General features: G+C 38.4%; 5 protein-coding genes and 2 pseudogenes across 9 annotated transcripts; 5 read left to right on the top strand and 2 right to left on the bottom strand.

Annotated features, from left to right (window-relative positions):
- Positions 1 to 1,433: 1,433 nt before the first annotated feature.
- On the bottom strand, positions 1,434 to 10,450 carry LOC110757283 (uncharacterized). Of its 2 annotated transcripts, none has more exons than XM_088243983.1 (11): positions 10,157 to 10,450; positions 8,274 to 8,927; positions 7,303 to 7,480; positions 6,960 to 7,188; positions 6,338 to 6,477; positions 5,803 to 6,092; positions 5,413 to 5,625; positions 4,823 to 5,314; positions 3,625 to 4,296; positions 2,213 to 2,755; positions 1,434 to 2,028 (listed from the first exon to the last, which is right to left on the bottom strand). In XM_088243983.1, exons 2-11 carry the CDS (start codon positions 8,541 to 8,543, stop codon positions 1,804 to 1,806), a joined length of 3,252 nt encoding a protein of 1,083 aa, XP_088100109.1. In that variant the 5' UTR covers positions 8,544 to 8,927; positions 10,157 to 10,450; the 3' UTR covers positions 1,434 to 1,803. The 2 variants fall into 2 exon arrangements, with proteins under 2 accessions (XP_088100109.1, XP_021814551.2); XM_021958859.2 differs by having other exon boundaries at positions 10,184 to 10,450.
- Positions 10,451 to 10,909: 459 nt separating this feature from the next.
- LOC110757285 (aspartic proteinase 36-like) lies at positions 10,910 to 15,420 on the bottom strand. Its single transcript, XM_021958862.2, has 10 exons — positions 15,185 to 15,420; positions 14,267 to 14,396; positions 13,937 to 14,169; positions 12,720 to 12,947; positions 12,038 to 12,197; positions 11,857 to 11,930; positions 11,692 to 11,776; positions 11,526 to 11,589; positions 11,141 to 11,212; positions 10,910 to 11,040 (listed from the first exon to the last, which is right to left on the bottom strand). The coding sequence occupies exons 1-10, from the start codon at positions 15,418 to 15,420 to the stop codon at positions 10,910 to 10,912; spliced, it is 1,413 nt and encodes a 470-aa protein (XP_021814554.2).
- A 6,313-nt stretch (positions 15,421 to 21,733) lies between these two features.
- LOC148292762 (uncharacterized) lies at positions 21,734 to 24,584 on the top strand (annotated as a pseudogene). Its single transcript, XR_015825628.1, has 3 exons — positions 21,734 to 21,739; positions 22,132 to 22,558; positions 23,127 to 24,584. The product of XR_015825628.1 is annotated as an uncharacterized LOC148292762 (transcript).
- On the top strand, positions 23,698 to 27,089 carry LOC110757286 (uncharacterized). Of its 2 annotated transcripts, XM_088244813.1 has the most exons (4): positions 23,698 to 23,836; positions 24,639 to 25,157; positions 25,343 to 25,375; positions 26,143 to 27,089. In XM_088244813.1, exons 2-4 carry the CDS (start codon positions 24,651 to 24,653, stop codon positions 26,329 to 26,331), a joined length of 729 nt encoding a protein of 242 aa, XP_088100939.1. In that variant the 5' UTR covers positions 23,698 to 23,836; positions 24,639 to 24,650; the 3' UTR covers positions 26,332 to 27,089. The 2 variants fall into 2 exon arrangements, with proteins under 2 accessions (XP_088100939.1, XP_021814555.2); XM_021958863.2 differs by lacking the exon at positions 26,143 to 27,089 and having other exon boundaries at positions 25,343 to 26,029.
- A 1,680-nt stretch (positions 27,090 to 28,769) lies between these two features.
- Positions 28,770 to 32,572, top strand: LOC110757291 (multiple C2 domain and transmembrane region protein 16-like). The gene has a single exon (XM_021958870.2). The coding sequence runs from the start codon at positions 29,157 to 29,159 to the stop codon at positions 32,349 to 32,351; it is 3,195 nt and encodes a 1,064-aa protein (XP_021814562.2). The 5' UTR covers positions 28,770 to 29,156; the 3' UTR covers positions 32,352 to 32,572.
- Positions 32,573 to 32,963: 391 nt separating this feature from the next.
- Positions 32,964 to 38,017, top strand: LOC110757292 (uncharacterized). The gene is made up of 10 exons (XM_021958871.2): positions 32,964 to 33,187; positions 33,898 to 34,120; positions 34,246 to 34,450; positions 34,741 to 34,831; positions 34,920 to 35,065; positions 36,145 to 36,388; positions 36,489 to 36,593; positions 36,746 to 36,928; positions 37,015 to 37,219; positions 37,413 to 38,017. The coding sequence occupies exons 2-10, from the start codon at positions 33,901 to 33,903 to the stop codon at positions 37,898 to 37,900; spliced, it is 1,887 nt and encodes a 628-aa protein (XP_021814563.2). The 5' UTR covers positions 32,964 to 33,187; positions 33,898 to 33,900; the 3' UTR covers positions 37,901 to 38,017.
- A 1,086-nt stretch (positions 38,018 to 39,103) lies between these two features.
- On the top strand, positions 39,104 to 45,079 carry LOC110757287 (uncharacterized; annotated as a pseudogene). Its single transcript, XR_015825654.1, has 6 exons — positions 39,104 to 39,284; positions 39,640 to 39,890; positions 39,999 to 40,203; positions 40,518 to 40,608; positions 40,689 to 44,134; positions 44,263 to 45,079. The product of XR_015825654.1 is annotated as an uncharacterized LOC110757287 (transcript).
- Positions 45,080 to 50,672: the final 5,593 nt, after the last annotated feature.

Below are 50,672 nucleotides of genomic sequence, written 5' to 3'. Positions count from 1 at the left end.
TTAAAATATCATTTCTCAAGATAGTTAACATGTTATCGGGAGTTTTTGAATGTTTGTATCTAAATATTCTATTTTAGTGGATATTAAATTTTAGCTTGTTATTTTTTTAATATATTCATTTAGCTACTAAATTCTTTTGAAACTTTAGTCGTCTAGGAAAGTTTTTTTTTCTTTTTTTTTTTTTTTTTTTCCTTTTTTTTTTAAATTTTAGTTATACAACTCTTGACAGCTAAGAACCATCAAGAAAGTTTTATTAAATGCCAAGAAATATATTTGTTGATACTTATTAAGCGACAAGAAAAGCTTTCGTTGACCGTTTTTCACTAATTCGTGATGGTTTTTACCCGTGAGGAAACACTATTTCTTGACGGGTAATAAGCGTCAAGTATGGTGGTACCCTTTCCTGACAATGGCGTCCCTGACGCTTTTGGAACCGTCATCTAATGGCTATAGTGACGCTTTTTAGCCGTCGGTAAAGGGTGTTTTTCTTGTAGTGAATACACAAATATCATACCCTCTACAAATTTATTCCAACACAGACTTGAAAAAAAAGGATATACGAGAGCAATACAGTAGCAATACACAAGCAATAAAGGGTTATACAATGGCAATACAAAAACTCCATACTCCCCTATAAATTTATTCCAACACAAACTTTAAAAAAATGGATATATGAGGGCAATACAATAGCAATACACAAGCAATATAGGGTAATACAATGGCAATACACAAACATCATACCCCCTACAAATTTATTCCAACACAGACTTGAAAAAAATGGATATACGAGGGCAATATAGTAGCAATACACAAGCAATAAAGAGCTATACAATGGCAATACAAAAACTCCATACTCCCTTATAAATTTATTCCAACACAGACTTGAAAAAAATGGATATATGAGGGCAATACAGTAGAAATACACAGGCAATAAAAGGCAATACAATGGCAATACACAAACATCATACCCCCTACAAATTTATTCCAACACAAACTTGAAAAAAAAATAATAATAAAGATATACGAGGGCAACACAGTAGTAATACACAAGCAATAAAGGGCTATAAATACTTTATAAATCTTCCCCTAGGTTGGAGTAGGTCCGCCCTTGATCCCATGTAGTTTAAACTATTGCTAGTATTAAAAATAGAAATAAAGGAACTCAACGGCATACGTGGCTTAACACCAGCAACGCGCAATGCGAGAAAGAAAGCAGGTTAATTCATCTCCTGTTGCTGGCAACCAATGTCTAAGATATTGACGGAAATATAAGTGGAAAAAATAAGGGGAAAGCAGATTAGTTTCTTGCGCACATTACTGTGGGAAAATCCGTTTTTGCATACCATTCTTTTAATGGGAGTTCATTGAAAATTTAAAGGAAAGAAATCAAATTTCAGCAATAAAACTCACATTAGTCAGGAGAACCGCGAAAATACAGAAAACAATTTATTTAAAATGGGTACAATGAATGAATCATTTATTCAATTTTTTTCCAGTTGGAAAACAGAAACTTTCATTGATTTATTGACATTATACAACATAACTTACAATCCCTAAATTTAAAATATCACATTTCAAATGGCCATGCCCTAACCTAGAAACTGGTCACCAAAGATCTAAAAAAATTAAAGGAAACAAAGTACCAAAAAGGAGTATGAGATAAACTTCTGCTACTTTATGGATATGAAGGATATAAAAAGAATCCGCTGAGCTAATTCTGTACAGTTCACTGTACAGCAGTGTATTTAACCCAAAATGTAAACTGAAATAAACGAACAGGAGGTGCCTCTATTTCTACCTAATTTAAGATGGGTTCTTCACAATCCTAACGCTGCTGTAGAAGCGCCTAAGGTCCTTCATAGCCTTTTCCTCAATCTGAATTGATCGAATCGATGAGGGTGTATCCACCTCTGGTTTGAACCAGCGGTTCACTCCAGAGGCATCCAATGGTGAACCCTGACCATTAGTGACTGAGAATCCAGCCGTTTTAGTCTTTGGACTGTGGGAAAGACTATGATGTTGTTTTCCCTGATTTGAGACATAAATAAAGACACGTATGAGAATGGTAAATTAAACACCTGAAATCTCCATGACTCTGGCATGTGGCAACAAGAAAACAACTCAAAAAGAATGCATGGAATTCAGTACACATAAAAAGGATATTAATGGTCCGAACACATAAGAAGAGAGAGAAAGGGTGCAATTCACATACCTGCTGCATTTGGATGTCCCTAAGAGAGGGGCGAGAAAGAAGGGGAGGAGTTCCCGAAGCAGTCCAAGGAGGTGTACCTCTTTCTCCATCAGATGCCACTGAAGTATGGGTTGCAACCACTGGTATCGAGACCACTGGTATTGGCTTGGAAGGCAAAAACGAACTCAGCAGAATCTTCCCATCACTTCTAGCATTGAAAGGATCTTCTGCATGACCTCTGTTTCTGGTTGACTGACTGTCCTTGGTTTTGCTTTGCTCATCCTGAATCGCACGAAGAGATGCAAATCCTTTAGGGATTTTGGCCCCACCCCATGCAGGGCCTTCACTTTTTGGGGAAGGTGGGGGTGGTGCAATGTATTTGGGGGCATCATCAAGAGCGCCACTCAAGAACATAGAAAGCCCACCCTTTTTATTCTTCTTCTTGGAAGTTATTGGTGATGAACACTTATTCTTGGTTAGGTTAAAATTGTCCTTCTGAACACACAAAGCTGACTCCTTAGTGGTTTGGTTTGTCATAATCCCTTCACTCATGGCATCTTCCTCCTATCAAAGGTACAATTCAAAGAATTTAGCAAATGAGATGAATAATTGCACATCGTTAAAATATGCATTCCCACTAAGTTGTAGAGAATATTTTAACCAGGGAAAGGGATACCAAAAATCAAGCCTTGTTTAAGAAGGCGGCAAAAATCCAATAGTAATTACGAAATGCAAGTTCAGAGTAAATCGCACACCAAGATCAAGTAAAAATGAAAGTGAAGTTAAACTATTAAAAAATGGGTGCAAGCCTTGATGTTCAATCAAAATACATTTTGCCATCTAGGTGGCATAACAAGCTATGGAAAGTTAAAAGGGTGAGACCAAAATCATCATCCGTATTTTGGATATCGCAAATGATCCCTGAATATAAAAGCCCTCACTTTAGTCCTCAAACTTTTGAATCAATAAATGTGGATCCAGTCTTTTGGTCCACATTCTGACTATAAAAAAAAAAAAATCTTTTGGTCCACACATCAATTTGATCCTTGTCGTCGCATTCCATCAAAACTTTCCCCAAAACTGGTCTCGTGTCATCATCTGACAAACTTTAAAGGGCTATTTTTCATCAAAATATAGCCCATCCGCCCAATACACAAAATAAAGCTCACGGCTCTTAACAATTTCAGGGACCATTCACGATAAGAACCCGTTGGATAATGCAAAACAGCAAGTATGAAGTTGTTAACCATCATAAATCATGCACGTCAAAAAATTGAAAAGATTTCGAACCCCATTCAAAGATTCAAACATCTCAAAAGAAAAACTCAATCATCTCAATTAGCTGGAAAAAGATGAGTTAGTGAATAACCATCTTTTACTGAAATCAATTCAAACCTGATAATAAAACAAATTTTGGAATTTAACAAGCTCACCTTATTTTTTGTGGTTTGAGAGATTTCAATACTCAAGAAATCCTTTGTGTGTTTTGGTTCTACTTCATCTCCAGGAAAAGAAGACCCTATATCCACTGGTGTGGCCATCTGTTTGTTCTTTCTCCTCTGTTTTTTTGATAGCTCAACCCTTTTGTTCCCTTTTCCATCTGGCTGAACTGAAGATGATGCCTTGAATTGTGATGTCTCAACTGGAACACCAAGCTCAGCAAGCTCGCTTTCAAGAGCTGGCCTCGTCTGAAGCTTTGTAATTTGCTGGTCATCAAGAAGTTGCCCACTAGACTGTTTTGCTTCAAGCATCTCAATCTGCTGCAACTTTTTCCGCAAGGCTCGAACTTGCTTGCCGATACCATGATTTGGATCATCTTTGGGCTGTAGAAAGGAATCCGGTCTTTGGTGTATTTCATTTTTCGATGTGGATTGCTTTGTATGGCCGTCACGTGTCCTTTGAACCTCATTCTCACTATCGTCCTCTTCACTATAAATAGTAGCAGGAAAAGTAGCTGTAGGAGTTGGGAGACGACGGTAACTCCATGGTTCAGATGACCTTAGGTCCAATATATTTTCAAGGTTAGCTAGAATATCTGGTGAAGCACTAGCAATAGCTTGTGATGATACCGTAAATATATAGTCAAGGTTGCGTATGGCAATGTCCTGCAATAACAAACACAGCTTCAATAAGTAAACAATTAAGTAGCATGTAAACTACAAATCTACAAAAACTTGGATCACAAGTCCCATAAACAGAAGCATGAGACGATACTACATCGTCTTGTAGTTCCTAAAGTGTTCAAGACAATAACCTGTCCTCCACTATACTTTTATCTTCCAAAAGAAGATTAAGCAGACTGTATTGGAGATATTGATAACTAAACCACAAAAACTTACTGAGAATAAAAATTAAAAAAAACTCAAGGGCCACCCAGAATCGGCACATACCACCTTATATATTTGGCCCAAGAGTGGTGATATCCAGGTGACCCAACAACAGGAATCATATATATATATATATGACATGAGGTCCAAAATTCCTGTTGTATAATAATTACACAACGTAGGCAGATGATCACAACACAACCAACAGAAAGCTGGACATAGATTCAAATCAGATACAATTTGAAACAGGTTAAGAGTTTCATAATTTTCCTTCACATATTGAGCAGTCCATGAGGAAGAATACCTCACAATACTTCTGTAAATCATCTGCCACGAGTGAATCAGCAATTTCAAGCAGTTGAATAGCATTTCGTGGCTCCACTAGATTCTCTCCTGCCACTTTTTCACAAAGACTTTTTAAGGTTGGTATGGGCCCCTTATCACTATCATCGTTTTGGATAGTAGGTTTAAGAGTATCGGACTCCATATCATTGAACATAAGATCTTCGTCAAGCTCTTCTAACTCATCTTTGACATTTGACTTCTGCTTCTGAGGGTTCTTCACCACATTGGAAGGATAGACAGGATGATAAAGGGAACCAATAATCAATATGTGTGTTTCACCTACAGAAACTGAAGTAGCCCGTTTTGTACCATGTAACCGAGTTGCAACTGGTGGCTTATCCTTACCTTTCTTCCCATCCCACATGTAAACATCACCTGTAGCTGTAACGGCGGCAGTCCAGTATTTCCCTGCAGATATGTTCACCATATTTCTTCCACCCAGCGAATACAACTAGACAAACAAAAAAACATAGAGAAGATTAGAGATTGACATGTGTTGCTCATAAGGATTAGACATTCAACAAAAACACTATTATGCTAAAGCAAAACCTGTTGGCATCTTAGATCAGGATCTGATGAAATCCAATAAAATAATGCACCATCATCTGTCAGAGCCATGCTATGTACCATCCCTGCAGCTATAGAAACCACATGAAGCCGTTCTTTGCGATGAAACTTCAAAGTGGTATTTCCACTCTTTTTCAAGTTTCTAGCAACTACAACACGTTTGGGCGTAACAATTCGATGACCCCAAGTGTATACCTGGTACATATGTACATACAGGATTTAGCTCAACTACAGCCAATAGGTGGAGAAGTATTCACAAGAGAGCCCGGGTAATAAAATAGGTTGAAAATATATCTTGAACTGAACAGAAGAAAAAATCTAATATTTGAGCCTAAGTGAAGAATATGTACTGTTAAATCGGGTTAAAATTACCTCCCCGTCAACTCCCAAGACAATTGTGTGAAATTTTGCTGCTGCAACACCCGTAAAAACCTTGCCTTTCAAGTATTCAACTCCTCTTGGAGTGTAGTTTGACGCAGAGTTAGATGTACCATAGCCAAGCTGACCCTCCCTATTGCAGCCCCATGTGAAAACTTCACCATTATCAGAAACAACAGCTGTGTGCTTGTTTGCTGCAGCAACTGCAACAACTTTTGATCTAAGGGAACTCACTCTTCGAGGTGTAGGTTGGGTGTCCACAGAAGTGTACCCAAGCTGACCCTCTGCCCAACATCATGTGAAAATAATCAATTTTCCGTAGTCCTCAGATGTTAGCAACACATAGATCATAGATAAATCTTTTACTAATACCAGAATACATTAAAGGAAAATAATCAATTTTCTCATATATCGAATCGTGCAAGGACCCAGTGATTAAAGACAACTAAATTTGCGCTTCTTTTGTTATGACAGGTAAGTGGTTTGCAAATTGCAAACACTTTTAGTTGGAAGTCCTCATATGATTTACCTCTGTTGGATCCCCAAGTAAAAACTTCTCCACCCTCTGTAGCAATAACAGTGTGATGTTTAGCTGCAGCAATTGCCTTTACCCGACGGGACCCTAGACCAGAAGTCACCAAACGAGGTGTGATAACTGCAGCTTGACCACTGAAATGCATATAATAAAATGGAACTGATTCATGCTTCGCAAAAGGTACAACTAGCTAAAGCATGAAAATTTCAATTGATTAGCCACTTTTATAAGTGAAAGGCAACAGAATTCAACTTTTAGTCATACGGAGAATAAAACCAGGGATGAATATGGCTTGTATGTTTCTTGCATCTCAATGTTTTCACAAGTTCAAGATAAAAAGTTCTGCCAACTTAGAAATTACATTCCTACTTGCATCATTTCTATTTCCACAACGACGGGCGCATTCGTGTCCTTCTGTACATGAACATGTAAAGGTTGAAATACTACACACTCAAATTTGATAATATGTTAAAGAATATCATTTATTAAAAAAATTACCAAGTCAAAAACTTTTCAGTAAATTATTTTTAGATACTACAGGGAAATGCTAAATCAACCAAGGTTAAAGCCTGTATTATGTTGGACAGGGTCTACATAGTATCATAAATGTTTATACCTGTGTATATCAAAATCTGGGTGACCAAGTCGTCCTCCTCTTCCAAACCCCCAAGTGTAGACTTCTCCTTGAGACGTGACTGCTACACTATGGAACTTAGCAGCAGAAACTAACTTGATTAAAGAACCATGAAGAGCATCCACCTTGCATGGTAACTTTTGTATGTGTGCATTTCCAGTTCCAAGTTGATAGTTTGTGCCACTTCCCCAACTATAAACCTCTGTAGTAACTAAAGACAACAACAGCAATTCAGCAAACCTCTAACCACAAGTACACACAAGTACATTCAGTATGAAACAGTATATGATCCTCATAAATCTTGGCAAAACACAGCACTAGATACCAGAATTATGTCCATCTTGAAGAACTTGCAAGACAGGCCCCGATAGGAGATCGATAGGTGTTCGAGATTTAGAGTCCTCCAGTGAGATACAAGCACCAAACTGGAGAAGTATACTTGCCACAGCAAGATGACCAAAATGCAGAGCCCTGTGAAGGCTACTCCATCCGGATTCCCCATCCTGCAATAAATTATATGAAGGGCCATGCAAAGATAAATCAAAAAAATTGGTTTCCACATTTAAGAAAAATAAAAACCTGAATAGAATACAAAAGTATCTATTTATAGATCAAATATTTCAACTTTCCAAGTATTTACCTAAAAGGGCAAGTTAATTCTTCAACTTTAAATGCATTATTTATATACCACATATTTCAACTTTCCAAGTATCATTGATTATCTTAATTTTTTGAATTTCCACGTATGATTGGTTATACATAGTTACGAACTTCATAAAGTTCTAATTTCATTTAATTATATGTTCCTTCAAGAAGACATGCTTGGTAAATATTTGGTTCAGAAATTTTCCCTTAACTTGTTTTTAGAATATTAAGTAATTATGTAAGACAAGATTTAGGAAAGATTATAACATGTACGACACCAAAAGGAACACTACTTATCCAATTTCTTTTCCCAACCTACATGGCGAAAGATATGGCCACACCTCATCATCACATTCAGGAAAATAAATAAATACATCATCACATGTCAGCTTGCCATGTTGTTTGCAAAAGAACATTGGTAAAACTGTTGGGTTGGATAACACTGTCCTTAGAAAAGTTATATCTTAGATACAATTAGATGACAGGAAGAGAAGACAGAATATCATCTCAAATTTAGAGGTGCAGGTGAATCAAAGCAAGAAAAGCATTAATCATTTCAGTATAAAAGCATATAAAAGAAACAACTTGACAGCCACTAGCAAAAACATAAAAGCATTCATGTAAACTTAAAAGATCAGTAAAGCAACAAACCCTAGCATCTGGGTCAGCACCAGCTGTAAGAAGCCTCCTAACGATAGGAATGTGGTTTCTCCATGTTGCAATATGAAGAGGAGTGAGACCAAAAATATTTCTTGAATTAATATCACCACCACTCTTCTTCAGTAGTGATAGTGCTGAATCCACATCGGCCAATGATCCTTCTCGCACAACAAGCCAGAGATCTTTCTGCGTTCCAGTAGACAAAAATTTGCGAGCAGGTGACTGCAACTTCTGCTTTTGCCCTTGAGGTGAGACTTCCATTGGTCTAAATCACAAGGCTGAATGCCACCAAACAATTTGTTTTTTTCCACCAGAAAAGTAGGATGTCAGTTCATGCCAAGTTGCCAACCAACCAAGCAGGCGCCCTTGTTGAAATTGGTTTCATCTAATCCATGTTAGAGTTGATTTTCCAATTCCAATATATAGAAAATTAAGTAGCTATATCACATGGATGCAACAATAAATTGAACAACTGGTACCCACGGTCATCATTGGCATCCTTATACTGAACACAAATCCCTTGAAGAAGCCACCGGAAGACCCAAATTACTGCTCATGCGACACCAAAATATTCAATAGACAAGTGAAGCGAAGGACGGTATTCTCAATTACTCTGACAGTATAATATGCCTTCAAGCTTGCCAACTGAAACAAATATAAAATAATAGGAATAAATAAACAAAAAATTACCTGGATTGCTGGAAAACAGAGGCATCTTATCTTATGTTATACAACTCATCCTCTGAATGACTGACACATTTACTGCTAAATGCATTCTCAAAAAGGCTAAATTGCATAGGTGAATTATTTAAATGATTTTCATATACTGGAAATTAATGGTAAGAGCAGTGCTTGCTTACAACAACCACATTACTCTTCTACTTTCAGTATCAAATATAATATATCTATACAACATTTGCACATAATATAAAAACCCAGACATAAAATGATGAGCCTCTCAATTCAGTATAAGCTAATCAGACACAATAGAAACTGAAACACAGAAACACTGTAGTAAGCAAAGAACTAAAATTGATCAAACACCGAGTCTTAAATCTAATCAATGCAGGAAATAAGCAGACGTTGGGTTATAGTTAGCATCTCCGAGACCTATTTTCCGCAACATTTGGTTAAGTCAAATGGAAAATCAAAAGATACCGTCAACTTAATCCTTGCATCACCCAATCGAATCAAAATGCAAACTTCAACACAGAATTGGCATCACCTTAAAGCCCACCAATCAACTAATAATTTTTGAAACCCAGATAAAAAAGAGATGAGAAAAAAAAACAGATGAATTTGAAGAGTACCAATTAACATCAAAGCCTTATGCAAACATTGTTCTAGGCAAAAAACCAAAACTGATCTCAGAATGAGTCAGAAATCTAAGCAATGCAGCAAACAGGCAGAGAAGAGGTTGGCTTATACTTATGCATCTCTGGGATCTACTTGTCCTTAACAGCTGGCTTACAGTCGAATGACAAATCAAAAACACGTTCAACCTAATCCCCATATCACCCGACGGCCTCAAAAGCCAAGAAACAGACGGACGGATAAACTCACAATTTCGAAATCCAGATAACAAAAGATCATAGAAAAAGCAATTGAATTTGAAGAGCACCAATTAAAGCAAATTAAATCCACCACCAGAAAAACAAAATGAAAATTGAAGTCTAAAGAAGAAAATGAAATATGAAACTGACACCAGAATGGCAATATACCAGCTAATCACACCCATAAACCAGAAAACAATCAATACCCATTTGCCAAAAACTCCAAAAATCAGCAAAAACAGAGATAATTAGCTTAGAGATATACTCAACAACTGAATTGAATCGCATCGAAATCTCAAAATAAAGCGTTAAAAGAATTACCCAGGAAAAGAACAATATATAAATCACCTGATTTTTCTTCTGAGAGAGAATTTTCACTCGTTTAAATTCAAGCAATAGAGTAGAATCCTGGAACATATAGGCGGGTGATGTGTCTGTTTCGCTGTATTGAAGAGTATCGAAGCGGAGAATATACCTCACCACAAACAAAGGCTGGAAGGCATAAACGCATAAACGCTCTCTGAGAGAGAGAAGCCGAGAAGCCGAGAAGCCTAGTCTTGAACTAGAAGGGCATTTTGGGGATTAAAAATTTTGGGTGAACAAAAATGAGCCTATACTTGGTTTGACGAGCATTGCGTGCGTGGGGGCGCCACGAATGAATGAAGCCTCTCTCCTGATTTGGTGGCACGTTTTGCTACTTAAGACTTGTTGGGTTTGGTGTGTCTCTCCGCGCTTGACACGGGCTGCTCATAAGGCAGACGTCTTACCTTCTTTCCCTTCTCTTTTTGCCCTTTTCTTTGTAATTTTTTCTTTTTTGGTTTTTTTCGGTAATCTTCTATTATCATCATTATTATATTTGTTAGTTTATTTTTCCTACTTTAATCCACCTACACAGAAAGCTTTAAGCGTCGACATTCAAAATCTCACAAGCTGTTGTTAAAGAAAATGTTGAAACATAAGACGTTTCATTAAATAAGAGGTCATATTTATAATGCAACGGTGGCCAAATTCTTATATAAATCAGGATTTAAAGTTATACAATTAATATAAGAATTCTTGATATTGGTTCATGAGTCATGCCAACAAGTACATCACTACAAATCCTGTTGTTAGCACGCTCAGTAGCAAGCCTCCTGATGATGATCTGCTTTCACTCCGGTGTGGAGCATAATTAGCAGGTATGGAGACATTTACAGGTGATGAGCCTGAAAAAGAGAAAATTTCAAAGTATGACGTAGATACTAAGGAGAACTTGAAAAAAATAAAATAAAATAAGAGTTCATATAGACTCATAATTGAACTTACAATCATAGTTGGCCCATCCAATCCGTTGACGAGCTAAATCGTACACAATTATCTTATCTTTTAAAACAAGATCTGCAATTGAAGAAACAAAAAAAGGTCATAATTAAGACAACATATTTATGATTGAGATACACTGTTTTCAAAAGCAAATTGTGATCATCAATATTTATCATTACAAAAAATAATTGCAAAGTGCTCAGAAAGCCATTGCATTGTGCACCACTAGGTAGACCAGAAAATACATTAGTTAGCATAAATCCCAGCATAAATAAGCTTCTGAACAAGTAAACACATTGAGAAAATTTGAAGAGGATTCATCCAACCAAATATCAACAAAAAGTTTTTCCACAAAAATTGAATAACCAGCCGAAATTGAGGGCCTAACCTCCTAAAATTGTCACTCGTCCCTGAGCCTTCTGAAAACCAATGCACCACGCACTAATGCCTACCTGTAACAATACAATGATTCATTACAATTTGCAATAATCATATGTCTAATGCAATGAATTTAAATAAGAAATTGTACAGAGGGAGATGGAGGAACAACTTACAATACTTGTAAGGTACTCTTCTGGTTTCAACACCATTGATGCATCAGCAAAGTTTAGATTAACTGTAGGAAAAACCTCAGCCAAACTGAAACATAAAATGTCATTCAGGTCTCCATAGCTTTTCTTAAGAGGGAAACTTAAAAAATATTTAGAGATAGAACCAACCTGGTGGTTACATGATAACACTGGTTTCCGTCTGAAATGAAGGGAGTCAAAGATGGTGAAACAGCTGAAGTTATCTACACATCCCAACACAAAATCAGCTTTTAGTAAGGAGAAGATATCTTATTTTTCAAACCAAACACCACAAATCAACCCATATATAAGACCAAGTGAATAAACTTACCGCACGAACAAAAGGAACGTAAGCTTCTTCAACAAGGTATGCCAATGTTGTTCCTGAGTCAATAATAGTTCCTCCCTCGTGTGATGCGAAGGCTGCTGGATCAATTGGTAAGATTTTCCCATTGACAGCAATGCTCTGCAGATTTAAATAGTAATTTTGCCTGAAAAATAATGGTGAAGGACGCTATATGAAAAACTCAAAAACAAAGAAGTAATATAAGATAGCTAACAAGTAAAAGTTTAAAAAGCCAAAAGTGACAGCATCTCACTAACCCTTAGTGAATAAATTGATTTCATATAATAAATTGTAGCAACACACACTAGAAGAATTTTGGGCAATAATCACTATTTTTTTAACCAATTATCATATAAGTTACTATTGTCCTTTAATTTAGGTAAATTTTACTCTTTATTAGTAAGTTGAGAGTTGAGACTATTAATAAGTTTGTTTTCCAGTAACTATTAGACAAAAATAGACTAGGTTAGAAATGTGGCTGTCTTGGTTATGCAAACCAACGGAAATCAGTGGCTATAAACCCTAGTCTTTATTTCCTTCTCCCACTCCCTAGTCTAAACCCTAGTCTTTATGTCCTTCTCCCATTTCCTTTCCCACCAAAATTCACAGTTTGATAGTAAAGATTACAAGCAGAAAGAAATAAGAGAAAGGTTTCCAAGAGACGTACCGTGGTGGAACAAGAGGACTGTAAACAATACTTGGCTCCAAAATCTCACCAAGAGCAAGTGTACCCCCTCCTTTTTCATCTCCCTTCAAACAATGAGAGAACACTTTGGGAGTCAACCCTCGAGATGACAACTGCGATATAACAGACAGAGGCCCTTGGCTAAACCCTAATATCCCATCCAGTGTTTCAATTGAACTAGTAAGACCCACAGACTCATAGGTAGTGCACCTGTATGTTTCCAACACCATCAGCCAAGGCAGTTTCAGAATTAATTCAATCAACACAACACAACATACTTATAATTAGAGAAAAGACTCATTATGCCAAATGGGAAAGGGCAAACAGGATGTCTATTATGATCATGCAAAAATAAATGTCACCTACAATAAGAGATGGAATTCCACCCTTGAACAATGCTAAAGATTTCCTTGAGACCATCAGCCTAAAATTCAAGGAATCTGAGAAGGCAGAGATGGGATTACGGATCAAGAAACTAACAGATATGAGATATGAAGGAGATGGCTGTGTAAGAACATATATTCTGGACATGATGGATTTTGGCATGAAACTGAGAAACCTTGGTGCCTATATAGATGACAACATGCTGATATATTTAGCACTTAATTCACTGCCAAATGACTTGAAGTAGGTTAAGAGCAACTATGTGACACAAAAGGAATCATGGACACTGGATGAGTTGATTCAAGTTTCTGTGCAGGAAGAAATTTCAGTTTGCTTTGAATCGAACCTAGTTGATATATCTAGTGACTCTTGGTGGCTTGACAATGGGGCAACTATACATGTTTCTAATTCCTTGGAAGGATTCACAACCAAGAGGGTGCCAACTAAGGATGAAATAAAAGTGTATGTCGGCAATGGAATTCAAGTGAAGGTGGAGTTCATTGGAGACATCAAGATTAGATTACGGTCTGGTTTTATTTTGGATTTGATAGATGTGGTTTATGTTCCTGCTATGACAAGGAACTCAATTTCTGTTTCTAGGCTTGCGAAAGCTAAGTTTGAGCTAGTGATCAATGATTTTGGATTCTCTATTTTAAGAAATAAAATTTCAGTTGGGAATGGAACCCTTGTGAATGGAATGTATCAATTAAATGTCCAAGCATCTGATCAAATTATGAACCTTACAAGCACCAGCAAAATTCAAAATAAAACTCAATCATCTCAATTGTGGCATAAGAGACTTTAAAACAACTCACCCAAAAATAATGGCTGCTGAAGAGTCAATATAGGATTGCCCCTGAATCCGGTCAAAATGTAGTGTATCCGATACGTAATGACCAAGTGCCCCACTTCCATCTGCATATTGAATACTGTAACTGCACTGGTTAGTCTGAGGAGAACATTTGGCTTGAAATGCGGAGGTGCACATTGAACAGGGGATCAACCGTGCAGTTGATGAGCTGGCAGAATCATAGGAACTGAGCTGAATCTGTAAAACATGGAACAGTAATGTTGTAAGATTGTTAAGCTTTATTATGGAAGAATTTGAGAATGACAGACAGCAAGAAAAAGAAGCAGAAGTTTACGGGAAGCCAAGTAGACCGGGGGCAATCACTGCAGGAATTGCAGGCAACCCACAACCTTTCACTTCCAGTGTCAATCTGCACGTTGAATTCTTTTGGCGGAGAGCCCAATTTGACTTTGGTATAATAAAGCCTGAATATGGAAGAATTGAAGATGAGTACAAAAGTGATTAGCAGAAGTCAAACATGATTCCATATATAAAGCTACAAAAGATTAGCAGCTAGAAGCACACAAATCAAAGTAATTAAGAGTGGCGGCTAACATGAGCTTCTCTTCTCCAACAATTTGGTTGAAAAGCGGCGGTAACCTACCTAGGATATTCAAAAAGAGAGACCAGAAGCATGCATGCTCTTTCAGTGGTCCCTGGTGGGACCACCATGTGCCCTCTTATCATTTTTAGCCGAGAATGGCATTCTTCGTTCATTTTTCTTTTTCCTTCATGGCCATGCAAAAAAGCTTTTAATTTTCACTAAAACTGCAAAAACTTTTTTCTTCCTGAGTCGCTACACGTGCTTGTTGAGGTTTTCCAAAAAGCTCTAAGAGTTATGATACAAATTTGATTTCCTGTTTTACCCTTGTGCAAACAAAAACACCAATCCATCCCTTTTACCAAATAGATTTTTGGGCCCAGTATTGTCCTTTTTTATATTAAAAATACAAAACAAACAAGATCCATCGTCCCTAATTGAAAAGAACGCCCAGAACCAAGCAGCAAAAAGCCAAACTTAGTCAACATAAATTATTAAAAACGAAATTATATATTCCCTACTCTAAAAATCCTTCAATCATCAACAACAGAAACAGCATTAACATTTTCACCAAAAATAATAAAATAAAAACAGCATTAACAAGAGACTCAAGCCCTCTACGTTTGACGATAAAATTATGCAAGAATTATCAGCATTGACTATAAAAATTACCCGGCCAGGTTTGGTTCGGCGTAGCCATGGACTGGGAAGTCCACAACGCCGCCCGCCACGTTTTGCAAGAGTCGGGCCTGCCTGACTCGGTCACGAGCTCGGAGCTGCTCGATCTGTACTTGGTGACTCGGCGGATAAACCCGTTCTAAAGAAAGAAAGGTGGAGACGACGCCACCACAGTAGACAAGAGACAGCACGGTGAAGGAGGCCAGGATCCGAGCCTTCAAGCCCTGCATTTCCGCGAAATGGTGGTGGTGAGACTCGAGAGAGGTCTGAAGTTGGAGATGGAGTTTCCTCGGAGTGCTGGGCACGGTTCCTAAACACTTCAATCGACTTGAGAGACCCAAAAGGGATTGTGGCGGAGGAACAAGTGTTGGGGTTTTCTTTTTGGGCTCTGTTTGAATTTCCTCTGGTGCGAATCAGTTGCAGGCAATAATATAGTCCTTCATGGCCATGCAAAAGCTTTTGATTTTCACTAAAAATGCAAAAGCTTTTAATGCATGATGACCCCACCCCTTTTCCCAAATAGTCCCGAGTCGCTGTTGCCAAGCTTACATGTGCTTGGGGTTTTTAAAAGAGTTGAGTCCGAAGAGGCAGGTAGATACCAATTGGCTTTGATACCAATTGATAGGTATCAATAAGCAAAAAAGAAAATAAAGTAATAAAGCAGAAATTAAAACAGATCTCCCGAAATGGCCAAAGGCCTTGGACTTGTGTCGGTATAGATACAATGGTCCATTCCGAACAAGAACATAAGAGCCAGACACGTGTCACGCTCACTTATTTATGGAACTTAGCTGTATAAATCCTTTTCCTTTATTCGGAAATACGTGCTGTGTATGCACACATCCTCCACGTGGCACCCCCAGCAGCAGAAGGAGCAACTCTATATAAAACCACACTCTACACTCTCTAGTTCCTGCCAAACAACGCAAAGCAGTTGAATTTTTTTCTCAAAGTTGCTCTAAATTTTTCCGAAGAAGAAGAAGAAAAAAAAACTCCGTTAGAATGGGCACAGCTACCTTCGTTGACATCATTATAGCCATCCTCTTGGGCAAAGGCCTTGGACTAAATACAATGAGATTATGAACTCAGCAATATAGATACGGAAAGAGAATCCAAAGGCCTTGTTTGCTGAGAAAATTATATAATCTTTATGTATTTGATTTTGAATTATAGAAAAAAAAAAAAAAAAAAAAAAGATTTTATAATAGAAGGATACATGATGGTCATCCTACAAGTACAAGGTAATAATAGGATACATGGTAAGTTTGGTTTGGACTTCAAATTTTCGTTATGAAATTAAGTTTCCTAATATATAATCTATAAAATTATGAATTACTGTATTGTGCATGGGAGCGAAGGATATTATTATTGTGGGTGGTAAAGAAAACTATTTGAAAAGCGTCGGTAGGACCATATTCTTATACTATTAAATGTATAATTAATTATAAAGATGAATTGACACTTTAAAATGGCGCCTTTTTTTTAAATACATTTGTTGTTCACTTTGGCACGGATAAGTAATGGTGCCTTTTCAATGGGCACAGTAGAAGTGATAACAATATCTTATAAACAATGAAAACCCCAAGTATCAGATCCCAAGTTTGGAGCCAATATCTTAAGATGTAATGAGAGAATTGTTAGTTCATCCATTTATGAAAGTCTAGTTTCCATGGTTTTTTCATTTCCCCTTATAAAGAAGAAAAAAAAAATGTAACCAAATTAGTGATTTAATTGGCAAATGCAATGACAGATATGTATTGCATATGTATAGCCATTTATTGCTTGTGTATTGCTATTGTATTTTCCTCGCATATCCGTTTTTTCAAATCTCTATTTGAATAAATTTATAGTGGAGTATGGAGTTTGTGCATTGCCATTGTATAACCCTTCATTGCTTTTGTATTGCTTGTGTATTGCTTCCGTATATCTTTTTTTTTTTTTTAAGTTTGTGTTGGAATAAATTTATAGGGGGGAGAATGTAGTTTGTGTATTGCCATTGTATTGCCCTTTATTGCTTGTGTATTGTTACTGTATTGCCCTCATATATCAATTTTTTAAAAGTCTGTGTTGGAATAAATTTATAAGGGAGTATGGAGTTTTTGTATTGCCATTGTAAATGTTATAAGCTTTATTTCTACTCTAATAAATATTAGCCCACTCCTAAAGCATATAGGAAATAATAACATCAATCCAAACCTATATAAATTTACCGGAAAAATCATTGTAAGTGCTTCAAATTGCCTCTTTGCTCAATTGGTGTGCAGATTACCTTATTTTCATTTTCAACATTTAAGTAAATGTCTTTGTTCTTTTACTTTCATTTATTTTTATATTACTTCATTTACTTAAGTTTACAATGTAAATAAGGAAGTACCTCCCATTTGGATTCAAATAAAAATACTAGAAAATCAATTTCTCACCAAATCAAAATATGAAAAATCGGTTTTAGTGCAAAATACGATTTAGGTTAAAAATGATGGCTCATTAAGTCAATATATACTTCATATTAAAATTCCATAAAATCAAGTTTTCTTATTTGATGTGTAAGGAATAAAAGCCGCCAAAAATTATCTTGAGAAAATGAGTATTCCGAAAAATCATTTTTCATACTTAGTGAATATTGCACCTCCGCTAAAAAATTTCTAGATCCGCCAGTGGCTACACCCACAGAGAGTGTAGGGGTCTTTTTCTTCCGGCAGCTACAGATAGGCTGGGCCGCCGTAAGGAGCAAAATATGAAATTATCCCCCTGTGTTTGAGTTCGAAAATCAAGCCTCAAGAATGTCTTGAAAGGGTAGTGAAGCCTTAGGAAACTTCTTGGTTACTTTCACCAATGAAAATAGCAACAACTTACAGATAAATTTTCTAGCTTGGCATGAAAAGCTTGTGGCATGGGAGCAAAATTGTCATGAGTTTAGCACTGAAGAGAAAGCTAAGTATTCCTAGGGGGAAAATGGATATTAAGGTAGGAGATGAAGAGTTTGCAGAGAGGTTTAGCTGAGAATGAGGAAAAAGAGAGGAATGGGTGGCTTGAATATTATTTCCGGTAGCTTGACAATGACTCTATCAAATGCTAGAGCAACCTGCCATAAGGGGAAAATTGAGGGGGAGGAGGAGTAGATCACGAATTTTGTTGAGTTCTTACAGGTAGGAGAGGAAGCTTGCTCTTGGATTTGTGGTTATGGCTAGTGGTGAAGTATGGGGTATTTTGGGTAATTTTCCAGCAGCTTGACAGAGGCTCTGTCAAGTGTTAGAACAGCATGGCAAGAAGGAAAACTGAGGAAAGAGATGAACTAAGCACGAAAATTGTTGGTTTTGAAAGTAAGAGAGGAAGCTTGCTCTCTGGTTGTGGATGATTTTCGTTGGGTAGAAGATGCCCTATTTATAGCCGCTGGAAGCCATCTGTTTCCAAGAAACCCTACTGACTTCCATCTTATTTTGCCAAGTTTTTCCCTTCTTTTCTCTCCTTATCCTTTCAGTCATCTTCTTTTGGTGAAATCTACTTTGCTCCTTTGCATAAATCAGGGATTTTGGGAGCTCAAGGCCCCTTTCCCGCGGCTGCCTCTGTGAAGCATTCATATTTCCAGATATCCTTCTTTCTCTCTTTCCCTCCTTCTTTCAAGGTCAGATCTGAAGAGGGAAAGAGATGGGCATACATGTTGGTTCGAAGGGTAGCTCCTTGTGCACCAATATCTTTTGGTCCCTTGGATACCTTGCTTGAAAACTTGTTCCTTCCTTCCCAGCAACCCTTCACATGTGGATCCCTTGGCTTCTTCATGGTCCTCCTCTTCAGCCAAGTGCTGAAGGCCTTGGATCCCCTTTATTCAAATTGTATGGGTTTTTTTTAATATGGAAAGTCAAGTTATCCAATAAGTGGGCTAAGTCCTCCAACCATTTGGGCTTTGTGGACCATCTAAGGTAATGAGCTATTTCAGTGGGCCATTTTGGTTGGGACATTTTCTCCCTCGTGCTTATCCATGTTTTTGGACCTAAGAAATGGGCCTGAGTTTCGAGGCTCCCAAGCGACCTGGAACCTCCATTTCTCGGTCCATCAATATGCCTCATGACAACTTATTACCATCCATACCACAACCCACTTAAGCAAGCCCCGGGGCGTTTGAGTGTCTTGGGCCCACTTACGCTTGTAGTGTGGTTGGGTGTGAAATAATGATTTCTGTTTGGCATGGCATGCTTTTTTATCGTAGCGCTTGACGAGATAATTAGCATGGACTAGTAAAGCCAGTGCATTTTATAGGCTATAGCGTGACGGATTGCATATTTATTTGGCATGACACGTGGTCGTGGCTTGTGCAAGCGTGCATGACGAATTTCGCGTGCTCCGAATCGGATCTTTTCTTAATAAGGTGTCGCACTGGGCCGATAATTTATTTGGGCCAAACCCTAGATTTTTTGGGCCTCAACAAAGAGCAAACATTAAAAAATTTCTTCTAGCCACCCACAACGCCATATTTGAATCTTGAGAGCCAAGAGGAAATAGCTCTCCTCCTCTAACAAATTTACCAACCTATCTTCAGTATGTTCTTCAATTTTGGTAAGTTTTTTTATTTATATATATTCAATTTCCAATTTTTATTGTTGTTGTTAAGTTTTTATGATTTAGGGTTAGGGTAAAAACTTTTGGAGACTTTGATATATATTTTATTTTTGCAACTTGAATTATTAATTAGCATATATGATTTTTTTAAGTTGGACAATGTATTTGATTTGGTATTTATTTATATTTTGTACTTCTTTATGTTATATTTGCTTGTAATGTGGCCATGTTTGATTTATAAAATTTTATTTACATTTTTGTTTTAAGAGAAAAAAAAAGGCTTATAATATATCTCCTCTATAAAAAATATATATATATATTTAGCCTACCCCTATAAAAATTCATGGGTCCGCCATTGTATGGGATGAGAATTTCTCACACATGCACACAACTAAGATGTCATGGGAGTTTGAACCTGACATGCAGTTGAGTTCTTTTGTTTTTTAAATGGAATATATTTGAAATTTAAATGAACGAAAATGAATTGGGGTGTAGTCAGCGAGAAAATTAGAGGGTTTCAGTAGAATTTCACAAAACAAAGGTATCCATTCTGGTATCAAGCAAAAGATTAAAAACTAACGATAATATAAATAAATAATAAACTCTAGAAAAAAACAAAAAAAGTTATAATAATATTTATTATATAGCTCTTGGGAGATCATCAATCCAATGGTGTATAGTACACCTCCTTGGAGATTAAGTTAAGCACCTTAAATCCTTTTCTTACCTCCCACTACTCGATCTCTTCGTTCTGTTTCCTACCATTTCTATTGGCCCTTTTTCATTTTTGCAGCACCAAACAAAAAAGGTTCTAATAAAAAGGAAAAATGCTAAAGAAAGTGATTAAGCAACTCCAACTCATGCTGTATATATTATAGGCTTGATTACTGTTTTACCCCTCGAATTTAGCCTCTTTTTTTTTTGGGAGATATTTAGTCAAATACTCATTCTTAGCACTAAAACTATAAATAAACCCTACATGATTTAATTTCTATAAACAAACCCAAAATAAACCCAAAAAATGACAATTGGCCCTATTGAATTTAATTTTGATTATTAAATTACTTTGATGCCCTATTGAGTGTTTTGGGCTTTTTTATATGTTTTGGGGTTGGGTTTGTTTTAAGAAATTAATAGCAGTTTTGTAATTTAAAAGAAATTAAAAGCTTTTTTGTTATGTTGTAAATGAGTTTTGGGTGTATTTCTAAAGTCCATTTCATATAGGGTATTTTTATAATTTAGGCTCCTATATTGGGTATAATAGTGAATCTCCCTTTTTTTTGTCGATAGAGAAATAACAACTTAGTTCTCTTCGGATCAAAGCTTCTTCCTAAAATTCTCTACTCCAATTTGAAACAATGGTTAGGGTTTAAGCCTTATCTTGTGCTCGACAAATGATCTTTACTATGGTTTGTAGGATTCGACATAAAGATTTCGCCCTAGTTTTCAACCATCGACACACGACTTAGTATGCACTGTCATTGTGGTTCTGAGTTGTGGGGTATCAGTTGTTCTTCATAATCGTTGTGGGGTATCAGTTGGTCTTTTACTCAATAGAAACTCCAATTTAGACCCGTGACTAAGGAATAGTGGGTGCATATTGTGTTTTGTCCCAAACCACACCATCTTTTACTAGTGACAGTATGAATGAGACTTGGATTTAAAGAAATGTGGGAAAGGATTGGAGGACTAGCTTCTTGCTAGCTAGCGTCTAGCTAGGTGTCATCTTTGTCAAATTTCCAGTTATGATAAAAAGCTACATGCTTGGGTCGGTGACACAAAAGCTAGTCATCTTTGAAAAAAGCATGCCATCACTTGGCAGCACCCCACTCTCCTGAAGCCATAAAGCATATTATTATTGCTTCAAATAAGACTTTAAATTTAAAATATTGATTTGAGATGGAATAGGCAAAGGGAAAAGGAAAACTGAGAGACAGAATCTTCAGTCTATAAAAGAAAAGTATTATTATCTTACCAAGAAAAAGAGACATGGATGTTTGTCTTTGGCCTCAAGAGTCTAAAAGCTTCTTGAAAATCAAGAAACAATAAAGCCCCTTGGGGATGAAGTTTTGAGCACCTTTTCCTCTTTCCCTTGCCCAATGCCCACCCAAGTGGAATCCCACTACACTACACTTACACTCTCTTCCTCCTGTTTCCCATTTGATCATGATGACTCCTCTCCTCTTCTTTTTCTCATTACTTGAAAGTAAAGCATGATAGTCATTACTTCAAAGTAAGGTATGATGTGAAGATATAAGTTAATTCATTTCCAATTATAAGCTGATAGTTAACAAAGTTCCAATAGTCATGGCAACTCTACACAAACTGATAGTTGAAGTTGTCGACGCTCGCAATCTGTCGCCGAAAGACGGCCGCGGCGCGTCTAGCCCCTACGTGGTGGTGGACTACCGCGGGCAGCGAAGGCGCACCCAAACCAAGCTCAGCGACTTGAATCCTGTGTGGAACGAGTTGCTCGACTTCGATCTACTTCAGTTTCTGTAGGTGAAACACACGTATTGATTATTGGTTCCCTTTATCATCCTGTCTATCCTTCCAATGTGGTGAAGAACCCTCAGAAGCAGAAGTCAAATGTCAAAGATGAGCTAGAAGAGGTATCTTATGTTCAATGATATGGAGACCGATACTCTTAAACCGACTATCCAAAACGATGATAGTGATAAGGGGCCCATACCAACCTTAAAAAGTCTTTGTGAAAAAGTGGCAGGAGAGAATCTAGTGGAGCCACGAAATGCTATTCAACTGCTTGAAATTGCTGATTCACTTGTGGTACATGATTTTCAGAAGTATTCTGAGGTATTCTTCCTCATGGACTGCTCAATATGTGAAGGAAAATTATGAAACTCTTAACCTGTTTCAAATTGTATCTGATTTGAATCTACGTCCAGCTTTCTGTTGGTTGTGTTGTGATCATCTGCCTACGTTGTGTAATTATTATACAACAGGAATTTTGGACCTCATGTCATAATAATATGTGATTTGAATATATATATATATATATATATATATATATATGATTCCTGTTGTTGGGTCACCTGGATATCACCACTCTTGGGCCTAATATATAAGGTGGTATGTGCCGATTCTGGGTGGCCCTTGAGTCTTTTTTTTTTTTTTTTTTTTTTTTTCAGTAAGTTTTTGTGGTTTAGTTATCAATATCTCGAATACGGTCTGCTTTATCTTCTTTTGGAAGATAAAAGTATAGTGGAGGGCAGGTTATTGTCTTGAACACTTTAGGAATTACAAGACGATGTAGTATTGTCTCATGCTTCTGCTTATGGGACTTGTGATCCAAGTTTTTGTAGATTTGTAGTTTACATGCTACTTAATTGTTTAATTATTGAAGCTGTGTTTGTTATTGCAGGACATTGTCATACGCAACCCTGACTATGTATTTACTGTATCATCACAAGCTATTGCTAGTGCTTCACCAGATATTCTAGCTTACCTTGAAAATATATTGGACCTAAGGTCATCTGAACCATGGAGTTACCGTCGTCTCCCAACTCCTACAGCTACTTTTCCTGCTACTATTTATAGTGAAGAGGACGATAGTGAGAATGAGGTTCAAAGGACACGTGACGGCCATACAAAGCAATCCACATCGAAAAATGAAATACACCAAAGACCGGATTCCTTTCTACAGCCCAAAGATGATCCAAATCATGATATCGGCAAGCAAGTTCGAGCCTTGCGGAACAAGTTGCAGCAGATTGAGATGCTTGAAGCAAAACAGTCTAGTGGGCAACTTCTTGATGACCAGCAAATTACAAAGCTTCAGACGAGACTAGCTCTTGAAAGCGAGCTTGCTGAGCTTGGTGTTCCAGTTGAGACATCACAATTGAAGGCATCATCTTCAGTTCAGCCAGATGGAAAAGGGAACAAAAGGGTTGAGCTATCAAAAAAACAGAGGAGAAAGAACAAACAGATGGCCACACCAGTGGATATAGGGTCTTCTTTTCCAGGAGATGAAGTAGAACCGAAACACACAAAGGATTTCTTGAGTATTGAAATCTCTCAAACCACAAAAAATATGGCGAGCTTGTTAAATTCCAAAATTCGTTTTATTATCAGGTTTGAATTGATTTCAGTAAAAGATGGTTATTCACTAAATCGTCTTTTTCCAGCTAATTGAGATGATTGTGTTTTTCTTTTGAGATGTTTGAATCTTTGAATGGGGTTTGAAATCTTTTCAATTTTTTGACGTGCATGATTTATGATGGTTAACAACTTCAAACTTGCTACTTGCTGTTTTGCATTATCCAACGGGTTCTTATCGTGAATAGTCCCTGAAATTGTTAAGAGGCGTGAGCTTTATTTTGTGTATTGGGCGGATGGGCTATATTTTGATGAAAAATAGCCCTTTAAAGTTTGTCAGATGATGACACGAGATCAGTTTTGGGGAAAGTTTTGATGGAATGCGACGACTAGGATCAAATTGATGTGTGGACCAAAAGAATAATTTTTTTTTGGTCAGAATGTGGACCAAAAGACTGGATCCACATTGATTGATTCAAAAGTTTGAGGACTAAAGTGAGGGCTTTTATATGTTCAGGGATCATTTGCGATAAAAATCTTTATCCAAAATACGGATGATGATTTTGGTCTCACCCTTTTTACTTTCCATAGCTTGTTATGCCACCTAGATGGCAAAATGTATTTTGATTGAACATCAAGGCTTGCACCCATTTTTTAATAGTTTAACTTCACTTTTATTTTTACTTGATCCTGGTGTGCGATTTACTCTGAACTTGCATTTCGTAATTACTATTGGATTATTGCCTTCTTCTTAAACAAGGCTTGATTTTTGGTATCCCTTTCCCTGGTTAAAATATTCATCTCATTTGCTAAATTCTTTGAATTGTACCTTTGATAGGAGGAAGATGCCATGAGTGAAGGGATTATGACAAACCAAACCACTAAGGAGTCAGCTTTGTGTGTTCAGAAGGACAATTTAAACCTAACCAAGAATAAATGTTCATCACCAATAACTTCCAAGAAGAAGAATAAAAAGGGTGGGCTTTCTATGTTCTTGAGTGGCGCTCTTGATGATGCCCCCAAATACATTGCACCACCCCCACCTTCTCCAAAAAGTGAAGGCCCTGCATGGGGTGGGGCCAAAATCCCTAAAGGATTTGCATCTCTTCGTGCGATTCAGGATGAGCAAAGCAAAACCAAGGACAGTCAGTCAACCAGAAACAGAGGTCATGCAGAAGATCCTTTCAATGCTAGAAGTGATGGGAAGATTCTACTGAGTTCGTTTTTGCCTTCCAAGGCAATACCAGTGGTCTCGATACCAGTGGTTGCAACCCATACTTCAGTGGCATCTGATGGAGAAAGAGGTACACCTCCCCTTCTTTCTCGCCCTTCTCTTAGGGACATCCAAATGCAGCAGGTATGTGAATTGCACCCTTTCTCTCTCTTCTTATGTGTTCGGACCATTAATATCCTTTGTTATGTGTACTGAATTCCATGCATTCTTTTTGAGTTGTTTTCTTGTTGCCACATGCCAGAGTCATGGAGATTTCAGGCGTTTAATTTACCATTCTCATACGTGTCTTTATTTATGTCTCAAATCAGGGAAAACATCATAGTCTTTCCCACAGTTTCGTTGCTCCTCTGCTTGGCTTCTCCGGTAGATCTATCCTGGATCTAGTTTATCCGGGGATTGTTTTGGTGATTCGGTGGCTTGGGTGTCTTTCCCCTGCGGCCGCCGCTTTGGCTTTGTTCTCTTGGGCATTTGGTGTCCCCATTTTGCTGGTTCCGATGCTCTCTCCTTGGATGAGAGCGGGTGACGTCGTTCAAGCATACCCTGCTTGTATCGTAGGCTTCATGCCTCCTATCTGCTCAGATCCCTCACATCTCCACCAATCCATCCTTCACAGAGCTGTCCTTTGGCCATCGTCACTTCGGTTGCTGGGTTTCCCTTGGTGCTTCGGTCTTTCGAACCGACTTCATCACCCGGATTCTCTGGCTAACCCTAAACGCGAGCTCTCGCGTCCCCCTCGGAAGGTGTATAGAGCCGCGACAACGCTCCGACTCTGGTGCCTGCACCACCTCCTTCCTGTTACTTGGTTACATTTCCTTTGCCTTTGGACTGCTCTGAGAGTTACTGGTTTTTGTGGTAGATCTGTGATGTGGGTCTGTACTTTATGTAAATTTTCTTGTTTCAACTTGTTGTTGCTACCACATGTTATGTGTGGGTTTTGTTTTACTGCTGGCCTTATGCCCGTTTAATTTTCATCCGGTGGGTTATGATCTTCATGCTATGCCTGTGTTGGGTTTTAGTTAGATCTGGTCCTGCTTTTGTTCTGTTGCCTTTGTTGTGCTCCTCGCCCTTTGTGGGTTTTCAATGAATTGCCTTTCGACAAAAAAAAGAGACTAAAACGGCTGGATTCTCAGTCACTAATGGTCAGGGTTCACCATTGGATGCCCCTGGAGTGAACCGCTGGTTCAAACCAGAGGTGGATACACCCTCATCGATTCGATCAATTCAGATTGAGGAAAAGGCTATGAAGGACCTTAGGCGCTTCTACAGCAGCGCAAGGATTGTGAGGAACCCATCTTAAATTAGGTAGAAATAGAGGCACCTCCTGTTCGTTTATTTCAGTTTACATTTTGGGTTAAATACACTGCTGTACAGTGAACTGTATAGAATTAGCTCAGCGGATTCTTTTTATATCCTTCATATCCATAAAGTAGCATAAGTTTATCTCAAACTCCTTTTTGGGATTTTGTTTCCTTTAATTTTTTTAGATCTTTGGTGACCAGTTTCTAGGTTAGGGCATGGCCATTTGAAATGTGATATTTTAAATTTAGGGATTGTAAGTTATGTTGTATAATGTCAATAAATCAATGAAAGTTTCTGTTTTCCAACTGGAAAAAAATTGAATAAATGATTCATTCATTGTACCCATTTTAAATAAATTGTTTTCTGTATTTTCGCGGTTCTCCTGACTAAATTGAGTTTTATTGCTGAAATTTGATTTCTTTCCTTTAAATTTTCAATGAACTCCCATTAAAAGAATGGTATGCAAAAACGGATTTTCCCACAGTAATGTGCGCAAGAAACTAATCTGCTTTCCCCTTATTTTTTCCACTTATATTTCTCGCATTGCGCGTTGCTGGTAGGGGTGGGCATCTAAAACCGAAATACCGAAACCGTACCATACCGATTTCATACCGTTTCATTCGGTACCGATCAATATTCGGTACCGTACCGTACCGTACCAATAGAGTATGGTATGGTAGCGGTATCAAGTATTTGGTACCGATCAATACCGTACCGTACCGAATACTATTCAGATATATAATTTTCTATTGAATATGTTGATGGATATTGCATATGTTGATTAGGATTTGGTTGATTTGGATATTGAATATGTTGATGGATATTGAATATGTTATATTCAATGGATATTGAATATGTTGATTAGGATTTGGATATTGATAATTGAATATGTTGAATCTTTGAATTTGTAACTTAGGCATCACTTATTTTGGTAAATGAATATGTTGAATATTGAATTGGTTCATTTTTTGGTTGTGTCATTTTTGTACCGAAATGGTACCGATACCGACACGGTACGGTATGGTACGGTACCAATTTTGACAAACGATAATCTCATACCGTACCATACCGATTTAAATTTCCGGTATCGGTAGCGGTACGGGCTCAATACCGTACCATACCGTACCGTGCCCACCCCTAGTTGCTGGTGTTAAGCCATGTATGCCGTTGAGTTCCTTTTATTTTTTTAAATTATATGGGATGAGAATTTCTCACAAACGTACACAACTAAAATGTCATGGGAGTTTGAACCTGACACATTTAACTTATAAAAGTCAAAGCCCTGTCCCCAGTTACATGCAGTTGAGTTATTTTGTTTTTTAAATGGAGTATATTTGAAATTTAAATGAACGAAAATGAATTGGGGTGTAGTCAGCGAGAAAATTAGAGGGGTTTCAGTAGAATTTCACAAAACAAAGGTATCCATTCTGGTATCAAGCAAAAGATTAAAAACTAACGATAATATAAATAAATAATAAACTCTACAAAAAAACAAAAAAGTTATAATAATATTTATATTATATAGCTCTTGGGAGATCATCAATCCAATGGTGTATAGTATACCTCCTTGGAGATTAAGTTAAGCACCTTAAATCCTTTTCTTACCTCCCACTACTCGATCTCTTCGTTCTGTTTCCTACCATTTCTATTGGTCCTTTTTCATTTTTCCAGCACCAAAAAAGTTCTAATAAAAAAGAAAAATGCTAAATAAAGTGATTAAGCAACTCCAACTCATGCCGTATGTATTATAGGCTTGATTACTGTTTTACCCCTCGAATTTAGCCTCTTATTTTTTTTGTCGATAGAGAAATAACAACTTAGTTCTCTTCGGATCAAAGCTTCTTCCTAAAATTCTCTATTCCAATTTGAAACAATGATTAGGGTTTAGCCTTATCTTGTGCTCGACAAATGATCTTACTATGGTTTGTAGGATTCGACATAAAGATTTCGCCCTAGTTTTCAACGATCGACACACGACTTAGTATGCATTGTCATTGTGGTTCTGAGTTGTGGGGTATCAGTTGTTCTTCATAATCGTTGTGGGGTATCAGTTGGTCTTTTACTCAATAGAAACTCCAATTTAGACCCGTGACTAAGGAATAGTGGGTGCATATTGTGTTTTGTCCCAAACCACACCATCTTTTACTAGTGACAGTATGAATGAGACTTGGATTTAAAGAAATGTGGGAAAGGATTGGAGGACTAGCTTCTTGCTAGCTAGCGTCTAGCTAGGTGTCATCTTTGTCAAATTTCCAGTTATGATAAAAAGCAACATGCTTGGGTCGGTGACACAAAAGCTAGTCATCTTTGAAAAAAGCATGCCATCACTTGGCAGCACCCCACTCTCCTGAACCCATAAAGCATATTATTATTGCTCGAAATAAGACTTTTAAATTTAAAATATTGATTTGAGATGGAATGGGCAAAGGGAAAAGGAAAACTGAGAGACAGAATCTTCAGTCTATAAAAGAAAAGTATTATTATCTTACCAAGAAAAAGAGACATGGATGTTTGTCTTTGGCCTCAAGAGTCTAAAAGCTTCTTGAAAATCAAGAAACAATAAAGCCCCTTGGGGATGAAGTTTTGAGCACCTTTTCCTCTTTCCTTTGCCCAATGCCCACCCCCAAGTGGAATCCCACTACACTACACTTACACTCTTCTCCTCCTGTTTCCCATTTGATCATGATGACTCCTCTCCTCTTCTTTTTCTCATTACTTGAAAGTAAAGCATGATAGTCATTACTTCAAAGTAAGGTATTATGTGAAGATATAAGTTAATTCATTTCCAATTATAAGCTGATAGTTAACAAAGTTCCAATAGTCATGGCAACTCTACACAAACTGATAGTTGAAGTTGTCGACGCTCGCAATCTGTCGCCGAAAGACGGCCGCGGCGCGTCCAGCCCCTACGTGGTGGTGGACTACCGCGGGCAGCGAAGACGCACCCAAACCAAGCTCAGCGACTTGAATCCTGTGTGGAACGAGTTGCTCGACTTCGATCTCAGTAGGCCTTCTGACGTGTTTGGGGATGTGCTTGAGCTGGATGTATACCATGACAAGAATTACGGCCCCACCACCAGAAATAACTTTCTCGGCAGGATCCGGTTGAGTTCCTCCCAGTTTGTGAAGAAAGGTGAGGAGGCCTTGATTTATTTCCCTTTGCAGAAGAAGAGCTGGTTCACGTGGATTCGCGGCGACATTGGGTTGAAGATTTATTATGTGGATGAGGTCGTGCCGCCTCCGTCTCCGCCGCCACCGCCGCCCAAAGCGGAGGAACCAAAGCCTGAAACAGCACAACCTCCGCAGTCAGAGGCGGTACCGCCACCAGAATCCACCTCGCCCCAACCTACAGACCAGCCACCAGCTGAAGCGGCGCCACCAAAAGAAGCCGAAAAAACACAGCCACCTGAACCCGAGAAGCCTGCCGAAGAGCCGCCGACTGAGGCTGCTCCGCCACCAAAGACCGAGGCTCCTGAAGTAGCAGAATCGGGTCCCTCACCGCCACCTCCGCCACCACCAGCCACTGATGATGCAAATCAGGATCAGGCAAACCCACCACCCCCACCAGTAGCACCTGAAGCTACTCCCATGCCCATGCAACGTGATCATGAAATTGAGGTAATGGCACACTCCGTATCCAAATCAATGGCAGATGTCAAATTCCACCGAACCAACGGTCCACCACCAATGCCGAGACCTCCGGTTGTGCCCGGTGGAGCACTCAATTATACGTCGCAGCTGGAGCCGACGGAAAGCATGTCAATGGACCGGCCGTCGTTTGATCTGGTGGAGAAGATGCACTACCTCTTCGTCCGAGTTGTGAAAGCGCGCTTCCTCCCAGCAAATGGCAGCCCAATTGTAAAAATCTCCACCGCCAACTACCACATCACATCCAAGCCCGCCAGAAAAACCCACTGCTTCGAGTGGGACCAGACCTTTGCCTTCGCCCGCCAATCCCCCGACCAGTCCGATGCCTCCATCCTCGAAGTCTCCGTCTGGGACCCACCAGTATTCGACCCCGCAACGGCCTCCGAGGTGGCCTCCGGCCATCAGTTCCTCGGCGGGATCTGTTTCGACGTGATGGAAATACCCCTGAGGGACCCGCCGGACAGCCCCTTGGCCCCGCAGTGGTACCGGCTGGAGGGCGGTGGGGCCCGCATCAACGGCGATCTTATGCTTGCCACGTGGATGGGCACCCAGGCAGACGATTCATTCCCCGACGCGTGGAAGACCGACACGGCGAAAAATCCAAACGCACGAGCCAAAGTGTACCAGTCTCCGAAGCTCTGGTATCTCCGAGCCACCGTCCTCGAAGCGCAAGACGTTCTGCCCGTAACGGCGTCGTTGAATTTGAAGGAAGCCACGTTCCAGGTCAAAGCCCAGCTCGGATTCCAATTCTTCAAGACCGAGTCTACCGTCACCCGAAACGGCGTGCCATCTTGGAACCAAGACTTAATATTCGTAGCCGCCGAGCCGTTCAGCGACCACTTAATTTTCACCGTGGAGAACCGGCTACCGAAGGTACCGGTCACCTTGGGCGTGCTGCGAATTCCACTCAGCGCCGTCGAACGACGCGTGGACGATCGCAAAGTGGCGTCGCGATGGTTCAGCTTGGAAAATCCAGACGGCGACGAGAAGAGGATGTACAGAGGCAGAGTGCACTTGCGCCTTTGCTTCGACGGAGGGTATCACGTGATGGACGAGGCGGCGCACGTGTGCAGCGACTACCGCCCAACGGCGAGGCAGCTCTGGAAGCCACCGCTTGGCACGGTGGAGCTCGGAGTCATCGGATGCAAGAACTTGATACCGGTGAAGACGGTCAACGGTAAAGGATGCACGGACGCCTACTGTGTGGCCAAGTATGGACCAAAATGGGTACGCACGCGTACCGTATGTGATAGTTTGGAGCCCAAGTGGAACGAGCAGTACACGTTTAAGGTCTACGATCCGTGTACGGTGCTGAGCATTGGCGTTTTTGACAATTCCGGATCGGGTTTCGAAATCGAGGGCTCGAAAGACGCCACGCGTCCTGACTTCCGTATCGGGAAGCTACGGGTGCGTATATCTACGTTGACTATGGGTAAAGTGTATAAGAATACGTATCCGCTGCTGGTTTTATCACCCACTGGCTTGAAAAAAATGGGTGAGGTGGAGATCGCGGTACGCTTCGTTCGCGTGAGCCCGACCTTGGATTTGGTCCATGTGTACTCGCAGCCATCGCTGCCGTTGATGCATCACATAAAGCCGCTGGGGCCGGTCCAACAAGATGTGTTGAGGAGAGCGGCGGTGAAGATCGTGGCCTCCCACTTGTCGCGATCTGAACCGCCGCTGGGGCGGGATGTCGTGCTTTACATGCTGGACGCGGATTCACAAGGCTTTAGTATGAGGAAAGTGCGCGCCAATTATTTCCGCATCATCAATGTCGTTGCCGGGGTGATGGATGTCGTTGGGTGGATAAACGACACGCGTTCGTGGAAGAATCCAATGGCCACGATTCTCGTACACGCTTTGCTGGCGCTGCTTGTGTGGTTCCCGGATCTGATAGTCCCCACTCTAGCGTTTTATGTGTTCGTTATTGGTGCTTGGAACTATAGGTTCCGCTCCCGGGCCCCACTTCAGCACTTTGACCCGAAGCTATCATTGGCGGAGAGCGTTGACCGTGATGAGCTGGACGAGGAGTTTGATTCGGTGCCGAGCACCAGATCATTCGAGGTGGTGCGGGCGAGGTACGATAAGCTGCGGATGCTCGGTGCACGTGTGCAGACGGTGTTGGGAGATTTCGCGACGCAAGGGGAGCGGGTGCAGGCTTTGGTGACGTGGCGGGACCCACGTGCGACGGGGATTTTTGTGGGGTTGTGCTTTGTTGTGGCAGTGATACTGTACATGGTGCCATCGAAGATGGTGGCTATGGCGTTTGGGTTCTATTATCTGCGCCATCCGATCTTTCGTGATCGGATGCCGCCGCCGGCTTTGAACTTCATCAGAAGGCTGCCTTCGCTGTCTGATCGACTTTTGTAGGCGCAGATGGATGTTGGGCTAGCTAAGGTTGATAAGGTTTTAAATTTATGAAGTTTTTTTTTTTTTTTTTTTCTTTTTTCTAGGTTTTGTTTGTAATTTTTGGTGTAAGAAATTGGAATTAGGCAAGGAAGAGAAGTAATTATTAATAAGCATATTGTAATGGTTATTATGGAATGCATTTTAATATAAGTAGAATTTTCGAAATTATTTTAATATAAGTAGCTTCCTTGGTGGCTTTATTTTTTGCTTGTCTGGGGGCAGAGAGAGAGAGAGAGAGAGAGAGAGAGTTGAGGGCTTTTCAAGCTGTTTTGTGCCGCAGCACTCGCATATAATTGGGCAAGTCTGATTGGTTGGCATCTCATGATTTGGCCAGGTGTTCTATTTTTTTGGGAGGATTTGTGTTGTCCTAAGAAGGCAATATGTAGGATTTATGGGAGTTTGTGTATGATTTTCTAAATAGTAAATATGAAAATATCATACCAGAAATTATTGATGTGAGATTATTTCGTATAAGATCAACTGAGTAATTTAAAAGTTGGAACAATAGTTAAGAATATGTGCTAATTTGACCAATTTAAGATAGGGATGATTTATATGCGAAACAAACAAGTTTGCATTCCTGGAAAAGTCAGCACCTTTCTTTACCCGCTAAGATATAAAATTATCATACCATAATTTTTCAGTCAAATGACTGCAAATTTTCTATAAAATCCACTTCTGCCATACACATTTTTCAAATCCCAACTTCACATTTTTCTTGCAACTCTCTCTCTCTCTCTCTCTCTCTCCATTCAACTGAGAAGACGTCGTTGCCTTTTGGATCTCCATTTGTTTCTGTAAGTTCTGTCCTACTTTTTAGTGAATTTTGTTCCACATGCAAGTTCTTTAATGCCTTGTTTGTTTGCTGAGAAAAGAGAAATTTTTAGATTCCAGAATGATGAAATGCTTCATTGAACTGAGCCTATTGGTGATTCAATTACTCAGCTCTCAGTTTGGTTTCAAGAATTTGGTTCCAACTAAATGACACAGACCATCCCATAAATTCAAAATCCCAATTTTCTTTTATACTCCTTTTTTTTTTCTTAGACCCCAAACAGTTCTTCAAAAAGGGTCAAACAAAATTTTTTTTTTTTTTTTTGGACTTTTGGTTGTGCTCTGTTTCTCTGTTTTCCACTTGAAGAAATGTAACTTTTTGTTGTTGTTTTGTAGTTGCTTGAAACTTGGGTTCTGTTTAGCTCCCTATTTTGCTACAAGGGTCTTTTTGATTCCTTTCTCTGGGCCTAATTTTAGCTGCAGGATTTTTTTAAAATTTTATTTATAAATATATTGCAACTATTCCATTGGTGCTTGAATTCCTGAGATACATAAGATGCGCTTTATACTTTTCTTGAAATTTTCTTCATCTTTACACTGTTTCATGTTCTAGTTTTAGAACTCTTTTCCTTTTCAGAATTTTGGTTGAGAATTCCTCTTCATGTATCTGTACCTCCTGCCTGAGTGGCTTTCTAATTGAGGATTACATTCATCTGTAACAATATTTGAACAGGAAATGGCTAGAATTCCCATCTTCTTGATGGGACTTCTTTTCTTATGTTTCTACATAGCCATAGCTCAAGCACAATACATTAATTATAAAGACCCCAAACAGCCATTAAATTCTAGAATCAAGGATTTAGTGAGCCGGATGACTTTGGAGGAAAAGATTGGCCAAATGGTGCAGATAGACCGCAGTGTCGCTTCAGCTGAGGTGATGAAGAAGTACTTCATTGGTAAATATCACTATCAATTTTCTTTTCTCTGTGAACAAAACCTATATAGATTAAAAAAGAATAGTGTCACTTCTTCATTTGTATGTAAGTTGGATTTAATGGAAGCAGAAATCTGTTTTGAGCAGGGAGCATATTAAGTGGGGGTGGGAGTGTTCCAGCACAAAAGGCTTCTGCAGAAACTTGGATTAACATGGTCAATGATTTTCAAAAGGGTTCTTTATCAACTCGGCTTGGAATTCCATTGATTTATGGTATTGATGCTGTTCATGGCCACAACAACGTCTACAAGGCAACAATCTTTCCTCACAATATTGGGCTCGGGGCCACCAGGCAAGTAGTATGCCCTCAATATTAAAATTTTGCATAGTTGTTTTGTAATCCTAGTCTCAAGATGCCATGTGAATGTTTTCTTTTCCTGTCTCTGGTGCTGTAATATTCAAAGCCTGATAGAAGTAAAGTTGTGTAAAGATGGAGATGAGCCAATTCCATATATGAGAAAATTGAGAAATTTGTTTCTTCAACTGCTAGCCTTTAGTCTTCTTAAGAGTTCAAACTATAGAAAATTCAACAAAGATAAAATTTGTACTAATATAAACTTCCTCAAACTTTAAATCAACCAGGGATCCAGAACTTGTTAAGAGGATCGGAGCTGCAACTGCACTTGAAGTTAGAGCTACAGGCATTCCATATGTCTTTGCCCCTTGTATAGCGGTAACTAGAATTATATCGTTCATCTGACAAGTATCAACATAAGTCACTTTAAGCTGAGCTGTGATTCCTCTTAATTCTATCTGTGCAGGTTTGCAGAGATCCAAGATGGGGTCGCTGTTATGAAAGCTACAGTGAAGATCCTAAGATTGTTCAAGCAATGACTGAGATCATTCCCGGCTTACAAGGGGAGATACCAGCTAACTCTAGAAAGGGTGTTCCCTTCGTAGCAGGAAAGTAAGAATTTTAATTCCTTGGTTTTTGACTTAAGTTGTCTATGTCTGTTTAATAAACTAGTTTGGTTAACATTTAACTGTGCTAAACTTTTGCCTATGATCAGATAAGGTAATTAATTGTACATAATTAGACTAAAACTTGCATGGTATCTGTATTGCAATTTCATTCTATGAAAAATGTAAAAAGAGATTATTTCTCGAAACCAGAAGGACTCTGGAGCCTTAACATGCAAGGCCTAATTATGTCATAGGTTTGTGAAAAATATTTGTAACCCTGAGTTTTGTCCATCTCAAAATTGATCATCTGATGTTATAGGTTAGTGCTTAATTTTTTTTTATAGTTTGTATCGTTTCTGTCATCTCTTATTTGTAACCTCAGTTCCATCCATTTCAATGTGCTTGGTACATTGGTCATAATGATCCTATGAAAGTAACATTTTTGTATTCATGTATCTGGTTGTGGACTTATGTGAATGGACCATGTTCCACTAACTGTGTAAATCAAAAGCAAAAGTGAAGCACTAAAATACCAAACAAAAATTAAAAGAGAGAGAGAGAGAGAGAGAGAGAGAGAGAGGGAGAGATATTTATCCTATAGTATGAAGTTTGATTTGGTCCTAGTTTGCTTTATTGGCCCACATAAATCCAATACGGCATCCTTGATTCCTATAGGAATTCCTTCCCTTCCCTTCCCTTCCCTTTTTCTTTATCTTTCTTTTTATCCTTATCTTTGGAGGGGGGTGGTGTTGGTTATTGAATAAAGTAAGAGATGAAGAGTGCATTTAAGCTCCTTCAGAGAAATAATCAGTAGGTACTCTAGGAACTGCAAAGTTAATTTACTGTGGTTGCAAAGGCCACTGTTCTCCCCATATTGTTGCACTCTGATTTGTGCATAAAAGGACTGTTAATATTAGTAATTAGAATTATCAATCACCATAGAGAAAAGAGCGTATTTACAATTCCAGTTCTCGTTACACATTATCTAAAAAATCATTAATAATTTTTTGATTCCAAACAATAAGTTTGTTATTAATTTTACAAGCTATTTAGTTTATAATGTTCTGTTATTTCTGTTGGAAGTAAAAACGTTGCAGCTTGTGCAAAGCATTTTGTGGGTGATGGTGGAACAACCAAAGGCATCAATGAGAATAACACTGTGATAAACAGACACGGCTTGCTCAGCATTCACATGCCAGGCTACTATAACTCAATCATCAAGGGTGTGGCAACCATTATGGTATCCTACTCAAGCTGGAATGGAGTAAAGATGCATGCTAATCATGATCTTGTCACTGGCTTCCTTAAGAACACGCTACGTTTCAGGGTAAAATCATATTTCTGTTTTTATTTCCGTTCTTGGTCCGTTTCACTAATATCAATTTAAAAACTAAAGCATTATTATACAACCTTGTGGATTGTTTCAGGGTTTTGTCATTTCAGATTGGGAGGGTATTGACAGGATCACCTCTCCACCTCATGCCAACTACTCTTATTCAATTCAGGCAGGAATCAATGCTGGCATTGACATGGTAATAACCTGCATCTCTTCTTGTTCGCATTTTTTATTTATTTTTTCTTCTTTCTTTCTTTCTTTCTTTCTTTCTTTCTTAAATTAAATTGAATAAAGTTGATGATGTTAGTTAGTTGACTTCTAACACACCTATTTCTCTGCATCTTAAAGGTCATGGTTCCTTACAACTATACGGAATTCATTGACGGTTTAACCTTCCTGGTGAAAAATAAGATCATTCCCATGAGCAGAATTGATGATGCAGTAAAGAGAATTTTGCGAGTTAAGTTTGTCATGGGCCTATTTGAGGAACCGTTCGCTGATATGAGCCTGGTCCACCAGCTTGGCAGTCAGGTAGTTATTGATAAACTTGACACCATTCTACAAGCAATACTAATGTGGGAAACTTAATCTAGTGTTTTGTATTACTAATTTCACAGGAACATAGAGAACTGGCTAGGGAAGCTGTGAGGAGATCGCTGGTGCTGCTAAAGAATGGTGAATCTGCTGAAAAGCCATTGCTACCCCTTCCCAAGAAGACATCAAAAATACTTGTAGCTGGCAGTCATGCAGATAATCTTGGCTATCAGTGTGGCGGGTGGACTATTGAGTGGCAGGGATTAAGTGGCAACAATCTCACAGAAGGTAAATTGAGAGCCTCATCTTTTGGGTGTGTGAAAGTCATCATTCTTTGGAGTTGACCTAATGGTACTGCAGAGAAGAGCTTTTATACTATGATCAAAACCTATTTAAAAAAATAAAGGACTGGAGACATGTTTGTCTGAGGCCTGACAGGGACTACTAAAATCTTACATGAAACTGATTTTTTTTTCAACAGGTACCACAATTCTTACTGCCATAAAGAACACAGTGGATCCAAAAGCACAAGTAGTCTACAAGGAGAATCCTGATGCTGACTTTGTGAAGTCAAATAATTTCACGTATGCCATTGTTATAGTCGGAGAACATCCATATGCTGAGACATTTGGTGACAGCTTAAATTTGACAATCCCCGACCCTGGCCCGACCACCATCACTAACGTTTGCAGTGCTGTGAAATGTGTTGTTATTGTCATATCCGGCCGTCCTGTTGTGATCCAACCCTATGTTGCTTCGATTGATGCTCTTGTCGCAGCTTGGCTTCCAGGAACTGAAGGCCAAGGAATAGCTGATGTTTTATTTGGTGACTACGGTTTCACTGGAAAGCTTTCTCGCACTTGGTTCAAAACCGTCGATCAGCTACCTATGAATGTTGGAGATGCACATTATGACCCTCTCTTCCCATTTGGATTTGGCCTCACTACAACCCCCACCCATTTCAACTAGGTATTCATGTAGTACTCTTCAAAATGGATGGTTATTTATCTCAATAATAAAATCATTAATCAGAGGCTTATAAGCCTTTAATTTAAATTTGTGAGTAAAGTTTCTCAATGAATCCAATAGGTATTTTTTTCAGACATGCATTCTAGTGAACTAACATTCATTCATAAGTATTCGTATTGCATGAGAAATTATGGTAATGCTTTAGCAATGTTTAACATGACTAGTTCATATGTTGTGCTACAAGTCATGGATACACTTACATTAAAACCGTTGGCTCTTCGTCATGCTCGTCAGTGTGCTCTTAGAACACGACTATCCAATATAGAGATTGAGGGAGATTAAAAGGTTTTGCAAATCGTCAATAAAGATATCCGACTACCGTGGAATATTCGATCTGTCATCCAGAATGTTTGGCATATGCAGAACCAAATCTTCACTTTTTGTGTTCGACACATCTTCAGAGAAGAAAATATGGTTGCAGATAATTTCACAGGTCTTGGCCCTGTACATGATCATCCGTGCATATGGTCTTATATTTTTTTTAGTACAGTATAAAATAAGTTGTCATGTCATATTATTACTAGCCCCTTCTGACAGACGCTCATATAGCCTTCAATCTGGAGTGATTGGTTTTTGTTTAACTATTTAATTCAGTAATTTATGATTATTATATTTTTTAATACAATCGATAGTCTAAACTACAAAGGGAGAGGGGGTTTCTTACACACACTACCAACGTGCCATGGGAGTTCCCATACAAGTCAAGGTTATATTAGATGTTGCTCTGTTTAGCATTTTCTGAATTAAAGGCGTTTCTTGCTCTCTTTAGTATTACTGCTAGTGGTAATTGGAACAATAGAGAGTAGCAGATAATTTATGAGTACATGAATGAAGAAGCAAACGAGTTTACGTTCCTAGAAGTCAGTTTTCTGCACTCGCTAAGATAAAAGTATCATATCAAAGCTTTTAATCAATTGACTTGACAGCCAACTTCCTTTGAAGGCTTGCTGTGCTTTTAAAATAAGCAGCTTATTTTTAAAATTCTGAATGAAAAAGTGTTTGGTAAATCAAGACAAAGCTGCTTTTTTCCAAGTCCCAACTTTACATTTTTCACGCAACTCTCTCTGGCTCTCACTCTCTTCCTTCAACAGAGCAGAGGTCATTGCCTCTTGGGTCTCCTTTACTTGTCTGTAAGTTCTGAGTTCTTTCTCACTTTCCAGTGTTTCTTGTTCCACATGCAAGTTCTTAAATGCCATGTTTGTTTGCTGAGAAACAAGAAACTTTTAGTTTCCAGAATGATGAAGTCCTCCATTCAAGTGAGCCTAGTGGTGATTCAATTACAGAGCTCTCTGTTGGGTGTAATCAGGAAATAGCAACAAACCATGTACAAATTCATAGTCACAATTCTCTTTTATTTGCCTTTTTTTTCTTAGAAACCAAACAGCTACTATGCAAGTGTTCTGTTTCTGACTTGAAGAAATGTAACTTTTTTATTGTCTTTTAGGTGCTTAAAAACTGGGTGCTCTTTCATTCTCTATTTCAATATAAGGGTCCTTTTGATTTCTTTCTCTTTAAACATAGTAAGATGGCTGCTTAATACTTTTCTTTAAAATAAAAAAAAAGAAAAAGGTTCACCTTTTACTGTTTCATTTCTAGTTGTAGAGTTTCTACTTTTTCATAATTTTGGTTGATCATTCCTCTTCCTACCTTAAAGTGGCTTTTCTACTTGGGCATTGCAGCATTCATGTGTAAATATTTTGGGACAGGAAATGGCTAGACTTCCCGTCTTCTTGGCGGGGCTTCTTCGCTTATGTTTCTGCAGCATAGCGATAGCAGAAGCAGAGTACATTAAATATAAGGACCCCAAACAACCATTAAATACTAGAATCAAGGATCTGATGAGCCGGATGACTTTGGAGGAAAAGATTGGCCACATGGTGCAGATAGATGGGTGTTGCGTCAGCTGAGGTGATGAAGAAGTACTTCATTGGTAAACATGACTTCCATTTTTCTTTTCTTTTCTCTATCACTGGAATCAAAAGTCTAATTTTATGTAGGTAAGTTTTGTTTAAGGGAAGAAGAAATTTGTTTTGGGCAGGGAGTATATTAAGTGGGGTTGTGAGTGTTAAGAGTACAAAAGGCTTCTGCAGAGACTTGGGTTAAACTGGTGAATGATTTTCAAAAGCCTTCTTTATCAACTCGGCTTGGATTCCATTGATTTATGGTATTGATGCTGTTCATGGCCACAACAATGTCTACAAGGCAACAATCTTTCCCCACAATGTTGGCCTTGGAGCTACCAGGCAAGTAGATATGCCTTCAACCATACTAACATTTCCCTTACTTTTCTTTTCTAATCCTAGTCTCAAAGTCTTGAATATTGATTAAGTTTAGAAAATAAAAAAGTGTTGTCCTAGCATTTAGTTTGGAGAGAGGCAAAAATCAGGGCCAAGTATCAATATATTTCTCAAAATCCAAACTACCACCATAGTACACATCTGATGCCATTCAAATGAGAAAGTTGTTTCTTTAGTCTTCTTAGGAGTTGAAACTATACAGAATTCAAGAAAGAGTAAATTTGTACTAATGTCAATTTCCTCAAACTGAAATCAAGCAGAGACCCTCAACTTGTTAAGAGGATCGGAGCTGCAACGGCACTCGAAGTTAGAGCTACAGGCATTCCATATGTCTTTGCACCATGTATAGCGGTAAATAAATAAGTAGTATCCACATAGGTCACTTTAATTTAAGCTGAGCTCAAATTCCTCTCTTCTGTCTGTGTGTGCAGGTTTGCAGAGATCCAAGATGGGGTCGATGTTATGAAAGCTACAGTGAAGATCCCAAGATTGTTCAAGCAATGACTGAGATCATTCCTGGCTTGCAAGGGGAGATACCGGCTAACTCTAAAAAGGGCGTTCCCTTCGTAGCAGGAAAGTAAGAATTTCCTTGGTTTGCTTCATAGTAAAAACATTAGATAGAGGCTTTCACCTTTCATCAGATAAGGTAATTCTAAATGGGCAAGGCTCTAGCAAGAACCTCTAAATGAGGACTTAATATGAGAACACCGTTGGATTCTCTGAAAAGCAATTCTAGCTGTGAATATTGCACTGGAACACTCCCTGTTATGCGCATGCTCTCTCCTCTCTCCCTCCAAAAATATCCCTCCCTCCAAAAACAATACTCTCTTGAACAACACAATTTCTTTTCTGGTTTGGTATTCTCTTCCCTCCCTCCCTACGATCTACCACTGTAATTCTCTTTCTTTTTTTCTTCTTGCGCATGCTCTCTCCTCACTCCCTCCAAAAACAGAAGCTCTGTTGAAGAACACAATTTTTTTTTCCTCTTCTGGTTTGATATTCTCCTCCCTCCCTCCCTACGGTCTACCCCTCTAATTCTCTTTTCTTGTTTGGTCATTCATACCTACAAAGCAAGTTTCATCTACCTCTGTAATTCATTTCTCTCTTTTCATTTGTCTAGTTTGGTGATTCATACCATACCATACAAAGCAAGTTTCATCTACCTGTGTAATATTTTTTTTTCTTGAGTTCATTACTTGATGATTGGAGACCACAAAATGAGTACTTGGCTCTGGTTCTATACTGTTGGTTTTAAAATCTCTGAGTTGGAATCCATATTTGTAGAAGCTGTGTTGTTGCTCCATTGTGATATTTGAGGAATCTAGAAATATTTGGGGTTGAAATCGAGCTAGATTGTTGCTCCATTGTCATATTTCTACAGGAAGCTCCGAATTCTAAGGTAAGAGATATCCTATATTTGTGAAATTGAGTATTTGACCAAGTATATGGCCATTAGTTACGCAACTTTTGTTTTGGTTGAATAGTTACACTACTTTGAATGTTAGCTGTTTCATTGTTTCACTAGAGACTCAGAAAGGCTTCCTAAGGGGGGGAGGGGGGTAGCACGGTGTTTGAACTAATTAAGATTGACCAGAAAAAACAGATTATGAAGAGACTATAGTATTGTTGATTAGTACAATCAATTCAGAAGAATACCACACATCAGTAGTTCAGAACTCTTTCATAGATTAAGAATAAACTATGGTAGCAAAAAGCTGTGTTAATTGGTTGATTTGCAATACATCACAAGTTGAAAATTGGTTTTCACAGATTAAGAATAAACTATGCTAAAAAGAGTCTATCTGGCAGGTATCATTTGCCATACAGCAGAGGTTCATAAATGTTTTTCACATATTAAGAATAAACAATGCTAGCAAGAATTTGTGTTCAGGTTTCATTTGCCATACATGACAAATTCATAACTGTGTCTCGTGAAAATATAACCGCATGTTTATATTTATTATGCATATAATTATGTAGTTAATATATATTTGAATGTTGGTTGGGAGCATATGCCGACATTATTATGATGTTTATGTGATATCCATGATTAAATTGAAAGAATTCTGAAATGGAGTCTGAATTGGAGGTGACTCCGGAAGTAAGTGTGGAGTTCAAACCACAAGTGGGACTTGAATTTGATTCCCTTGAGGATGTGTTAAAAATGTATAATGTGTATGCAAAAAAAGCAGGATTTGGCGTTCGGTGTTATACAACCAAAACTTCCAGAGTCACAGGGGAGGTAGTAAGGAAAGAATTTGTATGTTGTAAACAAGGGCATACAGAGAGCAAGGTTGGTCGGAAGAAAAGAAGGCGAGGATGTGTTCGAACTGGTTGCATGGCTAAACTTGCAATTTTGAAGCCATATGAAAAGAATAAGTACACTGTTGTAAAGTTCAAGGAGGAACACAACCATGAAATGACAGCATACGATAAAGTCCATTTGTTGAGATCTCACCGTAAACTTACAGATTCTACAAAGGTGTATAATGCACATCTTTCCGAAGTTAACATCTCAGTACATCAACAAGTAAGCCTTCTTGAGGTGCTAGCAGGGGGATTGGAAAATATTGGGTTTAAGTTAACATCCCATAGAAGCATTTGTTTGGTTGTTTGAGGAATTTAAGAAAGCCATGCCACATGGGGCACCCAAAATGATCATTACAGATCAAGATGCAGCTATTGCAAAGACGATTGCGATAAGCTTCCCGACAACATTCCATAGATATTGCATATGGCATATAATGAATAAATTGACAGAGAAAGTGGGCATTAGAGAGTGTTTTTCAGAACTGTGCAATTGCATATGGGATATAGACAGCAGAGAAGAATTTGATGCCAAATGGGATGAAGTTATTGTTCGGTTCATTTTTACACATGATTTTTCATATTATTTGTTGAATATTGGCTCAAATATTATTTTGTCTACTATCTTTGCTGTGTTGCATGTCGTCCACTTGGAGAAAGGAAGAGATTGTTTATTTCCTTTCTCATGCATTTGCCGAAAGCAAAGGAAGTGTTTTTTGTTGATAGACTTTCACATTAACAAAAGTACAAAAGGAAGACATGTAGCACGTGGGCAAGCTATCAAGGGAAGGGAATGTTGGCCTTTGTCATAAAGGAGGGAACAAAAGCCATGTGAAGCAAGCTGGAAAATGGAAAAAGCAAGTTTGACTAGTTGCATATTGATTGCAAACTAGGGAGTGGCAGCCGTGAGCTTTAGAGAGAGAAAAGAGAAAAGTAGAATAATCTTTTCATTATTGCTACTACTTTTGGCTCTTGGGTTCCTTGAGAAGCCAACAGCTATGCTTCATTAGGGACTTCGTTGGCAGCAAAGAGGAGCGGCTGGTTTCTTTTCCAATGCTGGTGGTTGAGTTGTTCCAGTGCATTAATGTCCCTTGTTCTGTGGAGGACTTTGAAGGTACTCATGCAGCTGTTGGACCAAGTTCTTGGTTATATAATGAAGGCTTGGCAGAGAGACAAAGTGTGGGCAGTTTTGGTAAGCACAATAGGTGAGAGAGTGTTCTTGTCACAGGGGCAAGCCGTATGCACCATTGTGTCTTTGCTGCTGCACCTTTTGTGTGTGAGTGACTTGGGTGTATTTGGGATTTGGGTTGTGAGAGTTAAACTCTATAATTCCTAGACTAGGTGAGAGTGTTTAATCTCATTTGTTTGTAATCTCCTTTGGGATACTAGTGGAAGTTCTTGCCATTTTTGAACTGGACGTAGGCTACACACGGGCCGAACCAGTATAAATCCTTGTGTCTCTTGGATTTTGCTATTTTCATATTTGTCTTGTTTGTTTCAACGGTTCCATATTGTCCACCCAGTGCAATCCGCTTCCGCTGCGCACAACATTATTCACCTATTATTTTGAGTTAGTTCTTGACATTTTATAGCTTTTTACTTCCTTTTTGTGTTTTCTTAGATTTTACCTTGGTTAGAATGAAAATGAGCTAAAAGTGCATTATTGGTTATAAATTCTGATTTTGTTCATTTTCGTAGGTCAACTTCTTGGCCTTGGATCAGCATGCTCCAATGCTTGAATGAGGTGAAGATCTTCATGAAACTTGTTCCAATGGATGTTAACTACAACATATCCAAATTTGAGCTCCATTGGACAAGTTTAGCCTATCCAACTGATCCTATATGTTACAGCAGGTCTGGAAATCCGAAGTAGGCCAGTTTTTTACCTCCATAATGTTATATTGATTCTTCTTGTTACCATAACACTTGGTAACAAGAAATTACTTTGGTTGAGAGATATTATCTGAAACAAAGAGCATCTTGGTGAAGACAATAACAAAAGAGCCATCATGGCAAGGAGACAAGGCTTAAGGCTTTAACAAAAGTAATTGTTTTATATTAAAAATATTTTGGAAAAGCTAGAAAGGAGGAGAGAGGAGTGCAAAGAGCATCAGCCATTGAAATCATTCTATCATTCCAAACTTTGCAGAGATTTTGAGAGCTAGAGAGCAAGAAGGAGGAGAGCAAGGAGCAACTAAGGGGAGGGAAGAATGGCATAACAATTAGAGAGAACCTTGGGGAGCCTTGAGGCAAGGATCCAAGGGGTTGAAGATGCATTCTCTTTCTCCTCTTTGTTCTTAGTTTCTTTCATTTTATTTGTTTCTTGTAATTTCTTAGTTTCAATGTAACTTCTTATTTAGCTAGGGCTTAGGTTGAAGCCCTAAACATGAAAACCTTATTGTTTTGATGCTTGAGTGTATGAATTTCTAGATATTGTTGATGAATTCCAATTCACCAAATTAATCTATCCTTGATGTATGTTCTTTTTTGATTGATCACCTTTGAAAGCATGCTTCTTGAGGTTGTTGGGATTATGTGTATCTTCATGTTATCCTAAGCAATAAATGGATGAAGTAAGAATCATCCATGTGAATTGGTTTCTTGAATACCTAATGTAAACATCATGAGATTAGGGTTCTTGTGGTGTTCATATTCTCTTTGAGCTTAATGGGTTTTTCTTGTAATTGAATCAAAGTACTAAGCACACCTAAATTCGGTTATAGGGAAGGCACAAGCATTGTAGCACTAGTACTGCACTTTACGTATATTAGAGAGAATCAATGCGTCTTGAGCCACTAGTACTGGTCTTGATTGCGAACACCTTCATCAACACGTTTAGAGTTCATCACTTGAGTATTCATGAACTTGGGTAGAATTGTTTAGGGTGGATTCCGAAACCCTAGTGTTTGTTACATTTTAATTTCACATTGTGATAATTCATCTATGCCATTCTCATTTAAATTCAAAGTCCGCGATGTGTTCTTTGTTTTTGTGTGCTGAATCCAACCGTATAAAGAACGTGAAATTTGGATAAACGGTTGGAAAGTTATAGGCAAAACACTGGACAGAGGTCGAAACTGGAAAAACAGAGAAACGAATCTGCCAAAAAACGACCGATCGTTACTGTTCAGGCGACCGGTCGCACATGAATCTGTCCCAGAACGACCGGTCGTCACTGTTCATGACCGGTCGCACTGTTCATTTTCACTGTTCACAGCACTGTTCACAGGTGGTAAATAGGTGATAAAATGGTGATAGAAAGTGTTGTTTCTGTTTTTCTTTGGTTTCTTGTGTTGTTTCATTTCTTTTACATTTCTTTACTCATTTTTAGTTTCCAATTAACTCATCTTTATGTAATGGGTATGTAAGCAAGTGCAAAAGTGAAAAACAAACCTAATTAACTAAAATTGTAAGAAAATCAATTACTAACAAATATATTCAGGGATAATAAATGTGATAGTTTATGTGCTCATCACTTATGTAATCGGTTCATGTCTGATTGGTTTTGTTTTTGCAAACCCTGAGTTTGAGTATGTAGTGATACGTATTTACGTTTCCTGTGAATGCTCGGCAAGTATTTATGACACTTATCTGATCGGTATCTCAATGCTTGCGATCGGTATCTCAATGCTTGCGATCGGTCTCCCAGAATTGCTGTTTCAACGGATTTATGGCACACACAAGTGCTTTGATAATGTACTCTCACTTAGCTCAATTTTCTCTCACGAAGCTCAATGCACGGACCCCGATTTTGAGGCACTTTAGACAATAATTTAGCATGGAGTTTGATTTAATGCACGGACCCCGATTTTGAGTATCTAGTGATACATATATATGTTGGTTTTAAATACACGACAAGCGTTTTTGATACTCTTGTAATAGGTTCATGTCTAATACCAAAGCATTTTTTCCTTTGTTGTTGAACATTATCGCTAATGATACCATAGATTTATTGATTTGTGACATTATGTGAGTGGAAGCCAAGCCATTCTATTTCAATAAACTCCAAAAAGGTGATGTTCATGTTGGGGTGAAATATTTTGCATGCATCATTTTTCTGCAGAAGTTTTATGAAAGTGAATGTTCAAAATTTAGGAGCCCAACCCCTTGGAAATGCACATAACACCTTTTCCAAGACATGAACAAAAAATTCAGCAGTACAAAAGCATGACCCCAGGATACCCCCACTCGTATTAGTAGAAAAGTACTGAATAGAAAAACGACTGAATACATTTAATCAAGGATTCATAAAGAGATCACTACTCATGCATTCTCATTCGTTGTTAAAGATGTGTATTCACCACTTGGTTGGTGGCTGTGTTGGGTTGGGTCCACACTGCCATAGGTGAATTCTTGGGCAGCAGATACTGTTATGACGTCCCAGTCAATATCTTTGTGAGCATCAGCAGCGATGCTTCTAAATTTTTCGAAACCTTCTTTGAAAGCCGCATGCATGGCCTGACGATGCATGTTGCCTCCTTTGTGGATGGTTGTGGTTTCAAACATGAGATCCTCCTCTGTCATCTGCAAATCCTTAGCTAACCACTTTCTTCTTTGAGCTCGAAGTCTGCTTCTCTCTTCTGTAATGAGCCTTGTTAACTTGCCTAGTCACATAATCGTTTGCGTATCCACATGTCTACCAAGTAATGGGATTCTGAATAGCATTCCTTTGGTCAGGAATTAGGGTACTAAAGAATAACTTGAGATGAGTGCTATCAACAAACAATAACTTGGGCTTGGTATTAAAATGATATTCTACATGCTGTGTGTTGCGTAGATACAGCTGCACCAAAATGGATTCAGTTGCATCCTCAACTTGTGATACTCGCAAGTGCACGAGCCGTTTGGTAGTATAGCATATGTAAGTGCGAGGTCGATCCCATGAGGATTGGTGATTGAATGATCCAATTCATTTTCCCTATACAAAACAGAAACAAAAACAAAGAACATGAAAGAAGGAAAAAAGAAAATAAGAAAGTAACTCAAGCAAATAAGTTCCCAAGTTCAATTTAGATTAATGGATTGATTCTAGCTAAAGTATGATTAAGCCATGGTGTGTGGTCATAACCTTGTGTTCCTAATTCCCTAATTTGATCATTTGTTGTCTAACCTAAAATTAAGCATTAGGAACCCATTAAGCATAGAAGAACATTTTAAACAACCAAGCATGTATCTAATCCCTGTTGTCGAATGTCCATACATACTCTTCCTATTCATAGTTCAATTCGAATTAAAGCATGGTGTATACTCTTAATTCAAACCAAGATAGCTAACATGCAAGCCTAAATGGTGATCAATCATTCAAACTAGCATATTAACTTATAAGCATAATGAATAAGAACAAAAACCATAATTGAAACTTGGAAACTAATTAAACTTGAATACTTAAGAAAGAATGTACATTACAAGATAAATAAATTACAACTAAGAAAACATTAAAGAAAGCTAGAATTGAGAACTAGAAAGCAAAACTAAGAGAATTTGAGGGAGAGAAGGGAAGGGAGCTCTAGAGAAGTGTTTGAGAGCTCCCCCCTTGGGGTGTGTTTACAAGCTTGGGAAACCTCACTATATATAGGCCTAAGGAAGCTGAAAATCTGAATTAAGTATGGCTAATGCATACAACACTTGTTTTATAAAATCTGAAATGGTTGATGCACTTCACTAATGCATACAACACTTCCATTATAAAATCTGAAATGGTTGATGCACTTCACTAATAAATCCCACCAGCAGCCCTAGCTCATCTTCATGTCACCATGACCAAGCTTCCAACCAGAAATAATAGCTCATCCTGAGGTCAGCATGACCAGCAACTTCAAGGGCTTACGAATTGGGCTTCCCTTAAGCAAATTAAGACTTTAAGCACTTAAACTTGAAGTTCAGAATGTCTTCTTTCCAGCCATATATCATTTGGGCCAATCCAAGGTCGGAGGAGGAAGTTAAGGCCAAAACAAATTGCTAACTCATTTTACGCGCTGATAAAATCCATCCTGAGCATGGCTCTGTGTTTGCTAGGTAACAGACTCCATATTTATCCAATGGGGCTGAATTTTGGATATGTTATATTACACACCCATTGGAACAACTTTCATGAAGAATGTGGCCTCATCCGAGCTATGTAGGTTGCTGAAACAAAGCTTGCAATATGACCTACGAAACTGAGCTGGCAGGGGACTGTAGCCAAAATTGAGTTTGTCTTTAAGCTCTTCATCCATTCATCCAAATTAGGCCCTAACATGCATGGATTGCATCATTTACTATCCAAAGCCCTCATTATTACCTAAATCTCAATGAACTGAAAGATAAACACAAAAAGGATTAAAAGCACAAGTTTAACTCAAAAACATAACCAAATCATAAGCTAGAAGGGTACAAAATGATATGTAAATATGCACCGATCACTGTGTTCAAAAACCAAGGTAATGTATTTGCCTCTTGCGATTATGTTTGTAAAGATATATTTTCCTTTTTTTTTTGTACAAATGAACTTTTATAAATAAAGACCAAAGAGAGGTCAAAGAACCACAAACAGGACAAAGCCAGTCAAACAACATGAAACAGGAAAAATACCAAAGCAACAATTTGTTGATCAAACCTGTCATCTTGAGTATCACGCTTAAAGGATAAAGAAACCGAAACCAACTCCAAACCCACCACTGAGATACGTACGGATTCTCTTTCATGTTTACCAGTCAATGAACACGTGCACCATCACCCAATGACAAGTTTCCTTTTCGAGGGCACACGTTGTCCTATGTTGTATTCTGATTTTGTTTATGTTTAAAATTAAATTTTATTTTATTTTATTTGCTCAGTGTTCTATGAATATAGTCAAGACATCCACGCATTTCATTTTATGCAATGTCGACTTCCTCAGCCAACACTCAACGAAAGAGGTGTCCACACTGCAGTGCTGAGATGGTCATGTTCATTTCCAAATCCGAAAGGAATCTGGGCAATGAAAGATTTGATGATTGAATGATGTTTTGCTTGATTGATTCATCTCCATATAGGAGGTATTTATACAAGATAGATAATAATAAACTAAGAGACAATACAAAGTGGTACATGATGGATACAAAGATTAATAACATAAAGCTAAGATAGTGGTGGATAATGAGTTGGTGGATTGGTGGATAACATGTTCTCTAATAGGCAAGTCATATTGGAAGTGCTTCACCTCATATGTAAGTGTTTAGTTTCCACAAATATTTTCTTCCCAATCTAAAAATTGTAATGTATTATATTCGGTTATTTTGTAGGGAGCTACTAGGTGTAGTGGATATGATTGGGTGACTACAGCCAACATGCCAAGTGAATCTCACCTTCAGCAGCCTACCGCTATGCCTAATGCCAAGGAACTGAAAACATCTGCTGACATAATCCAAATACTGAAAGCCATTCAAGATATGTTTGTAGTGCTGTTAGTTGTATCCATTGTGAATTTAGCTGTGAATTACATGAAAATGTAATCACTGTTTTGACTTCCTTGTAATATGAATATCTTTTAAAGTTTCCATTTTGTAATAGGAATCTTTTGGTTTCAATATTCTGTTTGTAAACTGATCAACCAGTAAGGGGTAAAACCCAAGCGACTGGGAAGTGCTGTCATGGTTATTGTATGAGAATATGATTTTTTTTTCTTTCCCAAATTTCCTCTTTTTGCATACGTAAAAGCATTTTGTTTGTAAAGTGCTCAATGGGAAATGGGTAAAGAAACCGAACGCATTACTTCACCAACTTTTTTGATACAGTCATGCTTATTCAATACATGGTCATAATACAGTCATTTGAATTCCATTAAGTACCAACGCAGGGAGAACTTACTTATCTCCTCCCCAATATTTGGAATCTCCTGTCTTTGCCAAGAAGTCTCCCTTCCCACAGATCTTAGCCGCTTCATGGAAGGCTCAGCAATTATACTCTTTGCTCGACCCCGCTTTTTCTGGACCTTACTCACACCTATAGCATGAACAACATCATTATCATCATCGGCATCACCCTCTTCCATTTGCACTTTCCATTTTCGACAGGGTTTTTTAAGAAAGTTAAAAAGGGTCACACAAACCAATGCAGGATCATTCCATTTGAACTTTCTCGATTTTGCA

The sequence above is a fragment of the Prunus avium genome, chromosome 7 (genome assembly GCF_965620075.1).
Source record: "Prunus avium chromosome 7, drPruAviu1.hap1.1, whole genome shotgun sequence".
Taxonomy (NCBI): Eukaryota; Viridiplantae; Streptophyta; class Magnoliopsida; order Rosales; family Rosaceae; genus Prunus; species Prunus avium.
Note: the sequence above shows the minus strand (reverse complement) of the source record. Positions and strands in the feature narration are given on the sequence as shown.

Excerpts from the sequence above, each read along its gene's own strand:
- LOC110757286 (XM_021958863.2), top strand. The coding sequence starts at position 24,651 with ATGAGTGAAGGGATTATGACAAACCAAACCACTAAGGAGTCAGCTTTG. Across the intron at positions 25,158-25,342 it reads GGGACATCCAAATGCAGCAG|GGAAAACATCATAGTCTTTC; the intron begins GTATGTGAATTG and ends GTCTCAAATCAG.
- LOC110757285 (XM_021958862.2), bottom strand. The coding sequence starts at position 15,420 with ATGCAGGGCTTGAAGGCTCGGATCCTGGCCTCCTTCACCGTGCTGTCT. Across the intron at positions 14,170-14,266 it reads CCCGGTCTACTTGGCTTCCC|ATTCAGCTCAGTTCCTATGA; the intron begins GTAAACTTCTGC and ends CATGTTTTACAG. Across the intron at positions 11,590-11,691 it reads AAGAGTACCTTACAAGTATT|GTAGGCATTAGTGCGTGGTG; the intron begins GTAAGTTGTTCC and ends GTATTGTTACAG.
- LOC110757283 (XM_088243983.1), bottom strand. The coding sequence starts at position 8,543 with ATGGAAGTCTCACCTCAAGGGCAAAAGCAGAAGTTGCAGTCACCTGCT. Across the intron at positions 7,189-7,302 it reads TCAAGATGGACATAATTCTG|TTACTACAGAGGTTTATAGT; the intron begins GTATCTAGTGCT and ends TGTTGTCTTTAG. Across the intron at positions 5,315-5,412 it reads CTGATCTAAGATGCCAACAG|TTGTATTCGCTGGGTGGAAG; the intron begins GTTTTGCTTTAG and ends TTGTTTGTCTAG.
- LOC110757292 (XM_021958871.2), top strand. The coding sequence starts at position 33,901 with ATGGCTAGAATTCCCATCTTCTTGATGGGACTTCTTTTCTTATGTTTC. Across the intron at positions 34,451-34,740 it reads ATTGGGCTCGGGGCCACCAG|GGATCCAGAACTTGTTAAGA; the intron begins GCAAGTAGTATG and ends TAAATCAACCAG. Across the intron at positions 35,066-36,144 it reads GTTCCCTTCGTAGCAGGAAA|TAAAAACGTTGCAGCTTGTG; the intron begins GTAAGAATTTTA and ends TTCTGTTGGAAG.
- LOC110757291 (XM_021958870.2), top strand. The coding sequence starts at position 29,157 with ATGGCAACTCTACACAAACTGATAGTTGAAGTTGTCGACGCTCGCAAT.